Raw genomic sequence first — 71354 nt, forward strand, 5'->3', positions numbered from 1 at the left:
ATGTATCAAGTTAAAAAGTATGCCTTTCAGACAGCTTATAGAGTATCCACCTTATGTACTAAGTATGATGTATTGTGTTATATGACTAACAACAACAACCCCATCGTATTATCGCTATGGGAATGTTATTGCTTGTGTTGTTGTTAGCTAGTGTAGGAGTATGTTATTGTTGTTGTAAAAGACGTAATAATAGTAATACCTTTCATGTCCATGCTCATCATGCATTGTCATTACATCCAATCAAAACCCCTAAGGTTGAAGCATCTGATGTAGAATCTGAATTCCGAGATTTAATGCAAATAGAGATTTGAAAATGTTTGTTGTACTAGTAGTACAAAAGGGGGGGTTGTGGAAGCAGAGAAAGAACTGACAGGAAGGGGATGCAATGCATGACAGTTCATTAGCAAGAGTTAGGCTAACTGTAACCCTAATAACGCGAGATTTGTAGAAGCGAGGAATGTGTGAGGCAAGTGGGAAAGAACAATAGTTTTGTTGTATATTATAGACCTATAGAAAGAGACCTTCTGAAAGTGTTAAAATGTATTACTGGCACGCGAAACCTTAAATTAGAGTGAATAAATGAAGACTCGGCACACCACTTCTGAAAGGTTGCCAACCCCTGTTCTAAACAGAGCTCCAAGGCAATGGTTCTCAACCAGTGGTACCCGGTTGAGGGGGCAGTGAGCAGGTTTAAGGGGGGCCCCACCAATATAAACCAGAAAGCAGGGCTGACATTAGACTCACTGGGGCTCAGGGCAGAAAGCTGAAATCTGAGTCCCACCACCCAGAGCTGAAACCGAAGTCAGAGCAACTTAACTTTGTGGGGCCCTGCGCAATTGCTCTGCTGGCTACCCCCTAACGACAGCCCTGGCTTTTATTCCACTGGACGTGCACACAAAAAGTTGTTGTGGTACTGTGGGCTGTGGAGTTTTTATAACACGTTGGGCGGGAGCTGCAGAAAGAAAAAGGTCAGGAACCCCAGCTCCAGGGAATCCTGGAGAATAAAGACTCAATCTGATCACTGCTGCCAACTCCCATGATTTTGCCATGAGTCTTGTGACAGTTATTGTTTTTCCGTAAAGCTCCAGCTCCTGGAGTCAAGTGGAGATGTGATGATTTCAGCCTTCACTCTTAAAGACACAGTACGTTTCTAGCCCTTGTGGCTGTGGAGAAAGCTTCAAAATGGGATCCCCGTGTGCCCTAAAGGCTCATCAAGCATAAGGCAAATAAAAAAGATCCCCAAATTTATTATTTTTACAGAATCTCCTGATTTCAAAGGCAATCTGGTGATTTTTGGTGAGCCTGATTCAGTGTTTTTGAACGTTTGGGGTTGGCCGTTCTGCAGATTGAGAGCTGGGCACCCTCCTCCACACACAGCGCACCCAGACTGGTCTAAAGCTTTAACTTTCTCTTCTCCTTCCTGCCGCTGTAATGCCCCATTCCTATATGTACTTTTACACAGACGGTGAATTCCCCATGGGGCTGAGTCCCCACAGGGCAGTTCAGGGGGCTACAGTCCCCAACCCCAGTACAGACTGGGCAGTAACCTCACATCACCCCTTTGTGACTCCCAGGGACACTGCAGGGATAGCAGCTCCATGCTGGGCCCTAGGGTCCCCCAAAGCACCTGGCGGGAGGGGGCAGTAAACCCCCATCTCAGGGGGCTCCTGCTGCCTGGAGGTGACCATATCCTTACAGTCCCTCCACCTCATACTGACATCCCAATGAACTCTCCCCCTTACAGCCCCTCCGCTCACAGAGACACTCCATAGCCCTTCCTTGTAGAGTCCCTCCCCACACACTGACACCCCCATGGACCCTCCCCCTCACAGCCCCTCCCCCTCACACTGACATTCCCATGGACCCTCCCCCTCACAGCCCCTCCCCTCATACTGACACCCACATGGACCTTCCCCCTCACAGCTCCTACCCCTCACACTGACATTCCCATGGACCCTCCCCCTTACAGCCCCTCCCCCTCACACTGACACCCCCATAGCCCTCCCCTTACAGCCCCTCCCTTCACACATAGAGGGACTTGCTTGCTGGAATTTGACATTACAAACCCAGGGGTGAGATTTTATGGATGTGGAATTCTCCAAACCACATATTAACCCCCCAAATCCCCCAGTGCAAGGACTCCCCAAGCTAGTTGAGTCCATATGTGGGTCACTCTTTTCATCACACCAGATGGCTCCCTTTGAGCAACGACCTTTTGAGGCCAACAAGAAACCTTCTAATTTGGGCTCATTCATGCACTGCATTTACCAGTTGTCCTGGGCTCATTGCCCGTGACCTGCACTTCTGCTGGCTGTCAGGCATGAGACCCTTTGATCCCTGCCTCACCTACAATCCTGTTTTTCAAGCTCAAACCCAAGACCAGAAACTTGCTGCAGCTTATGCAGCCCTGTAGAGCATTCAGAGACAAAAAGAGAAGATCCATAGGTGACCCTGACAAACCCTATAATAATGGCCAGACTGGGTCAGACCAAAGGTCCATCTAGCCCAGTATCCTGTCCTCTGACAGTGGCCAATGCCAGGTGCCCCAGAGGGAACTAACAAAACAGGTTTTCTGAGAGCATCTGCCCCCTTCCACCACAAGAGGAAGCACGCAGGTAAAAGAGAGGGGGGGAAAGTCCCAGGAACACTTCCTCTTTTTCTCCACAGCTACTGCCCATCAGCAGGATTCCTCCTCCTCCTCCCTCCTGTGCCTCAGTGCGATTAAATCTTGCACCTAGACAGCCGGCCCGTCTGCTGCACCCCAATCCCCCATGCTTAAGACTCCCTGCCAAAGTCCTGCACCTGGCTCCATAGAATTAAGTCTCACATCTTGCTGGCAACTCGACTTCTTGTGCCCAGAGTGTCTCTGCCCCCTCAGTAGATGACTCAAGAAACACAGTGTCTGCCTTTTCTAAAGAAGTGCTTGGAAAGGCCTTTGTTGTGTGGCCTAACGGATAAGGTGCCTGACTTCAGATCAGGCAATCGAAGGTTCAAGTCCCTTCACGGTTGTGCTTGTGCAGTTTTCCCTTTGTACTGAAAGTCCTGCTCTCTTCTTGGCTGCTCAGGCCAATGCTCTGGCTTCAGCTAGAGCCCCAGGAAGGAGTTGGGGGTAGACATCACAAAGGCTAGGATGTGAGCCCCAGATCTTCCAGTCTAGCCTTTACCATTCCTGACTTAACAAAGAAAATGGGCAGGTGCCTGGGCTAGAGTGTACAGCAGTTTTCCTCTTCCAAATGTATGCCTGTCCCTGTGCTTGAGGGGGCTTGCTAAATAGCGCCTTTGGAGCCTGGGTGATTCGCTGCTTCTCACCAGCTGGGGAATAGCCTCTTGGGGAAAAATCTCCTGCCCCACTGCAAAAATGAGCACCTTGAGTGGGAACGGTAAGAGGCCCCTCCAGCGGGGCTGGCCCTGCTTTCCTACAATATTCTGATGTTGGCCACAGAGCATCAGCAGCTACCCCACATGCTGGTCTGCAGGTGGCCTTCAGTGGGTGTTTGGCATGCCAGGGAGCAGGCTGGTCGAGTGTCTTTGTGGCTGTCAGCTGGCCATGCATAGGCCTGGTCCTCCTCCCCCTTGGTTACTCTATTGCTTTTAAGCCTTCCCTTGGAACTGTCAGCACCAGCCGCCTGAGCTCTAGGTGCCCAGAGGAGGAAAGGTCTGCTGGGCTCCCGCCTGGGACTCTTCCTCCCTCCTGCCTATCCCTGACTATGAAGCCTGGCCCTGACACTCCTTTCTTTAAGCACCATGTGGGCAAGAGGAAAAGTATGGCAGCAAACACAAGGGCCAAACGTGTGGGCATCAGGTGAAGCAGCGAGAATCCCAACCATCAGGTCAAACCACAGGACTGCCGGCATCGGTAGCCAGGGTGGCAAGTTCTAAAGGCCCAACCCACTCTGGCCATCCTGTCACACCATCCTGACCAAAGACCTGGCTCCAGTGGGCGTGAGTCACCCAGCAGGAGGGAAAAGACTCGCTCTTTCACATGTAGAGCCAAGGAAGGTGAGCACTTTGAGCGCCAGGGCTTTGCTGCACACAAAGACGAGGTCCCACTGCTATTTGAATTTGGATTGCAGGATTCAGAATCCTGAGTGCTGACCGTTACATCCTAGAACCAGCTTGTGCTGTTTTCCCTAGACAACTGTGACTCTCACGGGGATGGCTTGTGTAAGAGGATTGTTGGCCCCTTACTAAAACTTAGTGGGTTTTTTTTTTGGTTGGCTAGTTCTCAGTACCAAAAGGAAGGGGAAAGGTCAATGGGAAATCAGGGGCAACAGGGAGAGGCCAAAGCTCCAGCTCATCCTGGCAGACAAGGCAGGCAGTCTGATGAGGGAGTCACCAGGCCAGGGGGGTCCCATCCTCCATGTGAGCTGGAACTACCTAGGCCAGAGTGGGCCATGCTAAGGAGAGAGCAGGAGCCCAAGAAGAGCCAGGGAGCAGAGCTGTGCCGGTGTAGTGTGAGAAACTGTTACCTGTAGGAATTTGCTACCTGTAGCAGTTACTCATATGTAAGAGATTGTAAAAAACTGCGATCTGATGTAATTTGCTACCAGTAGCAGCTACTGATACCTATCGTTGTTTGTATTTGCTAACTTGTCCTAATTTGGTACTTCTCACCTTTCCCATCTTCTGGTACAGAGGTAGGGAATTGATACCAGTAGCAGTTATTGATACCTACAGTTGTTCTTATTCGGTGATTTGTCCTAATTTGCTAAAACTTGACAGTGGTGGGGGATGGAAGCATAAAGTCTTTGGCTTCCAAACAACCCTGCCTGGTGTATGTATATATATATATATTGTATATATATATATATATATATATATATATATATATATATATATGTAATCAATTGCCTCTTAATATAGGATTGTAAAAAATAGAGTGAGGTCATTTAAACATCATTTATTTTGCAGCTTCATTTACTGTGCTCAGAATGTAGCATCCTGACATTGATACTTCTGCCCAAGTGACTTGTGGGTTGGATTCATTTTAGTGGGACACGTGGAGGATAATTTAAATTTTTAATTTCCATAGGGTTCGCATTCAATATACTTCTATGCTGGTGTAATTTATCACCATTACAGTTCTATTTTATTTATTACAATAGCACAAGTCAGTCACAGAAGTGACACAGTACCCCTAGCGAGTCTATGCTGACATAACTTGGGTTAACATATGCCTGTAGTGTAGATATGGCCTTAGGTATAGGAAAGGTTTGTGAGAGGTAACAGGTAAAGTATGAGGGTAGACCAAGATTCATTCAGGTGTTTACCTCCAGCTTTTGTGGAAGTGGCCTTATGCCACCATAGAATATATCATAGAAGATCAGGGTTGGAAGGGACCTCAGGAGCTCATCTAGTCCAACCCCCTGCTCAAAGCCCTAAAGGCTCAGGCTCAAAGAGGCACATAAGAACAAAATATCATGCATTAATTAAAGTTTCTTGACCTCAGGGTGTATAACTCATGTTTTTAGAATTCTTGTGGTTTTCAAACCCTCTTGGGGTTGTAGATGTATATTCATTATGTTTTGAAGGCCAAAACTATAAATGGGTTTAACAAAACATTAGATCAGTTCCTCAGGCTAGGTACATCAGATATTAGCCAAGAGAACCGGGAATGCATCCCCATGCTCTGAGTGTCCCTAAACCTCTGACTGCGAGGATGGGTCACTCAATGATTGCCTGTTTTGTTCATTCCCTCAGAAGCACCTGGCACTGGCCGCTGTCAGAAGACAGGATCCTGTACTAGATGGACTATTCATCTGACACACTACAGCAGATCTAATGTTCAGTAAAAATTACAATCGATTTTTGCCTTTGACAAGAATGTTACATGAGAGAGTATACGGCTTTTATTGAATATTTGTGAATCAAATTCTACACACAAGCAATGGCATGGGGGAAAAAAACTTAGGGCTGCATTGAGAGGCAAAATAGCAGTTGCAAAGGGAAACACCATTGGTGGATTGAATAAAAAAATTTTTGAGACCAGCCCAGAAATTCAGTCAGGCTGGAAGTCAGATGATCCAGCAGAATAAACTTCTGCTCTAAAAATAAGAAGAAAAAGTTGGAATTTTTAATTCTAAATTAGAAATCACAGTAAAAGAAACCAGAGCAAGTGCAATACTAGAAACACAGATGTCATTGCTAAAACTAGCAGTACTTACTGCTGCATATTTTCAAGGGGGACTTGTTGGTAAAATATAAATTAAATAGCACAATGACATGCATCTGCACAATAACAAAGCTAAATGATGAAGTGATAAGAGCAATTCAGGGAGTCTCAGCAGCAGATAAGACAAATTTGTGAACTGCTATGAGACTTTATGCAGCCAGATACACTGATAAGGGATTCTTTGGTTCTGTAAAATATTTCACTGAATCAAGTCTCCTACAGCACCCCCATCTCTGCTCCTCCTCCTGCCTCTGTTTCCCAGAGATGCTGCAGGGACTGACCCACACCCAGGCTCTCGTTCCTATTAGCACTCACAGGAGCCAATCCAGCTATGGAAGAGTGAGCACCCCTGAGAGCAGGGAAGTGACTAAGTCTCCATGCCAGAGGGTTGGGGGAGGGGGAAGAAAGGGAGAGTGAAGAGATTGAAAGGGGATAAGGAGAAATAAGTGGAGAAAGCAGCACCCAGCTTTTTTCTCCTGCATCACCCCTGAGTAGATTGCTCCTGAGCGCTGGGTAAATATCCCCCAGTGTCCAGGATCTCCCAGATCCCCCTGCCTCCCCAGGGAATGCAGATAGGGGTCTCCTTCCTGCCAGGAGTGATTACAAGGAGCTGTAGGTGTCACCCTTATGCCAGGATTTGAGAAAGACAGCAAAGCTTGGGAACATGTGTCTGTATTTACAGTCCAGTGTGACAATCCCCACTCCAGTGTTCTCTACTCCTGCTGGATGGGCACAGAATGGGGCAGCAAAAGGTTTATGTCCATTTTTGTTGCACCACATTCCTTAACTTAGAACAGTAATGAAATGAAGAAAATGGAGATTGAATTAAGGGGAAATATACAAATAAAAGTTCCAGCCCCTGTTGCTTATTGAAAGAAATGACTCAATATCCCAGTTACATGTTTTATTAACAAACAAATAAATCCAATAGCACACATCACTAAGGCTAAATGACTATAGACACCACTCAGCTAAGGGTTAAACAATACAATGACAAAGTTCAGGTCAAATCAGTAAATCAATGAGTTAAAGATATTGCATTGGAATCAAGCCATCAATTTAGTCAAACCATCAGATTAGTACAGCAGAAAATCAACCCTTATAAATCCTAAAAGAGCAACCCAAGAAGTCAGGTGCATATTTAGTGATGCCGAAACCCCAATCAGAGATTTTTACCCAGGCAGTGCAACCGAGATTTAGCCAGCTGAATATTTCAATACTGAAACCAAATTATTGCTTACATTTAGCCTACAACCTTAAAGCCAATTACAGTTTTCTCCTTAGATGTCACTATTGTGTAGCTAATACTTCTCCTTGCCCTCTCATCTCAAAACACATACAGACCTTAGAGAGACATTAGTAAAAGAAGTTCAAACAGCTCTCACTGAACAATACATATCTGACAGCTCAATTCCTTGCAATGCTTCCATATGTGAGAAGCATGCGTTCAGTCATTTCATAGTGCAGAGTTTTAAGACTATTAAGATTTGGGGAACTAGTCTTCCTAGCATCATCCCTTTGTAGATTTCAGAGGTGTTCACACCCACCTACCCACTGAGCCACATTGTTACATCCGAGGAAGTGGGCTGTAGTCCATGAAAGCTTATGCTCTAATAAATTTGTTAGTCTCTAAGGTGCCACAAGTACTCCTGTTCTTTTTATTGTTACACCCCAATCTAATAGAAAAGCTGGGAGGTCTCCAAGTTCATAAAAAGAAACAGACACAAAATAGAAAAAGGAACAAAATGTTTCTAAGATTATAAGGGGTTGGATCTCTGCACCTCTAGGTCTTTGGATTCACCTGGAGTAGGAACTGTAGCTGCAGTTTAGGAACCAGGTAATGGCATAGATGCTTCAGCACTTTGGGCTAGCAGGGTTTTCAGGTACAGGAAGACTAGTGAAGGCTGCATAGCCTGTCAACGTTGTGCTTCATTCCCCAGAGGGGATCAGTCCTGGGATCCTGGCAGTCAGTCTCTCTGAGAGCACTGAAGGGAAACTGCTATTGTGTGTTCACACTGTCAGCTGCCTGATGAACTTACAGTGGTATTCAGAGCAGTGCACTCTGGGCAGCGATTGCACTGAGCACCTCTTTCTCTTCTGCTGCTAGGAGTTGTGGGAAGGTGGAGGGAGGTGGGAGTTGTGGGAAGGTGGGAGGGAGGTGTTTCCTGAGCCCAAAAGCGGCATTCCATTGTGGTCAGCACTGCTGTGAATGCCCCGTCATGCATTGCTTCTCATCTCAGCAATCCCTGTGCTTCTGTCCCCATGTGGCGCCATCTTTCAATGATTTGTGTACTACATGCTCTGCCTATTCGGTCTGTAGGAATGGATCCCACACTTACTAACATGTCACGAGTGGCAGTGGAATTATTCCTTAAACTACAAAGGCAAGAGGAGTTCAACATTGATCTCATCACATGCAGTAGCTACAACACGAGATTGCTTGTGGCATTCACGGAGGTGCTGACCACAGTGGAACGCCACTTTTGGCAAGTGTGCAGGGCCACTAATTGCATCCTGCTCTGAAAGGCTGAGACTCTGGGAAACGAGTGTGACATTGTGGATGGCTTTGCACAAATGGGCTTCCCTAACTGCGGAGGGGAATAGATGGCATGCATATTCCAATTCTGGCACCTGACTACCTAGCCACCGAGTACATTAATCACAAGGGGTATTTTTCTGTGGTTCTTCAGGCACTTGTGGATGACCGTGGGTGTTTCACGGACATTAACGCAGACTAATCTGGAAAGAGGCATGCCACAGGCATCTTTCAGAACACTGGCCTATTCAGGAAGCTGAAAGCAGGAACTTTCTTCCCGGACCAGAAGATCACCGTAGGGGAAGTCAAAATGCCCATTGTGATCCTGGGAGACCCTGCTTACCCCTTAATGCCGTGGCTTATGAAGCCATCCACGGGGCATCTTGACAGAAGCAAGGAGTGGTTCAACAACAGGCTGAGCAAGTGCAGAATAACTGTTGAGTATGCTTTTGGCCATTAAAAGGCCCGCTGGCACTGCCTATGTGGAATGCTGGACCTCGCCGATGACAATATTTCTATGCTTATAGCCGCATGCTGTTCACCCCATAATATCTGTGAAGGGAAGGATGAAAGCTTCATTTAGAGCTGGACCTCTGAGGCTCAACACCTGGAGGCTGAATTTGAACAGCCAGAGACCAGGGCTATTAGAGGGGTGATGCATTGGGCCATAAGGATCAGGGATGCCTCAAGGCAGGAATTTGAAGCTAAAAGCCACTAATATTTGTTGCTATTCACAGGAGTTCAGTGCAGTGCTTGTAATGCTAGGAGGTGATTGTGATTGCTGCAGACGATGTACTATGAAGGTTTAAGAAAATTGTGTGTTGTTTGCAAGGCTCTGTTTGCTTTCCATTAATGGAATAAAGATTGCTTTCAAACCAAAACTATTCTTTTATTAAAAAACAACCGGAGGAGAGAGACAAAAAAAAAACACATCAGCACTGTGAGGGATGGGGGAAGGGAGGGTCACATGAGGAGGTGGGGTCCTGGGACAGTTAAAGATTTGTGTATGTCCAGGTATCATATCCAATGTTATCCTTTGGAGTACAGTGCAGCAGGTACTATACTTCAGCAGGAATAAACTACAGAGGGACAGGTGTTTACTGGGAGTCTGCAGGGCTGGACTGTGATGGGGCAGGAGTGGAATGCAGTGAGTACAGACTGGAGCCAGGAGGTTGATAAGAGTGTGTTGGCAGTGCCAGGGTATGCATTGGAAAGAGTTTTGCGACAGCAGATGCAGGGGAGGGTGGTCACGGAGCTGCTTGGTTTGCAGCACTTGTAGCACCTGGAGTGTGTCTGCTTGGTAGTCCATAACATTTAAGAGCTGCTCTGTGGCTTCATTCTGACACACCGTGTTCTCCTTTCAGTCCCTCTTCTCACTGTCCGGCCACTCCTTCAATTCTTGTTTTTTGGCCACGGAGTGCATCATGACATCATGCAGAAAGTTCTCTTTATTTCTTCATGGCCGCTTTCTAATTCTGCATAGCTGTTCAGCCAGCGATAACCAAGAGGGAGGCTGGGCTCCCAAGATCATCTCTGTGAAGCCAAAATGCAACATTTTACAGAAGCAGTACTGTTTGCAACACAGAGACCACTGATACAGTGTTTTAAAACACAGCCACTATTCACATACCTATCACTAACTGGCTAAACCCAGACAAGCACACATGAGCCACAAAACCCCTAAAATGGTAACAGCAGGGGCAGGGGAAATCACCGTTCCAGGACCGTACTGTACACTGGGCACGTGGCTCTTGGGGAGAGACAGAACTGTGGGAGGATGGGGGCTTATAATCATTCCTGTGCCCACATTTTCCACAGGCTGTGTTCATTATGGAAGATATCTCGCTGCTGAGGGTGAGCAGGGAATCAAGGGAAGGTCTTCTCCAAGATTGTGGCTTCCACCCTGGCCCTTATGTGGCTCGCCTGTGTGCAGCAATGGTCCCCGCCTGCCCCTCCCATGATGGCAGAGTAGTGCAGGAAAGTTACCCTTAATGGGGCGAGAAACAAACCAGCTCTGCCAAAGAACCTGCAGCAGCGGATTGCCCTGTATCTCCATGAGAGTTTCATGGAGATCTCTGGCGCAAATTCCCGTGAAGTGAGGGAGTCAATCATCACCCTGTTCTGCTGCTCAAACTAGGCATGTGGTGGTACGCACATCATACAGACACAAGCCTGCTTTCTGCAACCCTTCTGTCGCTAAGAACTCACTTCAGTGATTCCGCAAATCAAAGCCACTTACCAGGGGCCTCCTCTTCTGTTTGCGCTTTGTCAAGCTCCGACAGCTGTGACTGGCTAGCCTCCTCCGGGGTAGAGAAGAACTCCTGGCTGCATGCATCTCTGACCTCCGACTCATCCTCTGCCTCTGGGTCTCCCTCCGCCTCCACATCCTCATCCAAGATTTCCTCCTCCTGGCTCGGTCCACTCTCGACTGGCACGTGAACCACCGAATTATCCACAGTGCCTTTGTACTGGAGATGGGGTCACCACTGAGTATCTCATCCAGCTCTTTGTAGAACAGGGAGCTTATGGGTGCAGCACCGGAGTGGCGGTTTGCCTCCCATGCCATGGAATAGGCGTTCCACAGCTCCTTCAGTTTGACCCTGTTTTGCAGGGTGTCCCGGTCATGGCCCCTTTCTCTCATGCATTGTGAAATCTGTCCATACGTATCATAATTCCTACGGCTAGAGCACAGCTGGGACCGAACAGTGTAGCCTGATTTGGGGTGTGTTATTAGTGTTGATTTAGTGTATTAACTTAATTTAATTAATTTAATTGATAATAATAATTATTATGGATATTAATTAGTATGGGTTTAGGCTTGCCAATTTGTTTGATTAGAAGATAAAGTTTGTTTTGAATTAGGCTTTACAGAGTTTATAAAAGGACCTTTGGGGGTATGACAGGAAGCTTACACTTAGACAGGTATAGTTATAAAGACTTTTTATTAAAATCAATGAAATAGTAAGTAAATGGTAAAACAGTTAGAATTACAAAATTATAATTGTATCACAGTTATTCAAGAGATATATATGATGATAATACACGATTATCGAATATACGAGATATATATGTATGATAATACACGATTACGTGCTGCAAAGCTTTGATTAATACTCACACCCCATTTTGATGACCTGGTGTTGAAAGATATAGGATCACACCTTTGGTGGTGCCTCTGGCAGAGGAAACTAATGTCACACCTCTGGCAGAGGAAGCTAATGTAAAAGCTGTTAAAGCTGTTTACTTTCTAACTTGCATATATCTATGCAAATAAGCATATTAATCCTTAGAGCTACAACTGCCTCCTCTCCCCAAATTCTGATGAGATCCAGCAGCTCAATATTGCTCTAAGCGCGGGATCGCCTGGTGCATGGAGCAGGCATGGTCACCTGGAAAGATGTTCTGAGACCACTGCATGCGTCACTGAGCAAACAGGAAGGGGACTTTCAAAATTCCCAAGGAATTTAAGGGGCGGGGTTCATGGTTGATCACCTCAGAGCAGTGCAGTAGAATTCAAACCAATGACCAGAGAGATGAGAACAGGAATTGTGGGACACCTCCCAGAGGCCAATCGCAGTGCTGTAATCGACAAGGATGTCTACACTGGCACCGGGGTGCTGTAGCCTTGGCACAGAAAGCTGTACACCTCTTGTCGGGGTGGTTTTTTTACAGCACTGCAACTGCTTAGTTTCTGTGCAGTAAGTGGCTTGGCAGTGTGTACACCTTGGGAGTTGCACTGCAGAAAACTGCTTTACTGCACAGAAACTTGCCAGTCTAGACAAGGCCCTAGATGGCTTACAGACGAACGCAAGACTGGTCATACTGGGTCAGACCAATGGTCCATCTAGCCCAGTGTGCTGAGAGTGACCAGTGCCAGATGTATCAGAGGGAATGAACAGAACAGGCTTGTTGACCTGCAAGATGAAGGTCTGTCACCCTTACCTTTAACTTTGTTGTTGTGATTCCTACTTATCCTATCTTACCACACCTGCCCCGAGGTCCCTGGGCAAATCAGGTGTGAACCACTCCTTTGATACAGGATGTGTCACAATCCAGATGAATTGAGGAAGACTTTGGACCAATGTTAATTTGGAAAAGGCCCGCTTAACCCACCAGGTTTCTCAAAATATCTGTTGCTGTGAACCGCATGTAATCTGGATGTGTGTACCTCAAAGCTATCAAACATGAAAAACACAAGGCCAATTTTGGGGAGGTTTCCAGAGCCAGGCCTGAGGGTTAAATAGCTGTGCTCAAAAGGAAAAGGAGCCTCAGCACTTATAAAAATAACTGGTTGCAAAATTTAAATTAAATTAAAAAAACAAACAAAACCGAAAAACCAACCCAGAAAAGCTACCATCACACATTCATCACCATTTTAGATTTTGACATCTCCTACCTGATGTGACACCTTTGCTTTGCAAACAAGAGACCTGGAGAACTCTGTGGATGTTACCCTCTAACTGGGTAAAAGGCTAATTTTCCTCTTAAGGGAAGATTTATTTAAAAATTAATCATAATAAATTCCATATGAAATAGAAATAATTGCAGTCTATACTGGGTCTCTATTCTCATACATGCTATTTCTCTCACATTCTAATTACTTTGGAGTGAGATTTTAATTTCAGGATTAGCCTCCATTTCCTATGTAGTAGGAAGCGGCAGGGAATGAACTAGAAGAAAACCTGAATTATATTGTAATACTGAAAGTTATCACATGATCAGCCTCTTCCGTTACACTAAATAACTTCATGTTTAATTTCATTGTCACTGGTAACAACTTATTCAAAGATTACAAAATATAAACTGATAGGGCAGTTTTCTGTTGATTCCCATTTCCACCCAGTGAGCTTTGTGTGAAGTCACATTCTACAATAACCTAGGAGCCTTCCATTTCTGTGAGTTCATTTCTCCCTGTGTCTTCTCCCAGAAGTGTAGGTGGAAGGGGGTCTCTAACTACATGGGAAGGTTGCATCATGAGATAAACCACCTGTGCTCTATTTTCACACTTTCTAATCTTTCAAAGTGGCAGCAGGAGGAGAAGTGATACAAATGCATTAGACTTAATAGCAAAATGAAGAGACCAAACGATAGACTCTGGAAAGGCATTCATGTATCCTGCAGTCTGAACTTGGAATCGGATACATTCCCTCACTGGCTACCATCATTTGCCCAGCATAGAAGTGCTTCTTGTCCAACAAGGCAGCCAGATTGGGACCCATAGGCATAGAATGACTCTGAAGGAATCAGCTATTTCTCTGTGCTTCATGAAACTTTGGATCCAAATGGTAAAAGACAGTTGTGACTAATTTAATCATGGCATCCTTTAGGAGTGTGACCAATGCCACTTAACAAGGGAGCAGGGTTCTAAAAATAGTTTACCTGGCCACAGGTCACCATAGCGTCCATCTTTGGGGTGAAAATCAACCACCAGTACCTGCAATTTCTTCCTCAGTTCTTGTCAAATCTTTGACCTTACTTGAAGTAATCTGGTGTAGAATTCTTCAACTACCACACAACATATCAGTAGCGATAGTGAGGTATAACTCCCCCATCTATGCCCTTTTATTTTTTTAATCTAGTGGCACAGATTTTAATTAGGGACTAAATTCAGGTGTGGCTTAGAATCCCCGTAAAACACCAAATGTCAGGTATCTATTCAAAATAGGTATCTTTCTGCAGCTATATCACATTCAACATGGATTTCATTTCCTACACATTTGCAGCATCTCCCAAGGGTGAGCTGAAGAGAAATGTCACTTCCATTTTTCCCATCTCTACCTAGATAGGGATTGCATTTCCCAAATAATAGGCAACATGCACCTGATTAGGAAGGAGATATCTTCAGGAGCAACCTCCTGCAGGGCCTGGGCCACAACTGCTTTGGGAGGCAAATGCATGGATATTTCCCTTAGTTACAAATCATTTACTAAGGAATCCTCTTGCCAGCCCTTTACAAAAAATATTGACCTAACCAATTGAACAACAGGGGGATTGGGATGGTGTTGGGGAATAAGGGAATCTCTCTGACTTACCCTATCTTTAGCTTTCTTCGATAGGATAATGAGTCTTGTGGATAAGGGAGAAGCTGTGGATGTGGTATACCTAGACTTTAGTAAGGCATTTGATAGGGTCTCACATGATATTCTTATCGATAAACTAGGCAAATACAATTTAGATGGGGCTACTATAAGGTGGGTGCATAACTGGCTGGATAACCATACTCAGAGAGTTGTTGTTAATGGTTCCCAATCCTGCTGGAAAGGCATAACAAGTGGGGTTCCGCAGAGGTCTGTTTTGGGACCGGCTCTGTTCAATATCTTCATTAACAACTTAGCTATTGGCATAGAAAGTACGCTTATTAAGTTTGCGGATGATACCAAACTGGGAGGGATTGCAACTGCTTGGGAGGACAGGGTCATAATTCAAAATGATCTGGACAAATTGGAGAAATGGTCTGAGTTAAACAGGATGAAGTTTAACAAAGACAAATGCAAAGTGCTCCACTTAGGAAGAAAAAATCAGTTTCACACATACAGAATGGGAAGAGACTGTCTAGGAAGGAGTATGGCAGAAAGGGATCTGGGGGTTATAATGGACCACAAGCTAAATATGAGTCAACAGTGTGATGCTGTTGCAAAAAAAGCAAACATGATTCTGGGATGTATTAACAGGTGTGCTGTGAGCAAGACACGAGAAGTCATTCTTCTGCTCTACTCTGCTCTGGTTAGGCCTCAACTGGAGTATTGTGTCCAGTTCTGGGCACCGCATTTCAAGAAAGATGTGGAGAAATTGGAAAGGGTCCAGAGAAGAGCAACAAGAATGATTAAAGGTCTTGAGAACAAGACCTATGAAGGAAGGCTGAAAGAATTGGGTTTGTTTAGTTTGGAAAAGAGAAGACTGAGAGGGGACATGATAGCAGTTTTCAGGTATCTAAATGGGTGCATAAGGAGGAGGGATAAAACTTGTTCACCTTAGCCTCTTAGGATAGAACAAGATGCAATGGGCTTAAACTGCAGCAAGGGAGGTCTAGGTTGGACATAAGGAAAAAGTTCCTAACTGTGAGGGTGGTTAAACACTGGAATAAATTGCCTAGGGAGGTTGTGGAATCTCCATCTCTGGAGATATTTAAGAATAGGTTAGATAAATGTCTATCAGGGATGGTCTAGACAGCATTTGGTCCTGCCATGTGGGCAGGGGACTGGACTCGATGACCTCTCGAGGTCCCTTCCAGTCCTAGAATCTATGAATCTATGAATCTTCTTCTGCTGTTACAGAGGGTGAAATGACATTTTCCCCATCCCTGCCCTGTTCCTGCTCTTTGTTATAGTTCAATATATTTTAAGTGAGGAAAATGGTAATAAAAATATCTGCTCTGCAGCACAACCTGAAGCTACATCAGAGCAACTGGAAATGAAACAATTTGTTCCCAAAGGGGGAACTTGATGACTAACAATTGGTTTGAAATGGGGGAACAGTATAACCGTGATGCTCAGGGTTTGTTTAGACTAGGAAAAGTAATGGAGTTTAGGTCAGGTCAAGGGGAAAGCTAATGCAACCACTGCACCTGGGCTGCATCTGCTCTACATCTATAATTGTCTTTTTACACCAAGATCACTAACATGAGCAGCCAATGCCATATACAGTCCTAGTGGATGTAAGGCACAGGTAGTTTTTGCCTCAGTGTAGTCTGTTGGGAACAAACCTCTCTCTCCCACCTGGACCTGATGAACATTCCTGGCTGGAGGGACACACACTCCTACAACTCAAACGAAAGGAGTTCATAGAAAAGATCACAGGACTGACCCCAAAGAAGGGTGAGCTGCAAAGGCAGAAGCAGGCAATTCATCTAGTAGAGCTGAGAGGCGACGGTAAAGATGGAACAAAAATCACTATGTGAAAAATAGCAAATGTTACTTTTTTAAAAAAAAAAATTTGGCCAGCCCTAGTCAAGGGATTTATTACAGTTCTCTCTCATGTGGATTTTCTGATGTCTAATAAGGCTTGAGCTCTGATTGAAGCTTTTCTCACACTCAGAGCATGTATAGGGTTTCTCTCCCACGTGGATTCTACGATGTGTGATAAGGTGTGAGCTCTGATTGAAGCTTTTCCCACACTCAGAGCACGTGTAGGGTGTCTCCCCTGTGTGGATTCTCTGATGTCTGATAAGGTGTGAGCTCCAACTGAAGCTTTTTCCACACTCAGAGCATGTGTAGGGCGTCTCTCCTGTGTGGATTCTCTGATGTGTGATAAGGGTAGAGCTCTGATTGAAGTTTTTTCCGCACTCAGAGCACGTGTAGGGGGTCTCCCCAGTGTGAATTCTCTGATGTCTGACAAGGTGTGAGCTCCAACTGAAGTTTTTCCCACACGCAGAGCATGTGTAGGGCGTCTCTCCTGTGTGGATTCTCTGATGTGTGATAAGGGTAGAACTCCTATTGAAGCTTTTCCCACACTCAGAGCATGTATAGGGAGTCTCCCCTGTGTGGATTCTCTGATGTGTGATCAGGGCAGAGATGTGACTGAAACTTTTCCCGCACTCAGAGCATGTGTAGGGCTTCTCTCCTGTGTGGATTCTCTCATGTCTGATAAGGTTTGAGCTCCAACTGAAGCTTTTCCCACACTCAGAGCATGTGTAGGGCTTCTCTCCTGTGTGGATTCTCTGATGTAAGATGAGGCCTGAACGACGAATGAAGCATTTCCCACACTCAGAGCATCCATAAGGTTTCTCACCCATGTGGATTCTCCTATGTGCGATAAGGTCTGAGCTCCAACTGAAGCTTTTCCCACACTCAGAGCAAGCATAGAGCGTCTCTCCTGTGTGGATTCTACTATGTCTGAATAGGGTCGAGCTCCGATTGAAGCCTTTCCCATACTCAGAGCATGTGTAGGGCTTCTCTCCTGTATGGATTCGCAGATGTGAGATGAGGGTTGAACTATCAATGAAGCATTTCCCACACTCAGAGCATTCATAATGTTTCTCACCCGTGTAGATTGTCTGATGTGTGATAAGGATAGAGCTCCAATTTAAGCTTTTCCCGCACTCATGGCATATACAGTGTGTCTCTTCCAAGCTGATTCTGTCACTTGTTATAAGGTCTGAGTGGCTACTAAAGTTTTCCTCTGGCCTCTCCTGAGTCTCACAAGAATTTGCTTTTTCTTGGAGTGCACAACTCCCGGAAACATTCCCTTTGGATCTTCCTGATAACGTTCCATGTGGTTCTACTTGCTCAGTATCTTCCTGATGGGGTTTCTCCTCCTCATTCTGACTCACCATCCCCTCACCTGATAGGAGACAGAGAGAATCTAGACATAGGTCACTACCTGTGCCAGAAAGAAAGAAAATCTCAGAGAGAGGAATGGAAAAAGGGATGAACAAACCAAAATACGTGTGGGAGAGAGCAAATCTATCAGAAGCTGATTTTCCCCAAACCCTTCCTCAGAAGAGAGAGGAAGGGATCAGTTTTGGTCTGCATCTCACCAGAACACTCAGGGGAAAGCGAGATCGGGGAGGGAGCTGCTGCCAGTTGTCAGTCAGAATAGGAAGGTAGCCATGAGTGACATCTGCCATAATGATTCCACATCTGCAGGGAACAATCTGGAACTTGGGAGAGCCCACAGGGTCTTTGTAGAGCATCCCAAATGTTTCCTATATTCCCGAACTGTTTTTGAATTGGTTTAACCAATTCCTCACCTGTGAAGACAGCTCTTGGAAGCACTTCTTTCTCAGAGCCCTGGATGTCCGGGACCCGCAGCTCTTCCCCTCGTTCCAGCTGCGAGATCACATCAGGTTTGGAAACTGGAAACCCTACTCCAGGCAAAGAAAACAAGGGAGGTCAGTGTAATTTGTGGGATACTTGTCACAAAGAATATTCCATGGTTTTAACCCCAGCTCATTTTTAAGCAGTAACATCCCAAGGCCATCTTCCTTGGCTCAAAGTGGCAGGAGAGTTATTATTATTATAAATCATATGCATTACCTTACTGCCTAAGAATCAACTAACAGTGGTCCCCCATTGTGCTAGGCAAAGTACAAACAGAGAATAGTAGATGGGCCATTCCCTGAAGAATTTACAATCTAAATAGAGAAGACAGAAACTGAATGGGGGAAGGGGTACAACCCACTGTTAGAATATAGATATTCAGGCCTACCTGTAAAGCCAATACTTCAAGAACTTAGGTGTATTTTTATCACTTAACTATATACAGGAGTATAAAAACAAAGAATCAAAATCACTGTCTGTATGTGTCTCTTACTGTGACAGTCTCAGGCCTTGTTCTTAGGCTAAGGCCTTTGGCTAAGCAGCAGGGGCGCCCATAAGCTGGGAAGCATAGGGTCAGATCTTCACATCCCAAACCGGTGTGGGGAAATAGAGCAGGGGGGCCTTCTTGTTAATAGCCAGAGCTGTGAATCTGAAGGCACCAAAATAAACCCTCCAACAGATATCTGTTATGCTAACTACCCTTACACAAAGCAGTAGAGGCCAGGGCCTGAACTAGACTAGACTGCACAATTCCCTGCCAAACTCGGTCAAGGGTCATGACCAGAGGAAGGGGGAGCAAGGAGGGAAAGAATAGAAGAAAAGCCCCAGCAGCAGCACTAATGAAATATGTTCATGACTAATGAAATATAATAACCACTTGTGTGAAGCAATAGGTAATTTTAGCTAAATGCAATTTCTTGACTCATGCAGCTTCTCCTTTGGGTGATCTGTGACCCACTCCGTGATTCCAGCTATCTGCAAAAATAGCCAATCATAGATTCTCTTTAGGCGTTCCATGGAAAACCCCCCCCCCAATCTTTAACCAAAAGACCCCGGAAAATAACATGTGTCTTGAGAAATGTACCCAAACTGGTGCCAAGTACCACCCCTGGGGAAAACCACCAAGAGCCCCTCTACCCAAATAAACATCCAATTCTCGGAAAAATGAGAAAGGTACATAGGGAGGAGGGGGGGGGGGAAATTGACCCTGACCCTAATTTCTTAACTCGCGGTTTGGGGAGGGACTGACCCCACCCTAATTTCTTAACTTGTGGTTTGGGTGGGGGCTGACCCCAACCCCAGTTTCTTAACTCATGACGTATTGTTTGTACTTTGCTTGCGGTTTAATGAAATAAAAACCCGCCTGTGAGCAGCCCTAGGGGTGTCAGTCTTCGGACTGCACCCCAGTGCACTGGTATGTATGTCAATAAACTGGCCTCAGGCTTGAGTCTTTGAACTAAAATCATTGCGTGGGTGTCTTTGACCACAACACCAGTCACACTGAAATAAGGTGGTATTGGGCTGTTAGGAAGATTATCCTGTTCAGACAGGGCCCATCACCACCAGATAAAGAAACAGATCTAAAGATGGTTAAAGAAAACTTAGTTTGATAACATCCTGTCTGGCAAGAAATCACTTATCAATGCTTATGGTTGTGAAACCCTCATTTCTGTTTTGTTCTAACTTTATGGCCACCACTTTTACATTGTTAATCAGTCTGGTTCTCTAATTGTTTCTATCAGCTGTATAATTAATTTTGCTAGATGTAAGTTAATTAGGGTAGTGGGATACAATTTGTTAGAGAATTATGTTACAATATGTTAGGATTGGTTAGTTAAATTTCAGTACAATGATTGGTTAAGCAAAGGTATAGCTGAGAATATTACTATATAAACTGAGTCAAACAGGAGGGGGAATGGGAATGGGAACAGGGAATGGGGACACAGGCAAGGCTCTGCGGCATCAGAGCTGGTAAGGGGGACATGGGGTAAATGCTTTGCTGTGTCAGAGCCGGTAAGGGGGACATGGGGTAAAGGCTTTGCGGCATCAGAGCTGGGAACAGAACACTGGGGAACAGACTAAGAGATAAGCCCGACTGGTGTGAAGGGCTTCAGAATATGCTTGCCTGGAAACTAACCTCAATAAACATTGCATTATTTGCACTTTGGACTTCTGGTCTTTTGCTGCTTCCTGTCTGTGTGACAAAAACCAGGGAAGTGGGAGGGTGACGGGAACGCCCTCTAAAAAAACTGACATGATCTGATAAGGTAAGCCTTTAAGGAAGGTTTTAATACACTTTGGAACAGATCAGGAATTCCCATGAGGACTGATGAGCAGGTGATGGTAAATACACATTTAGATCCCTTTCGTGTTTTATATCTTTTCCCCAGAAGGCACAGTGGCACACAATCATGGATCCATAGAATCTGTGCAATGCCCTGGCTTTTAAACAGTCCTTGGGAGGTGCCCCTTGAGTGTGATAGACCCCCAAGGGGTCCCACTCTTCCACAAGGATAGGTTATGTGGCTTCAACACCTGAGACTGAGCCTCTGGCTTCAACACTCCTTTCTCAACCTGTGAGCTCTGTCAGCAGGTCCAGCTGAACAACACTCCTGTTCAGTGACTGTTCCTCATTCAATGCAAAGAGCAAGTTTTCGCTGTGACAGTGGGCAGACTTTTAAAACGTAGCAGGGTTTATAACTGAAACACAGCATTGGAAAGTCCTTAGATTAGGACAGAGAAGCAAAGAAGACAAAATATTCCATACTGGGCAATGCCCTTCAGCCATTCTGCTGTAGAAAACAGTTTAGTTTCCTTTCACTATGCCTGTCCATTTGTCTTCGTTCCGGTAGAGCTCCCTGCATCTGCGAGCCCAGTTCTTCCTGCTCCCAAAAACATAATGAGTCCATGTATGCTTCACTCAGCCAAGCGGAGATCCTCCCATGGACAGGTAACATTTATTCCCTTGTCTCTCTCAGGTATTCCACTGATGTAGGTTAGTCCAAGCCAGTCCTTAAAGATCCATTCATATCACCCCCATGACAGCTACGTGACAAAACACCTCATGTCTCCTGCTCTTTATAATCATAGCAATACCAATCACAGCAGGAAACTGAGGTGTGTATTGGCATCATACAAGTATCAGCAAAATTCCTACCTCTATCACACACACATTGCTCACAGTCCTTGGAGAGAAAGCAAAGCACAGGAACTGGACATTAGTCCAGTGAACACAGTGGAGGACAAGCTGCAATCCTCAAACCCTAGTCAAAAAGGAGAGGCATGTGGGTCCCTACCCATAGAGAGGGGCTGGCTAGAGGTCTGATACCTGAGAGGACATTCCTTGAGCAGACCATGGAGAGAGGTCAAAGGCTTAGCTACTCCAGAACTGTGACATCGCAAAAGCACATTTTGGGGAATTAGGAAATCTAGTGACTCAGGAGTAATGGAAGGGAGAATTAAACTCCCCCAGTGTGTGGAGAAAGCTGGGGAATTAAACACTAACATTCAGGAGCAAGAGCCTCTAATTCTTCTGGAAAAGAAGAATGTAAGAAATAAGAACTGGGCCAAGAAGCCTGGAGGGAAGACAGCTTCTGGCTGCTGTAGATGGGGAGAGGGGGGATGAGACTTTCTCCAAACTCTCACTCTTGTTGACCCCGACATGATTTTATTATCTATGACCTAGCCTCATGTCTTGTGGGCAATTTTATACTCGCTAGAGGTAAAATGTCATTATCAGAGTATTGCTTATTAGCTTGGAACATGCATGGAGGGGCAAGGAGGTGAACATAAATAAATGGGTTATTAAGGGCAGGTCTACACTACAGCCAGGATCGACGCTCTGAGATCGATCCACCGGTGGTCGATTTAGTGGATCTAGTAAAGACCTGCCAAATCAACTGCGCATCAACTGCAAATTGCTCTCCAGTTCTCTACTCCTGACTCTACCCGTGAAGCTCTCAGTCGACCCCCCACAGTGAACACCCTGCTGTAATTCAACCTAAGGTACGTCCACTCCAGCTATGTTATTCATGTAGCTAGAGTTGTGTAGCGCAGGTCGACTGACCATGGTAGTGTAAACATAGCCTAAGCTTGCTACAGTTAAGGGCCTTATAATAAGTTGAGGCTTTGTGGGAGTAGTTATGCTGAAGTCTAGGAATTACCTGAGGCTTGGGTACGGATTCAGGATTAAAGGTCTGGCATCCCCCACAGCTCTAGATCCCTAAACCTCTCCTCCCTCCCACTGACCCATCCAGCCCACATACTGAGTGCCCTTCCTCCACACTCCCCTCCCTTTCATCCCATTACTCTCAGCCGGCACCACTTCCCGGTACCTTGGGAACTTCTTGTGTTTCCTCCTCGTCTCTCACTACCTCATCCCTTCCTGCTGCTTCTTAGCTTTAATCCTGCACACACCGTCCCTATGTCCTGGCACCCCAGAATTATCTCCTCCCCCCCTTCTCCTCCCCTCATAGGGCTCTGTTCACCCTTCACTTGTGGAGTCCTGAATGGCAACATTATATGCTGTCCTATCAAAAGTGGAGCTCATCTGACTGTCACGCAAGCCATGCATGAGTCATACACCTATTTACTCAATTTAGAATTCTACAGGTGGCATATTTTCCTCTTAAAATGAGGAAAAGGCATGAAAGCTACAGTTATTAATGTAGTTATTAATGTAGCCAATAAGGATACATTAAATCGAATTTTAAAATGACTGACGGCACCAAAAAGGCACATGTCCAAAAATTATACTAGTGGGTGGGAGATAAGGCAAAAAAAGGGGGGGGGGCAAGGAAACCTGCAAAACTTGTATGATGAATAAAGGTATAAAATTATTACTACTCAGGTTCTTTAGAGACCCCACAACTTCTAATAACCCAGGAGACAGGACTCCTTACCTAGCAAGACCACCGTCACATAATTCTCCTCCATGACATCCCTGTAGAGGGCTCTCTGAGTGGGGTCCAGCAGAGCCCATTCCCCCTTGGTGAAATACACAGCCACCTCCTCAAAAGTCACCAACCGCTGAAAGAGAAAGAGTCCAACACTCAGTACCTGCTGCCCCATTCACAACCCCATTATTCATGGAACAGCAGCACCAGGTAAATGGAAATTCCAGGAAGCACATGTTAACAGAGTCCCACCCCACCTTGCCTAGAACAGCCAGGAGACATCAGAGGGTAGAAAGAGAGAACCTTTGTGTCTCCGAGCTGACAGACGGAGGCAGGGTTTTCACATTTATCACATACCTACTAGCCAGAGCTTGATATAGGAGATGGGGCTATCTCTGGACCCTGCTGGTGTCTCCGTGGGAGGAATTCCAACACTCCTCCAAATAAAATATATGGAAGAAAGGGAAGTCAATAGTAAAGAATATAAGTTAGAAGATCAGAATTGTAGAAAATTGGTAAGGGAAGCTATCAGAAATCAATGATCAACCAATGGAAATAAGAAGGAAGTTTTAAGGAGTATATTAAGTACAAAGTTAATCCTAACAATGGTAGTGGTAAATTACTAGATGGAAATGGCAGAATTATCAAAAATAATGCAAACGAGGTAAAAGTGTTCAATAAATATTTCTCTCCTGGATTTGGAGAAAAACAGATGATGTAACTCATATCATAAGATGTTGACGTCGACAGTCTTTCCATTCCAACAACAACTCACGAGGACAGCAGCTATTAAAGTGAGATGTGTTTAAATCAGTGGGTCCAGATAACTAGATTTTGAAAGACCAGGTGGAGGAGCGTGGTGGACTGTTAATGCTGATTTTAATTGCAACTTGGAACACTGGGGAAATTCCACAAGACTGGAATAAAGCTAATGCTGTGCCAATATTTAAAAAGTATAAATGAGATGATGCAGCTAATTACAAGAGTGTTAGTCTGAAATTGATACTGGATGAGAGAATGAAGCAGCCGATACACGATTTAATTAATAAAGAATTAAAGGAGGGTAATATAATTAGTGACCATTAACAAAGGTTTAGAGAAAATAGATCCTATCAAACTAACTGGATATCCTTATTTGATGAGATCAAAAGTTTGGTTGCAGCTAATAGTATTGATGTAATATACCTAGACTTCTGTAAGGCATATGAGTTCGTTCAGCACAGTACTTTGACTAGAAAGATACAAAATACATACGACATACATTAAATAGATTTAAAAATGGGATTGTGAATAGGAAACCATGATCGAGTGGATTTCTTTCTAGTGGGTTCCCGCAAGGATAGGTTCTTGGCCTTGCTATTTAACAGAGAATATAAAATCATCACTGACAAAGTTTGCAATTCTCACAAAGATTGTGGGTGGTGGTAACTAATGAAGTGCCAGTAGATTCAGGATCCAGCATTGGGAGTCTGGGAAGTTTTCCCAGCCCTGGCTGGAGGGCAATTTCCTGTTCCACAAAGAGGGGGAGTTCCATTCCCATCTCCTGTGCCTTGAAATTAGGCCCTATCTGACACTACAACCCATATTCAGCATAGTGGTATGAGTATAATATGATTAGGACATAATTATAATGCATTTTGTGCAAGATGCATCATGTGCGGTGTCATTGGAAAAATTATGATTTATTTAATAGGATTATCCTATTTGTGTGCACGGATCATATATGTATCTGAAGTTATGGATATTGACTATGTATCTGTATTTCAAATGTGCTTACTCTGGGTAACATCCACAACTAGCCTTTCAGGTACAACAATGAAGAAGCCAGACAGTGCTGATGGCTCATCAACAAAGACAATGGACCATGGAAGAGCTAAGCCTTCCTGTGAATGTTTCAGCCAGCCTATGAGTCATGGCTACCATGACTCAACAGGGCATGCTACGGCATGGATGACACTGTACTCCATTTTGGTACCTCTATTTTTCCACAGATTGAACTGGGAACTGAGTTTGGAACAAAGGGTTCCCACCATATGGAAAAGCTACATAAGGTGCGGTGTGACGTCATCTCTTGGCCTCATTCCCCACACAAGAGAACTCCTGGAAGCACCTGAGGAACAAAGACTGAACTGGGGGATGTGCTGGTCCCAGGGTAAAGGGATTTCCAGTTTGTGTATGGAAACTTGGTGGACTGCTTCAATCAGTCAGGGTGAGAAATTGGTAATTCAAATTCTATCGATCTAGTACAGGGGCGGGCAAACTTTTTGGCCTGAGGGCCGCATCGGGTTTTGGAAATTGTATAGAGGAGCGGTTAGGGGAGGGGGACGTGACCCAGCCCCCACTCCCTATCTGCCCCCCCTTCTCACCCATGAGGCCCATCCCCGGGACTCCTGTCCCATCCAACACCCCCTGTTCCCTGATGGCCCCCCTGGACTCCTGCCCCATCCACCCCCCGGCTCCCTGACCGCCCCCAGAACCCCAGTCAACCCCCCCTCCTTCCTAACTGCCCCCCAGACTCCTACCCCCATTCAACCTGGCCTGTTCCCCACCCTCTGACTGCCCTAACCACACCACCACCCCCTGAACCACGACCCCAAAGTCCCCTGTCCTCTATCCAACCCCCCCATGCCCTGCCCCCTTACTGCGTTGCCTGGAGCACTGGTGGCTGGCGGTGCTACAGCCATACACCACGCAGCATAGAGCAGTGGGTCAGGCCGGGCTCTGCAGCAGCACTGCCCCAGGAGTTCGCAGTCCCACCGCCCAGAGCATTGTGCTGGCGGCGGGGTGAGCTGAGGCTGCGGGGGAGGGAGAACAGGAGGAAAGTGTCTGGGGGTTAGCCTCCCGGGCCAGGAGCTCAGGGGCCGGGCAGGAGGGTCCCATGGGCTGGATGTAGCCTGCAGGCCGTAGTTTGCCCAACTCTGATATAGTATGTTAGGCTTAGTTTGAGTTTTTGGTTATTTGCTAAGTAATCTGCTTTGATCTATTTGATATCACTTATCACTGGGAAATTGGCTGTTGTCTTCTATCTTTCCTTGAGTGGCTTAGGAAAAGCACTCAGGTAGCTTAATTGAGTGTATGGCACGACCTGCTGTCATGTTGGGTAATAACAGGGACTGGAGAGGCTGGCTGAATCTCCAGGAAATCAGTGTGAAAAGGGCCAGCCCATCTTGAGGGTTAGAGGGCACAGTGGTTCCCAGAAGCCCCCCAGACTGCACCCCAGGGTGACAACCCAACACACCCTACACTACACAAGTCTCAGCAGGTTTCTCACATCCTGTCCCCTCCCTTTCTCCACCCTAGATATTTCCTGCCTCCCACCACCTCTAGCAGCTCCCACCCTCCTATGCCTTTCCTGCTTATCTCCCTCCAAGCAGAACCCACCACCAGCTCCCTGATAATCCCTTACCTGAACCAGCTCCATTGCCGCCATTTCATTCCCGCTGGGAGGATGGGATGATCTGGAGCGAAACGTGGACATTATTCTGTAGCCTGCCAGGGTGAGAAGGGCAATATGAGAGCATTCAGATGGGGCTTTTTTTCATTCCACAAGTGATTCCCTCTGGATTTTTCCATGCTAGGTTCTGCCAAACTGTGAAGCACAGAGTGACCTTATTGCCTAGCCTCCTCCCACCAGGGTGTAACCCTCTGAGATATGGTGAGACCCTCCCATCAGCAGAGTCTCGCTGTTAAACTTACCAAGTTTGTGGATGATAACAAGCTGGGAGGAGTTGCAAGTGCTTTGGAGGATAGGATTAAAATTCTAAATGATCTGGACAAAGTGGAGAAATGGTCTGAAGTATATAGGATGAAATTCAATAAGGACAAATCCAAAGTACTTCATTTAGGAAGGAACAATCAGTTGTACACATACAAAATGGGAAATGACTGCTTAGGAAGGAGTACTGCGGAAAAGGATCACAAGCTAAATATGAGTCAACAGAGTTACACTGTTGCAAAAAAAGCAAGTATCATTCTGGGATGTCTTAGCAGGAGTATTGTAAGCAAGACACGAGAAGTAATTCTTCCGCTCTACTCCGTGCTGATTAGGCTTCAACTGGAATAGTGTGTCCAGTTCTAGGCACCACATTTCAGGAAAGATGTGGAAAATTGGAGAAAGTCCAGAGAAGAGCAACAAAAATGATTAAAGGTCTAGAAAACATGACCTATGAGGGAAGATTGAAAACATTGCTTTTGTTTAGTCTGGAGAAGAGAAGACTGAGAGGGGACATGATCACAGTTTTCAAGTACATAAAAGGTTGTTAGAAGGAGGAGGGAGAATTTTTTTTTAACCTCTTAGGGTAAGACAGGAAGTAATGGACTTAAATTCCAGCAAGGGCAGTTTAGATTGAACATTAGGAAAAATTTCCTAACTATCCAAGTGGTTAAGCACTGGAATAAATTGCCAAGTGAGATTGTGGAATCTCCATCATTGGGGATTTTTTAAGAGCAGGCTGTCAGCGATTGTCTAAGATAATACTTAGTCCTGCCTTGAGTGCAGGGGACTGGATTAGATGACCTCTCGAGGTCCCTTCCAGTTCTATTATTCTATAAACCAAAGGCCACAGAAGAGCAGAATCAAAGGAGTCACTTTGGGGGATTCTCCCTGTCATTGTCCCCAAGGCAGCTGTCTCAGGTTAACTAAGTTTTTTGATGCTCCAGCCTTTATACAGTCTCTCCTGGGAGTGCCCCCTTTCATGGGCTGGGCTTAGTTTTAGCTTTTGGCAAGTTTGACCCTGAAGGCTCTGAGACTGTGCCTTCTTGCCTCAGCACACCTTCTTTCTGTCTGTGGCTCCCCAGTGAGTCCAAATGAGTAGATACTCCTGATAGAAACTGTGAACATAAGAAAGGCTCACTGTGTCAGACCAATGGTCCATCTAGCTCAGTGGCCAATGCCAGGTGCTTCAGAGGGAATGAACAAAACAGGTAATCATCAAGAGATCCATCCCCTGTCGTCCATTCCCAGCTTCTGGCAAACAGAGTCTAGAGACACCATCCCTGCCCACCCTGCCTGTGACATTGGCAGATGAGGTGTTAGCTCTTGCAAAAGCCCCCAGGTCCATCAACACCAGATAGACTATTATGGGATGTTAAAGAAGACAAAAGACTATTGTTGTGCTCTTGACCTCCCATTAACTGAGTTTCCAGCTCAGAGCACCTGGCAAGAAGGGGATTAAAAAAACCCATACAGAAGGAACTGATTGTCTGTATGCTGCTTGGACTCTGGAGGGAAAAGTTTCTAGGCATAAGCAAGAGATCCCTAGCTGCTTAGCTTGCATGAGTCCTAAAGAATATGTAGAGATTGCTTATTATAGAAGCTTCTATTACCTTTTGAAATTTAAGACTGTAACTCATCTGCATCTCCTTTAACCAGCTTTAACTTTGTAAACAACTCTTGTTTCCTTTTAAATAAATCTTAATGCAGGTTAAAGGAACAGGAGCTCCTAACAGGGAGTTCTCCAGGTGAAGGAGGAGCAAATACAGCACCTTTGGGGTAAGTGACTGTCTGTAGTGTGGTTTGTTTGGGGGTTACTCGCTGTGTGCTGAGCTTGTGTTTGTCCATATGTTTGTTTGGTTGTTTGAAGGATTGTGTGCTGTGGTTGGCAGCTGGAAGCAGTGAGCTTCAAAGGAAGGTTTGAAAGCTAGAAGCCTCTGTTAATTGGCTGACCCTTAGTCAGTGGGTGGAGCTATCAAGCAGGCCAGGGCTTTATAAAGCTTTGTGCAAGTGAACAGGGGCTGCTAACAGGGAGTTTTGCAAGGGAGTTGGGAAGGGGGGCAAGGGCCCTGTTTCTTAAAACTATAAACTAAACTACTTTCAAAACTTCTTGAGTTAAACAAAACCCTTTCATTAACTAGGAGACCATGCAGGCAGAAGCCCAGCAGCAGGATGGGGGCTATCCAGTTTATTGCACTGAGTGCAGCATGTACAATTACCTGCCCTGTGGGTGGGTAGCATATGTATGCATTCGGTGCAAGGAGCTCCTGGCCCTCAGAGACTGCATATGGGCGTTGGCAGTCAGGGTGGCAGAATTGGAGGAGCTAAGGGAGGCAGAGAGGTATGTTGATGAGGCTTTCCGGGACACTGTAAAATTGTCCCACCTCTGGTCAGACAGCCCCTGCACTGTTGAGGAGGATGAAAGGCCCAGGGAAGCAGAGCAGTCAACAGGAGCAGAGGGAAACCTTCCCATAGTTGGGACCCTCCTTCCAGATGGTGTTAGGGTATTCTCTCGCACTGAGGTTACCTCTCCGGGGGAGGGAACTCCAGTCACTAGGTGTTAGTAATGGGAGATTCGATCATTACAAACATAGACAGCTGGGTTTGTGATGACCGGGAAAACCGTATGGTGACTTGCCTGCCTGGTGCAAAGGTTGCAGATCTCTCGAGGCATCTGGATAGACTCATGTGTAGTGCTGGGGAGGAGCCAGTGGTCGTGGTACATGTAGGCACCAATGACATAAGGAAGGGTAGGTGAGACGTCCTGGAGGCCAAATTAGACTGCTAGGGAAGAGACTGAAATCCAGGACCTCTATGGTGGCATTCTCAGAAATGCTCCCAGTTCCACATGCAGGGCCAGGTAGGCAGGCAGAGCTTCAGGTCTCAATGTGTGGATGAGACAATGGTGTAGAGAGGGGTTTAGATTCATTAGGAATTGGGGAAATTTTGGGGATGGGGGAGCCTATACAGGAAGGATGGGCTCCACCTAAACCAAAGTGGAACCAGACTGCTGGCACTTAACATTAAAAAGGTTGCAGAGCAGTTTTTAAACTAGGAGATGGGGGAAAGTCAACTGCTGCAGAGAAGCATGTGGATCGGACAGAGACTTCTCTTAGAGGAGAGTCTATTTGACAGAGATTCTCTAGGTTATAGTCAGGAGCAGAGGACGGAAGAGGATAATGTAAGGGCCAGATCAGATGAGAAATATTCACATAAAGAATTGGACACATCAGAAGAGGGCAGACAAATAAACAGTGACAAGTTTTTAAAGTGGTTGTACACAAATGCTAGAAGTCTAAATAATAAGATGGGTGAATTAGAGTGCCTCGTGATAAAGGAGGATATTGATATAATAGGCATCACAGAAACCTGGTGGACTGAGGACAATCAATGGGACACAATCATTCTGGGGTACAAAATATATCAGAAGGACAGAACAGGTCTGGCGGGGGGGGAGTGGCACTATATGTGAAAGAAAATGTAGAATAAAAAGAAATAAAAATCTTAAGTGAATCCACATGTTCCATAGAATCTCTATGGATAGTAATTTCATGCTCTAATAAGAATATAACATTAGGGAACTATTGTTGACCACCTGACCAGGAGTGATACTGATGATGAAATGTTAAGAGAAATTAGAGAGGCTATCAAAATTAAGAACGTAATAATAGTGGGGGATTTCAATTATCCCGATATTGACTGAGAACATATCACCTCAGGATGAAATGCAGAGACAAAATTCCTTGATACTTTAAATGACTGCTTCTTGGAGCAGCTGGTACGGGAACCCACAAGGGGAGAGGCAACTCTTGATTTAGTCCTGAGTGGAGTGCACGAGCTGGTCCAAAAGGTAACTATAACAGGACCGCTTGGAAATAGTGACCATAATATAACAACATTTAACATCCCTGTGGTGGGAAGAACATCTCAACTGCCCAACACTGTGGCATTTAATTTCAAAAAGGGGAACTATGCAAAAATGAGGGGGTTAGTTAAACAGAAATTAAAAGGTACAGTGACTAAAGTGAAATCCCTGCAAGCTGCATGGGCGCTTTTTAAAGACACCATAATATAGGCCCGACTTAAATGTATTCCCAAAATTAAAAAACACAGTAAAAGAACTAAAAAAGAGCCACCGTGGCTTAACAACCATGTAAAAGAAGCAGGGAGAGATAAAAAGACGTCCTTTAAAAAGTGGAAGTCAAATCCTAGTGAGCTAAATGGAAAGGAGCATAAACACTGCCAAATTAAGGGTAAAAATGTAATAAGAAAAGCCAAAGAGGAGTTTGAAGAACAGCTAACCAAAAACTCAGAAGGTAATAACAAAATGTTTTTTAAGTACATCAGAAGCAGAAAGCCTGCTAAACAACCAGTGGGGCCCCTCGATGATCGAGATACAAAAGGAGCGCTTAAAGATCATAAAGTCATTATGGAGAAACTACATGGATTCTTTGCTTCAATCTTCACGGCTGAGGATGTTAGGGAGTTCCCAAACCTGAGCCGGCTTTTGTAGGTGACAAATCTGAGGAACTGTCACAGATTGAAGTGTCACTAGAGAAAGTTTTGGAATTAATTGATAAACTTAACATTAACAAGTCACCGGGACCAGATAGCATTCACCCAAGAGTTCTGAAAGAACACAAATGTGAAGTTGCGGAACTATTAACTAAGGTTTGTAACCTGTTCTTTAAATCAGCTTCTGTACCCAATGACTGGAAGATAGTTAATGTAACGCCAAAATTTAAAAAGGGCTCTAGAGGTGATCCCAGCAATTACAGACCATTATGACTAAAGTCAGTACTGGGCAATTTAGTCAAAACAATAGTAAAGAATAAAATTGTCAGACACATAGAAGAACATAAATTGTTGGGCAAAAGTCAACATGGTTTCTGTAAAGGGAAAATCTGTCTTACTAATCTATTAAGAGTTCTTTGAAGGGGTCTTTGATGTCGACAAGGGGGATCCAGTGGACAAAGTGTACTTAGATTTCCAGAAAGCCTTTGACAAGGTCCCTCACCAATGGCTCTTATGTAAATTAAGTTGTCATGGGATAAAAGGGAAGGTCCTTTCGTGGATTGAGAATTGGTTAAAAGACAGAGAACAAAGGGTAGGAATAAATGGTAAATTCTCAGAATGGAGAGGGGTAACTAGTGGTGTTCCCCAAGGGTCAGTCTTAAGACCAATCCTATTCAACTTATTCATAAATGATCTGGAGAAAGGGGTAAAAAGTGAGGTGGCAAAGTTTGCAGATGATACTAAATTGCTCAAGATAGTTAATACCAAGCAGACTGTAAAGAACTTCAAAAAGATCTCACAAAACTAAGTGATTGGGCAACAAAATGGCAAATGAAATGTAATGTGGATAAATGCAAAGTAATGCACACTGGAAAAAATAACCCCAACTATACGTACAATATGATGGGGGCTAATTAAGCTATAATGAATCAGGAAAAAGATCTTGGGGTCATCGTGGATAGTTCTCTGAAGACGTCCACGCAGTGTGCAGAGGTGGTCAAAAAAGCAAACAAGATGCTAGGAATCATTAAAAAGGGGATAGAGAATAAGAATATCTTATTGCCCTTATATAAATCGATGGTACGCCCACATCTTGAATATGCGAACAGATGTGGTCTCCTCATCTCAAAAAAGATATACTGGCACTAGAAAAGGTTCAGAGAAGGTCAACTAAAATTATTAGGGGTTTGGAATGGGTCCCGTATGAGGAGAGATTAAAGAGGCTAGGACTTTTCAGCTTGGAAAAGAGGAGACTAAGGGGGCATATGATAGAGATATATAAAATCATGAGTGATGTGGAGAAAGTAGATAAGGAAAAGTTATTTACTTATTCCCATAATACAAGAACTAGGGGTCACCAAATGAAATTAATAGGCAGCAAGTTTAAAACAAATAAAAGGAAGTTCTTCTTCACACAGCGCACAGTCAACTTGTGGAACTCTTTACCTGAGGAGGTTGAGAAGGCTAGGACTATAACAGCATTTAAAAGAGAACTGGAGAAATTCATGGCGGTTAAGTCCATTAATGGCTATTAGCCAGGATGGGTAAGGAATGGGGTCCCTTGACTCTGTTTGTCAGAGGGTGGAGATGAATGGTAGGAGAGAGATCACTTGATCATTACCTCTTAGGTTCACTCCCTCTGGGGCACCTGGCATTGGCCACTCTTGGTAGACAGGATACTGGGCTAGATGGACCTTTGGTCTGACCCAGTATGACCGTTCTTATGTTCTGACATAACCGGCTACACGTGTTCTCTTTGTTGTGAGATCTAAGATTCAATTGATCTAAGTAAGTGACTGGTCCTTTGGGACTGGCAGTAACCTAAACATTGCTGTGATTTCTGATGTAAGGCAGTGGTTCTCAACCAGGGGTCTGGAGTCCCATGGGCACCCATGAGCAGTTATCAGGGGGGCTGCCAAGCAAGGCCAGCATTAGACTCACCAAGGCCCAGGGCAGAAAACTGAAGTCCCAGCACATGGGGTTGAAGTCCAGGCCCCTGAGCCCCACCACCCGGGGCTAATGCCAAAGCCTAAGCAATGTAGCTTTGTGGGGGCCCCTGTGGCATAGGGCCCCAGGCAGTTGCCCTGCTTGCTATCCCCTAATGCCAGCCCTGGATTTTATATGCAGAAAACCAGTTATTGTGGTCCATGTGGGTCGTGGAGTTTTTATAGCATGTTGGGGGGGCCTCAGAAAGAAAAAGGTTGAGAACCCCTGGTGTAAGGGACCGTCTGTCACAAAGGTGAGCTCACCTGCATGGTGAGATATATAGGATGACCCAAGGGGACTCTCTGTGATTCCATGTTAATGCTGTTCAGTGCTTGAAGCGTTTACACTGGATATTTGGTTGGTGAAATCTACATATAGACCTCACAATCAATTTGGGGTTTGTTTCCTGCTTCTTCCCAGTCTGCCTGAGGCTGGTGCTCATGCTCTCGAGTCACTGAAGACACGTTACAGAAACTTATGGGTGAAATGCCACCAGCAGTAATTTGCAGCAATGCAGAGCAGGCTTTACAGTGACACATTGTGGGCCAAATGGTCTGTGGACTCAGTCAAGCCCCAGTTCTTCTCCAGTGCACATCAGCATCCCGGCAACCTTCAAGGAGGGTCAAGACTGCCACTCCTTCAGTGATGATGGATCTCCAGCACAGCATCAGCCGTGCTCCATGACCCGTCTCGTCTCCTCAGACAGAGGTGAGTGACAGAGGGCGCACAACAGATCCTGGGGGGTAGGGAAAGGGATAACAAAACACACCTTCTCGGAGTCACCCCTCAGGAAGTGAAGGTGACAGGCATTGTGGTGGCAGTAAAGGGGAAGCGGAGGGAGTGGGATCAGGAGGGAGCAGCACCCTTAAATACAATGCTGCCAGTGGGTCTCCCCACCACATCAGGTATGGGGCTGATAGGGGGCCATTGCCTGGGCCTGGGTGCCTGTGAAGGGCTATATAAACACCACACTGGCAGAAAAGGCATTAAAATGCTACTTTAGTCTGGACAGACCCAGCCCGTCCACACCTGCAAACCATGTCAGGACTGGAGCAGGAGTTAACAGGAGAGACCTACTCTACTCAGAGTGGGGCAACCCTGGGAATGGAACAGTCTGTGGAGCATCTTCTGCCCCAAAGAGAGGGCTGGCAGCATTTGGGGCTCTGGCCTTCACTGAGGGAGGGTTGGGATCCCCAGAGCTCAAAGGGGAAGCAGGCTGAAACTTGTGCAGGAGACCCAGTCAACTCTGAAGGGAACTGAGATGCTCCCACGGCCCACAGAAGTAAGAGGGGCCCATATCCTGATGGGATCTGTCCAGTTTCCCCCCACCCCTTTCTTTTATTTCATTTCTTTATTTGCCCTGATTTGCCGACAGTTAGCAAGACAGGAAGAAAGTGTCCCAAGGTCCAGCCACAAGATTGAGCCCTGTCACATTCCTGGCTTAGAGGTTCTCTGCCAGTCAGGAAGGGCTAGCAGCGAGGGAAGATTGGCTGCTGAGAGTTGGAGGTTGAAGAGGTTTGGGGGTATGGTGGAGGTAGACTAGAACTGGGTAACCTGGGACTGGGCAGTCTCCATAGGGGACACTTGCTTCTCCTGTGCCCCTTCCACACCCTCTTGCGAGTAGACAATGAGCTGTTCCCCCCTCCCGCCCCAGAGGTGACCATGTCTCAGGACTCTCCCAAGTTGCAGCGACTAACTCTCTTCCTATTTGGGGTATAGCTCAGGGCAACAATGTCCCACCAACATGAATCAAGCTGGCTGTTCTGGTGCCACAGCGTGGGTGATAGGCAGAATGGCAGAACTTCTTAGGCAGAATTTATTTTCTTCATACAAAAAAAAAAAAAAAGAAATTCTGCACCGGACGTGAATTCTGTGCGTATGCACTGGTGCAAAAGTCCCACATGAGTAACTCACACCTGGCACAAACATAACCTGCTCACTTCTGTCTCTTCTCCCTATGTCTCCGAGTCCCAGAGCTGCTGCTATCATTAATGCACACAGGCTTTCACTCCTGTTAGTACTGGTGAGACCCAATCCAGTTACAGGACTGAACCCTTATTTTCCCATCACATGGGACAGTCTCAGCTGATGGGAAGGTGAGAGGGGGAGGGGGTACAAAGGAAAAAGAGTTGTTGTAGCCATTTTGGTCCCAGGACATCAAAGAGAGGTATTTTTAATTGGTTCTAAAAGAAATAACCTCATCCACCTTGTTTCTCCAAGAGATCTCAAAGTGGCAGAAGGAGACAAACAGGAAGACAGAGCTCAGGACTCTAAACTGAACATTTTCAAGCCCCTGGAAGAAACTACATTTCCCTTTTGCCCCTGGGTGTGTTTATGTCCTATATGAGGGACCACCCAGTTCCTCTCACAGCATCAAGGGGAGACTGCAGCCAGCCCCAGATGGTCCTTCCCCATCCTGGGCTGTGTGTTGTGAGGAAGTTTGGGTGTGATAGGTGCACGGGCTGGGTCCCCAGACAGCTAGACCCCTCTGCAGAGTGGAAAGCCAGGGCAACTCCAGCACAGCATGGGGGCTGTGGTAGCAGTTCTGGAGTTGGGCCTCTGCCCCCTCTAGGTCCCATGGCAGATGACTCTGGCAGCATCAACTGGGTCCATCACTGCAGGGAAAGGTTGGGGTAGTGTTTGAGTGTGGGGTGAGGATTGGGGGGGCACGGGGTGGGGTCCATGCCCAGGAATGGGGGATGGATTTCACCTCTCCACCCCTTTGCAGAGCTCAGCAATTAGGGATTCATCCAGTGAAGTGAATTTCACTCTTGGGTGACTTTGAGCCGGCCACTGAAAGATCGTGTGCCTTATGTTCCACACTGGCTAAAGGAGGTTATTAGTACTCCCTCCCCAGACTGCTGGGGGCAGCCAGGGATAATTAGTGGGTTAAGGGAATTAGAAGATGAAAATTCATTAAGAACAATATTTGTGCGTTTATTATGAAATCCCCAGACACCCACCAATCCCCACCTTTCTTCCAATGAGCTATAAATATTTAAGGGACTCAGCGACTGATCCTGCAGTGAGTTCCTGCCCCTCCCCACTTTCTCTAGCAGCACTTTTAAGAACAGGCCAGGGAAACAGGGAAATACTTTGAACCAAATTCAGGAAGCTCTTGAGCACGCACAAGTTAAAATAAAACCAAGGCTCCATCTCTCCAAGGACCTGACCCCTAGTGCAACATTATAGATACTCCCCAGAAATCTGAAACGGCCATTTCAGAACTGAGAGAATGTTATTTATCTATTGACTTCTGGGAATTACCAATAAAGGAAACAACCCAGTGAAGGTGATACCCTGAAAGTTCTCATGTTTTTACAAATCGGTATAATCTAATCTGGGACTTTATACACTAAAATGCCTTATTCATAGCCCTATGGCGATTGCCTGGTGTCACTACAGGGAAGAATTAAGGTTGGGTGCCTTAGCTTTGAATTTCCATCCCCTATCATATTGTGATTGCTGTTAAGTGGGTTTGGCAAAATTCATTTTGTCTATTTTTTTTTTATTTCAATGTTTAAATTTTCAGAGCTGTGGGATGTTATGGGAGTCATCAGACAACGATTCTTTAATTACAGTAAATGTTGAGATTCAAAAAGCCAAATCTTTATAACTGTTCAAACACAAATTGTCAATGTCACATGCAAAATATACAGTGTAAATATCCTTAAATCAAACTCGACTTTCTCCAGAAGCATTTGTGTTTTACCTATATAAATATTTTTTCATCTGTGTGTGTGTACACTGAAATCAACATTTTACTGCAATTTATTAATAAAAACCCAATCCTTTCAAGCATACTTTTAAGTAATGAGGTACTTTAATTCTTTCACATTCTAGACTGTAATGCTTGCCTTGAAGATAATTACACCCTCCTTGTGATGTGTTTTATTCTCAGTACTGTAACCCCATCATGATGTAGCTCCTGTCTGGGAGCTCTGCTGAGGCCAGTGGCATTATGATCAGAAGGTGACACTCGGACACATGAGCAGACACACATGGGGGAGGGTGGAGGATGAGGTAACATGAAAGCTATCAGGGTCGAACATGGCTCTACAGAGTGTGGGGAGCAAATTCCGTCTCAGCCACTCCTCTCTCTCACCTCCCAAAGTGAGTGACTTGGTAAATCATTCCCTGAAATCTAAATAACCCCAGTATGTGGGACAGTGATTAATGCAGGTGCCTTGGGTGATGCATCACAACCCCCCTGCCTGGATGAGGAGGATGAAGTACTGCAGTAGAAACGGGTTAGGCTGGGAGAGGGCACAGCTGATGTGGGACTGGGAACTGAGTTGACAGAGAGGCCAGAACTCATGGGGGGTTGGGACAAGAAATCAACAGGACTGGGTAAGGTACTTCTGTGTATTTTCTCTGTGTTTACTATGCTGCCATGCATTTAATTTAGAAACTTTTCATTCACATTTAAACACATTGGAGCTAAGCTGTGTTGATGTATTTTCACTTACAGTGGTACAGTTGTAAATGGGTCCTTAAGCAGATGCTTATGCAACACAAAGCAGTCAATAATTGGTGTGCTTTCATTAATTAACTTGACTGTGTGCTGTGCATCATTTTGAAAAAAAAGCTGATGAGAATGAATGTCAAAATTTCAGTCATTAAGAAATAGAAATTAGGTGTCTGTTCATTTCTCATGTCTTTATCTCCTAATTTTAATTTCAGTTTTGAATCAGTATTAATACAATGTCATTTTAACAGCATTATAGTCTATTTGTATAATCGTTTGCAAGATTTCATTGGATATTGTGAACCAGCAGTCTTACCCTTTTATTTTGAGATTGCTAAATACAATCCAGCGCACCACTCCTGAAAGACTGCAAGCCCTGGCCGGTGACATGCTCCCTAGAGAGCAAACATCTGACGAGCCCTTTCACCCTAAAAAGCACTTTTGGCTCTTTGACATCAGAAAACGCTATAGATAACCAGGTAATTACAGCAGACCTTCACTAGGTAGTTCTACCATCTATGTGCCAAAATTCAAATGGTTCTGTTTGTTTTTATCTTTCATTCAGCTTTGCAATTATTAGATCTCATTTAAAAGTGAAATAACCAAAGCAAGTTAAGAACAGAGTGGAATCGGGCATAGGTGGGGGTAAAACAATAAAGGGAAAGAACTGACTATGAAAAAAGGAACATCCCAAACTATCAGAGCCCCAGACCCTCATCCAACTGAATCCACCCCAGCCAGGCATAATCAAGCTAGGCCCCTGAAAAATTACCAATCCCATCTGGCAGTGATTGCTGCTTGTTCCAGATGGAGCTATGGTGTGCGTGTCTGCGCTGCTGATGTGCTGCTTTGGTATGGAAGGCACAACGGCCACAGGGAGCAGAGACATTGACTCCTACAAAATAAAATCCCAGATACACCTCCAACACCGCATCCCCTCCCCCACCACCACATGGCCATTCTCAGCCTATTGCTAACAGTTCCTTCCAGCCTTCAGCACTATAAATAAATAAAACATGGTGTTACAAAAGGTAGATTGTACCAGAGAAACCCGATCTCCTTCTGTGAGAATGTAACTAATGTTTTGGGCAAAAGAAATGCAATAGCTCTAATCTATCTGGATGTCAGTAAGGCATTTGATACAGTTCCACATGGGAAATGATTCGTTAAATTGGAGACGATGGGGATTAATACGAGAACTGAATGGTAGATAAGGAATTGGTTACAGAGGAGACTACAAGGGGTCATACTGAATGGTGAGTTGTCAGGTTGGAGGGAGATTAGTAGTGGAGTTCCTCCGAGATCAGTCTTGGGACCGATCTTATTCAACATTTTTATTAGTGACTTTGGCACAAAAAGTGGGAGTGTGACACAAAGCTGGGAGGGATCGCCAATATGGAGGAGGACAGGAATATTATACAAGAAGATCTGTATGACCTTGAAAGCTGGAGTAATAGAAATGGGATGAAAATTAATAGTGCAAGAATTTTTGCAATAAGCAATATGTTAGTACTATTATAAGGCACCAGTGATACCTCATCTGAAATACTGTTGGCAATTCTGGTCTCCCATGTTTAAGAAGGATGAACTCAAAAGTGGAACACGTGCAGAGAAGGGCTACTAGGACAGGGGTGGGCAAACTACGACCTGCAACGCCACCAGCACCGCGTCCCTGTGGCCCCCAGGCAGGGGAGGGACAACAGAGGGCTCCATTCATTGCCCTTACCTCCAGGCACAACCCCCTGCAGCTCCCATTGGCCAGGAATGGGGAATCACAGCCAATGAGAGCTTTGGAGGAGGTACCTGGAGGCGAGGCAAGGGCAGTGCATGCAGAGCCTTCCGCCTCCACTTCCCCCAGGGGCCGCAGCGCTTCCTTGAGTTGGGGGACAGGGCAGGCATGCAGGGAGCCAGCGCTGGCCCTGGTGAGCTCTGCTGCCACCCTGGAGCTACTTGAGGTAAGCGGGGACAGAGCCCGAACCCCTCCTGTACCCTGCCCCCAACTCCCTGCCCTGAGCCCCCTCATACACCCCACACTCCTGCACCCCAACCCTCTGCTCTGAGCTCCCTGCTGCACCCTGCACCCCAACCCCTGCCCTGAGCTCCCTGGTGCATCCTGCACCCTGTGCACCCCAACCCCCTGCCCTGAGCCCCCTCCTGCAGTCCACACACCTCCTACACCCCAACCCCCTTCCCTGAGCACCCCCCATACAACCTGCACCTTTCCTCTGCCCCAATCCCTTGCTCTGAGCCCCTTCCTAGACACCGCACCCCCTCTCACACCCCAACCCCTTGCCCCGGCCCTGCACACTATTTCCCCACCCAGATGTGGTCCTCGGCCAATAAAGGTTGCCCAGCCCTGTACTAGAATGATCCGACAAATGAAAAGTCTGCCTTACGAGAGGAGACTCAAGGAGCTTGGTTTGTTTAGCCTAACCAAAAGAAGGCTGAGGGGGGATATGATTGCTCTCTATAAATATATCGGAAGGACACTAGTGTCCCTAGTCTCTGTTTGAATGGAGATGGATGGCAGGAAAGAGATCACTTGATCATTACCTGTTAGGTTCACTCCCTCTGGGGCACTTGGCATGGGCCACTGTCGGTAGACAGGATACTGGGCTGGATGGACCTTTGATCTGTTCCAGTATGGTCATTCTAATGTTCTTATGTTCACTTATGACAAATACCAGGGAAGGAGAGAAGTTATTTAGGTTAAGTACCAATGTTGGCACTGGAACAAATGGATATTGGCCATCTATAAGTTTTGGCTTGAAATTAGGCGAAGGTTTCAAACCATCAGAGTGAAGTTTTGGAACAGCCTCCTAAGGGAAGCAGTGGGGGCAAAAAACCTAACTGGTTTCAAGACTGAGCTCAATACCTTTATGGAGGGATAGGTATGATGGGACTACCTACAATGGCATGTAGTCGATCTACAACTGCTAGCAGCAAGTATCTCTAAAGGCCAGTGATGGGACACTCGATGGGGATGTCTCAGTTAATACAGAGAATTCTTTCCCAGGTGCCTGGCTGCTGGGTCTTGCCCACATGCTCAGGGTCTAATTGATTGCCATATTTGGGGATGGGAAGGGATTTTGCCCAGACTCAGATTGGCAGAGACCCTGGGGTATTTTTTTTTTTGCCTTCCTCTGCAGCATGGAGCATGGCATGGGTCATTTGCAGGTTTAAACTAATGTAAATAGTGGATTTTTTTGTAATTTTAAATCTTTAAATAATGATTTGAGGACTTCATTATCTCAGCCAGAGGTTAGGCATCTATTATAGGAGTGGGTGAGGAAGGTTCTGTGGCCTGCAATGGGCAGGAGGTCAGACTAGATGATCATGATGGTCCCTTTTGGTCTTAAAGTCTGTGAGTCTATAAACTGTGCCTTGCATTGCACAGACACTTATGGAGATCAGAGCCCCATCGTGCTGTGCATGGTAGAGAACCTGACTGAGATCAGCACCCCCATTGTGCTGGGCACTGCACAGACAGAGAGTGACAGTCCTTGCCACAAAGAGATCACAATCCAAGTAGACAATGGGTAGGAGGAAAACACAGAGGGGCTGTGAGTTCCCCAAGGTCACCCCCCAAGCAGGTCCGTGACAGAGCCAGGAACAAACCCCAGTAATGCCAGAGCCCCGTCACCCACAGCTTGGAAAGGTCCCCAGGTCCCACTGCATTAGGCTGCAGGAAGAGGTGGTTTGTCCATGGATGCATAGGCTGTCTTGGAAGGGAAGCTCAGCTGCGGTCCCCGCACACAGCTGGCTGGTGTCCCCTGGGTCAGGAGAAGTCAGTGTCCAGTCCTGTGGGACTGTGCTCCTGGCTCATACCTCCACCATTCACTGCTGTCCCTCCATTACCAGCTGCACTGCTCAGCCAGCCCCAGGACTCGGTAAGGTTACTGTCCCGCCCACAAGCCTTCAAACAGGGACAGGGTGCACCAGTGCCAATCACAGTGCACTAGTGTAAATTCTGTCTATACTAAGATTTTGCACCAGTGCCTAAAACCAATGTGATATATGCCATCATGTGCCAGCAATGCCCCTCTGCCATGTACATTGGCCAAACCGGACAGTCTCTGTGCAAAAGAATAATTGGAGAAAAATCAGACGTCAAGAATTATAACATTCAAAACCTAGTTGGAGAACACTTCTGTGACGAACTGGGCCTGTTCTCACTGTGGTCTGTGAATGCTGACAGGGGAGTGGGGCTGGAATAGTCTGCATTGGAGGATGGGAGACAGCCCAAGGGCGCATACCTGAGTGTGTAACACGAGAACCCAGGAAGGGGTTGAAGGCCAGGTGACTCCTTAGCCCGGGAAACTGAACAAAGGCGGTGGGAGGGGTCGCTGAAGCAGAGTGTGGGAAGCAGGCTGGAGAGATGGCTGGGAGGCAGAGATGGCTCTGACCTCCCAAGGGGGGCTGGGCTGGGATGCCTTGGGACCCCAAGATGGACCTAACTGAGGGGGTCCCTGTTGTCTGTGCCTGCAAGACCTGTCTTGGACTGTATTCCTGTCATCCAAATAAACCTTCTGCTTTACTGGCTGGCTGAGAGTCGCAGTGAATCGCAGGAAGCCGGGGGTGCAGGGCCCTGAGTTCCCCAATACTCCGTGACAACTGGTGGCAGCGGTGGGATCTACTGCACCCCGTGGACGGCGCTTCCTGCAGTAAGTGACTGGGGAGCAGTAAAACGAAGGGGGATTGACGGGGACCAGGCATGCTGAAGAGTGGGAGAGAGACGGTTATTACCCCTGGGAGTGTGTGACCAGCGAGAAGGACTTTTGCAGTAACAGGGTCCCCCGGGGGGATCGCAGCGAGTGGTCCCAGGGGCGGAGGAGTCTGCAGCTCGACCCTGGCAGAGAGGCGGTGACCTCGAGAAGGGCTGGCACACTAGGGGGCCCCCTGGGAACTGTGGGGAGCTGTGAGCACACAGGCCGGTGAGTGGCCAGCAGGAAGATGTATGCCAAGCGGCTTAAGAGCGACCTGGTGGAGCTGTGCAAGCAGAGGCGGCTGCGCATTGGGAGGCTCACCAAAGAACAGCTCATTGCTGGCTGGAGGCGGAAGATCGCGCGAATGAACTGATCCCTGTGTCTCAGGGAAGCAGCCTGGCAAATGCAGCGCAGGCACCAGTGTCTGTCCCAGCTGGGAGTGGTCAGCCGGCTGCTGAGGGCTTCCCGAGACCCCTCCTTCCTATGCCTAGGGGAAGGGTGGGGAGGAGCCCAGCAAATACCGAAGGCGCCGTGGCCCCCCCGGCCAGCAGGGGACCCTCCCGGCGAAGCTCGCCGGCCAGCAGAGGATCCTCCCGGCGACGTTCGGCATCCGTGGAGCGGAATTGGCTGGAATGGGAGAAAGAGCTAAAACTGAGAGAGCTGGAGGATCGTGAACAACAGAGACAGCATGAACGGGAGGAGAAAGAGAGACAGAGACAGGAGAATGAGAGACAGCGTCAGCATGAAGAGAGACAGAGACAAGAGAATGAGAGACAGCGTCAGCATGACCTGGAACTGGCGAGATTGAAGGGCAGCGAACCCCCGGCTGCGGTGAGTGAGGGGGGACCCAGGACTGCACGGAGCTTTGATAAGTGCATCCTGGCCCCATACAAGGAGGGGGAGGACATGGATGACTTCCTGGAGGCCTTTGAGATGGCCTGCGAGATGCACCGGGTTGATCCCGCGGACAGACTCCGGGTCCTTACCCCCTTACTGGACCCCAAAGCCGTGGCATTGTACCGCCAACTGGGAGAGGCAGAGAAAGGGGACTACGAACTATTCAAAAAGGCCCTGCTACGTGAGTTTGGGCTGACTCCTGAAATGTACCGGGAAAGGTTCCGGAGTCAAGATAAAACCCCTGAGATCTCATATCTGCAACTAGCCGCCCGCATGGAAAGATACGCCAGCAAGTGGGCTGGTGGGGCCCAGACGAAGGAGGACCTGATTAAACTGCTGGTACTGGAGCAACTGTATGAGCGGTGCCCATCCGACCTGAGGCTGTGGTTGGTGGACAGAAAGCCAGAGAACCCGCGACACGCCGGGCAGCTGGCCGATGAGTTTGTAAAGAGCCGGTCAGGAGATAAAAGGGAGGAGTCCCAAAGGAGCAATCCCACCACAACTCAGAGAGAGAGTCACCATGGGACCTCCCCGTGGGAAAATACAGAAAAACCCCATCAGAGGGGAACATCCGGCATCAGGACCATCCGACCCACTCAAGGGGACCCATGGGACATGGGCTGCTACCACTGTGGCCAAAAGGGCCACATACGGGCCCAGTTCCCCAGGCTCAGGGACAGACTGAGCAGGCCGAACCCACAGAGGGTTGACTGGGTAGAGACCCAGCCCGGCGAGAGGCAGCATTCCCAGGGAAGGGGGGCTGGCAGAGTACCACCTGCTAAGGAGGGAGGAGAGCCCCAGGCCAGCTTCTCTGGGGGGCCAGATGCTCCGGATTCAAAGTTCTCCGTTTACAGGGTTGGCGCGGGGCTGTCCCTGCGGAGCGAGTGCCTTGTTCCCCTGGAGGTGGATGGGAAGAAAGTTTATGGTTACTGGGACACGGGCGCAGAGGTGACACTGGCCCGGCCCGAGGTGGTGGCCCCAGATCGGGTGGTGCCCCACACCTTCCTGACCCTGACCGGGGTGGGCGGGACCCCATTCAAGGTTCCCGTAGCGAGGGTACACCTGAAATGGGGGGCCAAGGAGGGCCCCAAGGACGTGGGAGTGCACCACCATTTGCCCACTGAGGTGTTGATGGGGGGGGACCTAGAGGACTGGCCAAGCAGCCCCCAGACCGCCTTAGTTGTGACCCGCAGTCAGAGCCGGCGAGGGGCACTGCGCCCTGGCCTTGGGGGTGGTGCCTTGCCTGAGGCGCAGGACCCTAACCTGGTGGGGAGGGAACGCCCAGGGACGCAGCTCAGGGAGGCTGCAGCTTCGGACCCAGCGGGCGAGAAAGAGCTGGTGGCCATCCCCGTCCCAGCCGCTGAGTTCCAGGCCGAGTTACAGAGAGATCCCTCCTTGCGGAAGATAAGGGACCTGGCCGACCTCAATGCGGTACAGACCATGGGACGAGGTGGCCGGAAAAGGTTCCTGTGGGAGAAGGGGTTCCTGTACCGAGAATGGGCTCCCCCAGGGAAAATGGAGTCAGGGGGGATCAGGAGGCAGCTGGTGGTACCCCAGAAGTATCGCCGCCAGCTGCTGTGCCGGGCCCATGACATTCCCCTCTCAGGGCACCAGGGAACCTGGCGTACCCAGCAGAGGCTGCTACGGAGCTTTTACTGGCCTGGGGTCTTTGTTACTGTCCGACAGTACTGCGGATCCTGTGGCCCCTGTCAGAGGGGGAGGAAGGCCTGGGACAAGGGGAAAACAGCTTTAGGACCCTTGCCCAGCATAGAGGAGCCTTTTCGGAGGGTGGCCAAGGTAAAAAGGGCGGCTCTAAACCAAGAGAGCCAAAAGCACAGACCTCCAGACTGGAGCGCTGGGAGAAGACCACAGCCCAGTTGGAGCCCCAGAGGTATGGGGGTGGGAAAAGGGCACAGGCCGCATAAACCTTCCCACATGCGAACTGCGAGTGCCATCAAGCACCCCCGAACTAAGGGGGGGCGTGAAACTGGAGGGGCCTGGTGTAATTCTCACCAAGGAATGGGAGGGATGCGGAGGCATCCATGGGAACGGGGGTAGGTTCGAACTTCCCAGGGTCACTGGCTAAAGTGACCCTGCTCAGTTCGGTCTCGAAGGGGGGAGATGTGTGACGAACTGGGCCTGTTCTCACTGTGGTCTGTGAATGCTGACAGGGGAGTGGGGCTGGAATAGTCTGCATTGGAGGATGGGAGACAGCCCGAGGGCGCATACCTGAGTGTGTAACACGAGAACCCAGGAAGGGGTTGAAGGCCAGGTGACTCCTTAGCCCGAGAAACTGAACAAAGGCGGTGGGAGGGGTCGCTGAAGCAGAGTGTGGGAAGCAGGCTGGAGAGATGGCTGGGAGGCAGAGATGGCTCTGACCTCCCAAGGGGGGCTGGGCTGGGATGCCTTGGGACCCCAAGATGGACCTAACTGAGGGGGTCCCTGTTGTCTGTGCCTGCAAGACCTGTCTTGGACTGTATTCCTGTCATCCAAATAAACCTTCTGCTTTACTGGCTGGCTGAGAGTCGCAGTGAATCGCAGGAAGCCAGGGGTGCAGGGCCCTGAGTTCCCCAATACTCCGTGACAACTTCAATTTCCCTAGACACTCAATAACAGACTTAAAACTGGCAATTCTTCAATAAAAAACTTCAAAACCAGACTCCAACGACAAACTGCAGAACTGGAATTAATTTGCAAAATGGACACCATCAAATTAGGCTTGAATAAAGACTGGGAATGGATGGGTCACTACAGAAACTAAAAACTAATTTCCCCATGCTAATTTCCCCCTACTGTTACTCACACCTTCTTGTCAACTGTTTTAAATGGGCCACCCTGATTACCACTACAAAAGTGATTTTTCATCCTGTTGATAATAGCTCACTTCCACTTTAATTGAATTGCCTCGTTAGAACTGAACCCCCACTTGGTAAGGCAACTCCCATTGTTTCCATGTACTGTGTATATATATTCTGCCTACTGTATTTTCCACTCCATGCATCTGATGAAGTGGGTTTTAGCCCACAAAAGCTTATGCTCAAATAAATGTGTTAGTCTCTAAGCTGCCACAAGTACTCCTCGTTGTTTTTGCTGATACAGACTAACATTGCTACCACTCTAAAACACCAGTGTGGCAGAGACCTTCAGTATCCAAAACAGCAGTACAGTGGCACTAGAAGTGGGATATATTTCTAGCTCTGTCACGGACTGCCTGGGTGACCTTGGACACGTCAAAGTTTCTCCTCCCAATTTAACTCTCTTTACCCAGCTGCCCACTCACTAGGGACTCTCTCTCCATAGCCACTCACCAACTAAAATCTGTGTGGGTGTCACCAGAGCTAAGGTAGTCCAGCTCTGGAATAGTCTTACAAGGGTGGCTGTGGAGTCTCTTTCCCTGGAAGTTTTTAAGAACAGGTAGGACGAACCTTTGTCAGAGATAATCTACATATACTTGGTCCTGCCTCAGCAGAGCAAGCTGGACTTGATGACATCTTGAGACAATGGAGGCAGAAATCTGGGCCGCAGTCGTGCGCTGCCCGGCACAAGGGGAACCGTGATCTCGGTACAGGTCTCAGTTTTACCTGGCACAATCGGGGGCCTGATGTCAGACGGGGTCTCCACAGCACCTGTCACAACAGTGGGGTCTGACCTCTGTTGGGGTCTCTGCAGCACCTGGCAGAACAGGATCCAGATCTCAGTTGGGGTCTCTGCAGCTCCAGGAACAACAAGGTCCCAGATTTCGTTTGTTGTCTCTGCAGCGCCTGGCACAATGGGAGCCTGATTTCACTTTATGTTGAGGCCCGGAGCTCAGTCAGGATCACTGTAGCACCCGGCCCAACAAGGTCCCTGCTCTCTGTAGAGGTCTGTGCAGTTCCTGGCACAACGAGTGCCCCAAACTTAGTCAGGGTTTGTGCAGTGCCCGGCACACTGGGGGGGCTGATCTCAAGCAAGGCTTGTGCCATGCTCAGTACGATAAGCCCTGATCTCAGTCAGACGCCTGGAGAGAAAAGCAGGAAGATTTTCAAGAATTTGATATCAGTATTTCAGAACTGAGAAGACAATGGGACACAAACTAAATATTTCCCAATATAAGAGAGAAGCAGCAACATCTGAGGAGATTTTATGTCACCATTCAACCGTTCAAGAGAAAAGAGGGGAAACTTGAGGGGATTATACAGCTGATATTCAATCAACAACAGAATGGGATGGATTCTTCCTACCTGACATTCACAGGGACAGCAGGGAGCCCTGGGTGATGTGGCTTTCACAGGGCAAAGGAGTGGGGGCTGGAGTCAGAATATCACTGGCTGTGGGGTCTGGAAATGTGACTGGCAGGTGGTGTCTTGGGGGGGCTGCTGGGTTGGGCAGGGGGAAGTAGCTGGGACTGGGAAACCTGGGGCTGGGCCGTCTCCATGGGGGACGCTTGCTCCTCCCCTCCCTTCCTGGGCTTTTTCATGTCCTGTTGCCAGCAGAGAGTGGCCCCCCAGCCCAGAGGTATCCCTATCTCAGGGCTCTCCCAGCCTCTGCCCATTAACCCTCTTCCCAGTTCAGAAATCACTCAGGGGAACGATTTCCCTCCTAAACAAGGAGGATTCACTACAGGTCAAAATGGGGGGAAACACCCCAAACCTGAGATTTGAACTGGCCATTGGTGAAGTGGAGAGAAAATGGGGCACAATCAGGGGAGGGGAACAGAGACCTTCTCAGGGATTTGAGGAGAGGGGAAATAACTCTGGATGTTGCTCATTGCTCTCTAGAGAGAAAGGGGGCAGGACTGGAGAGGATGGGGGTCCCCACGGGAGGCGGCAGCGGTAAATCCGAGGGGATCTCAGCCCTCCCCTTCTCTCTCCGCTCCTCGGGGGTCACCTGCTCTTCTCCTCCCCCGGCCATGTCCGGGTTGCACAGACATTTTCCATCTGCTCCTTTTCCCAGGTCCCCCCCCCTTGCAGTCCCCACCCAACCCCATACAGGGACCCCCAGTAGGGGCTGGTCCCCTCCCCGGGACCCCCGTGGTGCCCCAGGGCAGAGCCTGTCCGGGTCCGGGGGCGTTGGGCTCCTGCTGGGACAGCAGCTCCCAGCCCCCCGCGGGCGCTGCCCCCAGGGAGCAGATCCCGGCGCTGCGAGATGCCGGGTCCCCCCGACGGACACTGGGGCAGAGTCACCGCCCGCCCCCGGGACTCGCTCCGGTACCTGGAGGCTGCAGCTCTGCAGTGGGGCGGGCAGAGCCCGGGGCGGCTCCGGCGGGAGAAGGGCCCAGGCCAGGCCGGATGGTGGGGAGTTAATGAAGGTCTCCCCGGCACAGACCCTTTTGCTCTGCCTGGGTTCCCAGATCACAATGGAGAAACAGCAGCGCGGCGCTCACCCAGCAGCTGATTACACTCCGCCCCTCCCTTGTTCTTTTCCCCCCCAGCCTAAAGCAGGGGGTGGGGGCATGTGCCAGGTGCTCTGGGAAATGCAGCCTCTGTGAGCTCTGCCTCTGCGCATGCGGAACTCTCCCCCTCGCGTCTCCTCCCGTGCAGTGCCAGGCTAGGCAGATGGTGTCAGCTGAGCTGGGGCGAGTCCCAGGCACTGCAGACAGCCCCGGCGACCGCTGCAGCCCGGGTGGGGTTTGCAGGGCATAGAAAGGGGCTGGAGCAGCTGGGAGCGGTGGGTGCCGGGAGGAAGGAGGCAGGAGCCGGGAGAGCAAAGAACGGGGAGCATCAGACCCCGGACAGCTCCTGAGAGACCAGACGCTGCTGCCCCCGTTTTGACCTGAGAGCTGAACAGCTGCTGCTTCCCCAGCGGGATCTGTGCTGGGGAGAGCATGTCATTAACCCCTCCGTGCCCGGCCGTGTAGGGAGACCTCCGGCTAGAAACCGCCCCTGATTCTGCTGACGGCAACTCCCGAGCTGAGACTCCAGATGACTGAGCCCTTGGGGCTGGGCAGGTACCTGACTGCAACGTCCCCCCCCCCCCATCTCTGCTCTCTGGGTGTGCGGGGCCCACAGCTGCTGCCATCATTAAGGCCAGAAAGATCCTTCTATCAACGAGTCTGACCTGCTTCCATTGGCTCTCTGTGGTGTCCAGTAACTTGTGTGGATAAAGCAGGTCTTCCTGACTGGTACCCCCTTCCCTGCACGTGCAGAGCTGGGCCAGCCAGGGGAGAGAAAAAGCCCCCAAGAATAGGATGGTGATTACGTCTCCCAACCAGGGGGGATAGGGTGCTAGGAAAGAGGAGGAAGAGATGGAAGAGGGTGTGAGGAGAAAGTAGAAGCGGTGGGGGCAGATTTCTGGATCTCTGAGCCCCCCAGGCACACTAACTGCAGCATCTCTGCACAGGGTCACTTTCCTGTGAACAAGGTGAGGAGCAGAGAAAGGAAAAACCAGCCCCTGACTCTCCCTGTTCCCCCTGCTGCAGGAGAGTGCTGCCCTGGGGACAGTGTCAGGGGTATTCCCCAAAGGGGCTCCTTTGGTTCTCGTCTTTTCTAATGTTTAATTCACACTCTGTTGCTGGGAGGGTTTGAAAATGTCTTGGTGGGTTTAGCCCTGGTTGCAGGGCAGTGGTGGTGGTGTGGGAGGGGGGGCAGAGGACAGGGGCAAGGGCTGTGCTGGATTATGTGGACTGAGCATTTTCCCAGCATGGCAGAATCTGCAATCTCTGCCTGCAGGGAAAGAGCCGGGGGGAATGAACTAAAGCCAGTTCTGAAACCTCCACAACTGCCCTTCTCGCCCTGCCAGGCTGCATAATGATGCCCACAGCTCACTCCAGCTCATCCCGTCCTCACAAGGGACAGGGAAGAGAAATGGCTGCAGTGGAGCCAGCTCAGGTAGGAGTTATTGGGGGGTTGCTGGTGGGTTACTGCTGGAGGGAGAGGGGCAGTAAATACTGAAGAGATGGCAACTTCTGGGGAGTTAGGTTTGGAGGGGGCAGGGAATACCCTGGGTGAGGAAAGGGAGGGGAACAGAGTATGACAAACCCGCTGGGACTTGTTTAACATAGGCCTAGATCCTCAGAACAAATGCTTGTACGCTGGGACAGAAAATTCCCTAATTTGTGAAACAGGAAACAGACAAAGCAACCCTCTGCACAGGGTGGGTAAAACTGACCAGACTTCTAGTGATGAACCCTCAACCTCCTAGCTAGAGGCTGGTGTGACATGGAAAGATGTAGGAAGGTGTAGGGAAGATATCCCAGCCCCTCACATCCAGCTGCTGGCAGTGGAGAGGGTGTTGGGATTCCTACCATAGGGCTCTGCATGGACCCTACTGGGAGCTCCATCTCCTGTATCAACCTCTGCTAGTAGGTGTGAAATGGATCAGCTGGGAGACACAAGGGGCTCACTCTTTCTCCCCTCACCCAGATGCCTCCTGGCTGCTCTCAGCAATATGGGGATAGGACTCTGCTGACTGTCTCTGTCTCAGTGTATCCATTTGATTGGCTCATTTCCCCCATGAATAGTGGGGCTGTGACTGGGGCAGCAGGTTCTAAGTGGGGGGCTCTTGCTCTTTCAGGGGCCAGTGGCCTTTGAGGAGGTGGCTGTGTATTTCACCAAGGGGGAATGGGCTCTGCTGGACCCCGCTCAGAGAGCCCTCTACAGAGATGTCATGCAGGAGAACTATGAGAATGTGACCTCGCTGGGTAAGGAGTCCCATCCCCTCAGTTCTTAGAAGGGGAAATGCAGAGTTAAGGTTCACGCCACCCCACAATGCCACCTCTACTCTGCCCTGTTTCAACAACATCCTGACATGCGAATGATACACAAACTAGCGCTCTCCCCTCCCCTGTTACAGAACGCTCTGGGAACAGAGCCGTATAGCAGAAAGTCTAACAACTTCTCTTTGCTAAAATAATATTCAGGCTCATCCCTGTCATAGCAAACAGAAGCTTCCTCCCCCTGGCCCGCACTCCAGTACTGAACCTCGTGCACACAGACCATCTGAGACTTGCAAAGTGTTACCACCCCTTTGCCCTAAACCTGAGTTTTCCTTTTGAGTTACTGCCTTCACTTAACCCTTCACTAAGTCTCACAGATCACTAGAACATACGCCATCAGAGTGCTGACAATCCCCATGGCAAGAACGCACCCTTGGGCACGTTTGCTGACAAAGCCTACAACACTCAGCACAGAAATGAGGCAGGATTGCCCCCCCAAGTTTCACATGCACCTCTCTTTGTAGCACAGTCACAGCTCTGCCCAGCTGCTCCAACCAATCCCTCCATCATCCAGTTACAGCTACAGCTGGCACAGTGCACACAGCTGGAGGGCATGCCGATAAATGTTGGGATTCCCATCTGTGAACACAACACAAACAATGGCACATTCTCTTAGTCTTTCCTTGTATAGATTATAGGTTCATAGATTTTAAGGCCAGATGTGACTATTAGGTCATCTATTCTGATGTCCTTTATAACACAGACCATAGAATTCATCCCTTTATTGCTGCATTGAGCTGATTACCTGAGTTCCTGTGGCAGTTTGTTAACCTTTGCACCGCACACACAGAACCATTCTGCAGGGTTAAGGGTTGGGAGCAAAGTTAAGGTTGCATTGGAAGGGTGATGTTTACATTAACTTCTCATTTCCTGGTTTGCAGAGGTTTAAGTTTAGTCACTGTCTATATGGTGCAAGGCAGGAGGCAGCACTGGGCAACCTTAACTCTGCATTAATGTAGCTTATGAGCACTTAGTTTCCTATTTTTAAAAATGGATGTTTTTGCCACTATAGCTGTGTCTATAATTGAGCTTTTGCCAGCAGCGCTATGTTGGATGGTGTGCGTGTGTGCGCATGTGTGTGTGCACTTTTTCAAAGCCTTAAACAACAGAGCTGGACTGGCAACGTTTTAAGAGCTACCTAAGACCTACCTAACTAGTTCCTCGACAGACACCTGACATGCCACCTTTAGGTGAACTAATATGCATGTACCTAGTCTGTGGGATCCTAGTAAAACATTAGACACCTTGTGCCCTCTGCCAGGTGGCATCAAGAGATCCATGATGAGTCACATCCTCCTCCTTCTCCAATCGCTGCATTACAGTGTCCTTAGAATGATCTGGCTCATCCCCATTCCAACTTTCTGTTTGGGTTCCACCGGGCTCTGTCCTTGGTCCCCTTCTTTTCTTCCTCTGCACCTTATTTCTGGGTAATCTCATCCCCCCACACACAATCAACTACCATCTCTGTGCTCCTAACTCACAGTTCTAGCTGTCTGCTCCTGACCTGTCTCCTTCTGTCCCAACTGAAATCTCAGCCTCTCTCTTTCTCTCATCTCCTCATTGTTGTCTAGCCATCAGTTAAAGATCAACAGCTGAAGCAAAGCTCTTAATATTTTGCCCAAACCTTCCCCCCACCTTCTTTCTCTACCACCGCAAACAGAACCATTGTCCTGCCTGTCACTCAGGCCCATAACTGTGCAATACCTTTGTCATGGAGCTACCTCTAGGGCCTCCTATCCAGGCTGTGCCTACACCTTGCATTTTCTTTTTCCGTAACTTCCCTAACATCTGGCCTTCCTATCCATCTGTGCAGCTAGAGCTCTTTTCATCCTTTACTGTGTCAGTTACTCCAACGTCCTTTTCTCTGACCTCACCTTATGTATCTCCATTCGGAAGGAAAAAGCTATCTCCTTATCCTCAAACATGACCTATGAGGGAAGGTTGAAAGAACTGGCCATGTTTAGTTTTGAGGAAAGAGTGAGGGGGGGACCTGAGAACAGTCTTCAAATATGTCAAGGGTTGTTATAAGAGGATGGTGATTAATTGTTCGTCATGTCCACTGAAGGTAGGAGGAGAAGTAATTGGCTTCATCTGCTGCAAGGGAGGTTGAGGGTGGATAATACAAAAAACTTTCCAGCTATGTGGATAGAGAAGTACTGGAATAGATTACAAAGCGAGGTTGTGGAATCCTTGTCCCAGGAGGGTTTTAAGAACAGGTCAGACAAATTTATGGCATACTTATACCTGATCCTGCTGCAGGGCTATGGGAATTGAGTAGATGGCCTCTTGAGGTCCCTTCCAGCCCTATATTTGAAGATTTTATGATTCATTGACTTAGCCCTTCGCTTTGATCACGTCTCCTTATGGAGAATACAGACCATTTTTGTGGATCAGCTGTGGGTATAAATTTTGTACCTAGAGCCCTGCAAATCTGCAGATATTCATGGACCATTTTTGCGGATTGCAGATTGGATGCGGATACAAATTTTGTATCCATACAGGGCTCTCCCTGTCTTACTTCTGTCTATACCTACAACTTAAATCTATTTAATACACAATGATTGCATTTGAAATAACATATGGGATGACCATAACAATGATAAATAAATGATAAAAGGAGCTAATTGGCTCCATGAACCATGGAGACTCTTCCTTTTCCATCCCCTCCTACAAGAGCTGCAGTCTCTTCCCTGCATGCTCTTTGGATCTTCAAATCTGTCCCTCCTGAAGTCACATGGCCTGATGCTTATTTTTCACATTCTCCTTTGGCAGAGGAATTAGTCTGTGGCTCCTGAACTATACCATCTAATTTGCCAGCTTTCCTCACACACAGGGATGGTGTGAAGGAGTGTGTGTGTACATGCCTGAGTGAGTGAGTGAGTGTACTGTCTCTTTAAGAAAACTCTCAAGGTCAGGAGCCTGAACTAGGCTTGTTTAGACACAATCAGCTGCCAGCAGCTCCAGCCCCAGAGAGGCAGCAGCACACACAGATTCCCCCTGTCCTGTCACCCCAGCTTAGTGGAAATTGGGAACATGGGTGTGGGGGAGGGGGACACCCAGCCATCAATCAGCTCCCCTCTTACCCCCGCAGAGCAGTCAGTAGGACACTCCCAGTCTTGAGTGGCCAGGGGTGACTCCAGGGATGAATGGAGGGTGGGGGGGGTGAGGGGACAGGAACAGCAGCAGCTGCACACATGGAGCAGGGCGGAGGAGGGGCATCCCCGCTCTGGAGTAGTCACCTGGCTCTGACATCTGGTCGTCCAACTGCCCCCTGCAGCTTGGGTCTCTCCCCTTCCCCCATGCTGCTGCTCACCTCCCTGATGTGCCACCTCCGTCAGCCCAGCGAACCTCTCAGAAGCAGATCAGGTGGGAATCCAAACTCTGTGCATGGCATCCCCTTGGGTGGGCCACATGTACGGCCTACCCTAAAGGCCGGCCTGGATGTGGAGCACAATTGATTCCCTCCGCTCTCCCATATGGGGAAGAGTTTGGAGGAATTCAGTCCCTGATTTTTATTTTGTGTCTCTCCAGCACTTACTTGGGTTTGGTCTCTGACTTTCCATCCCTAATTCTGAGATTTCTCTTCTATTCTAGCAAGTGATGGTTAGGTGAGGGAGAACGAGGAGCAGAATCCTCGCCAGGAAGATGCTGAGCTTGTAGAAGCACATGGGGCATTACTGCGAAGATCCAAAGGGAATGTGTCCAGTCCCAGTGAGCTGGGAAAAGCTGGTGAAAGTTACCACAGACCAGAGAGAGAGCAGGGAAACCACTCAGAGGAGAAAGTGGATGAACCCATTAATTATCAGGGAACTCACAAGGACCTCAAGGAAACTACATCCCAGGAGAAAATCCTCAGGGAAAAGAGAAAGAATACATGCATTGAATGTGGGAAAAACTTCAATTACCACTCAGCCCTTATTCAACATGAGATAATCCACATAAAAGAGAGAGCCTATGAATGCTGTGAGTGTGAGAAAAGCTTCAATCATACCTCAGCCCTTATTAGACATCAGCGAATACACAGAGGAGAGAGACCCTATGAATACTGTGAGTGTGGGAAAAGCTTCACTCACAGCTCAGTCCTTTCTACCCATCAGCTAATTCATACAGGGGAGAGACCCTATGAATGCAGTGAGTGTGGGAAAAGTTTCATTGACATTGCCTCCCTTATCTCTCATCAAAAAGTCCACACGGGAGAGAAACCCTATGAATGTTGTGAGTGTGCCGAAAGCTTCAATCATAACTCAGCCCTTATTAGACATCAGAGAATCCCCACAGGAGAGCGATCCTACAAATGCTGCAAGTGCGGGAAAAGCTTCACTCAAAGTTCAAACCTTACTATGCATCAGAGGATCCACACACGATTGAGGCCCTATGAATGCAGTGAGTGCAGGAAAAGTTTTACTGACATCTTCCTTATCTCTCATCAGAAAGTCCACACAGGACAGAGACCCTATGAATGTCTGAGTGTGGGAAAAGCTTCACTTAGAACTCAGGCCTTCTCTATCATCACAGAATCCATAAAGGATATAAACTCCATAACAACCTTCTCTAGAGCTGTCAGCGGATTTTTTTTTCTAAATTCTTTTGGTAGTTCCCAGGTAGTGACTGTTAAGGCTGTTTGCATCATTTGCACACTGTAGTCCCTCAGCTCCCACACATGAGTTGCCCACTTTTGAAGCCTGCCCATCTTTGGGGTGGATCCTGTGGTCCTTTCTATCAACTCCATTGTCCTGCAAGTCATGGGAGTGTGTGTCCTTTCTACCAGGAATGTCCATCACCCCACGTGGGGGAGATAGGGGGTGTCTTCAACCAGCTATGTCGAGGTAAAATCTACCTGGGTCTCATCACTGTGGTTTCCATGGAGTTAGCTAGTTTGAGTTCGCTTTCCTGATGTAAAAAGACAGCTATTCTTGCAGTAAAGACATGGGCCATGGATAGTGGGTGGGGTTATCTAGTACATTTCCTCCTGATCTGACCTAACCACCATCACATTTTCTCATTGAAACAAACTTGGAGATTCACTTTTATACTCTTCCTTCCAGTGCAAAGTTATTGTTCGAGTCGTCAAGTTCCTCTTTGAGGACAGATTGTCTCATTCCCAGTTGTTCTCACATTACCCTGGATTATCCTGAACAGCAGTTATTTTGTTGACCATTTTTCTCATTTAAAATATATTTAAATATAGTGAAGAGCCAGAGCAGTGTCAGGGAAATAAGGGTAATTTCAGGCTCTGTGACACTGGAAGGAGATGCAGGGGAAGGACGGAATGTCTGAGTCACATCAGAACTGTTACCTTGTGTGTGAGCCATGCAGAGTTCACCCCTTCATATTCCTTCACTTCCCAAAGTGTCTGGTGAGGTAGTATTCTTAGCTATCCATGCTTGGGAATGGTGCTTGGATGTCTTTGATCCTAAATCGGTCACTCTGGCAGGAGATGAAAGTGTCACAGATTTGGAAGGGGATTTCAAATGGATCCCAAGCACCGTTCAAATCCCATTTTCCCTCTATTGGCAAAGCCACTTCTGGGAAGGTCAGCTGTTTTCCCCCCCCCCCACCCTTTATGAAGATGCTAAAACTTTTGTAAATAACACTAATGAGACAGCACTGAGTGAAGCAGGTTTTATGGGAGAATCTCTCATCCTCATTCTGAGTTATCAGATGTAACCTACTCTGGAATTTCCCTTTAAATGAAAATAAAAGTGTCTTCTACCTCTCTGTGATATGGGTTTTCTATCTTTCATGAAGGTTCCTTGGTCATATAACTGCATGTTAGTTTGTTAGCACCATTACAGAGGGGCGTTCGGGATGGGGGATTACCGTATCCGAGGTAGAAACAAAACTTGAACGCCTTAATGGGGCTAAGTCGGGAGGACCGGACGATCTTCATCCGAGAATATTGAAGGAATTGGCGCGGGAAATAGCGGGCCCGTTAGCGATAATATTTAATGAATCTGTAAACTCGGGGGTGGTCCCGTTAGACTGGAGAATAGCTAATGTGGTTCCTATTTTCAAAAAAGGGAAAAAAAGTGATCCGGGTAACTACAGGCCTGTTAGTTTAACATCTGTAGTGTGCAAGGTGTTAGAGAAAATTTTGAAGGAGAAATTAGTTGAGGACCTGGAGGGTAGTGGCAATTGCGATAATTTACAACATGGTTTTACGAAGGGCAGATCGTGCCAAACGAATCTGATCTCCTTCTTTGAGAAGGTAACGGATTTATTAGATAAGGGAAATGCGGTGGACCTAATATACCTGGATTTCAGTAAAGCGTTTGATACTGTACCCCATGAGGAATTATTGGTTAAACTAAAAAACATGGGGATCGATTTGAAAATCCAGAGATGGATAAGGAATTGGTTAATGGGGAGAATGCAGCGGGTCGTATTGAAGGGTGAACTGTCAGGTTGGAGGGAGGTTACCAGTGGAGTTCCCCAAGGTTCGGTTTTGGGACCCATTTTATTTAATCTATTTATAACTGACCTCGGAACCGATTGCAGGAGTAGGCTGGTAAAGTTTGCGGATGATACGAAGGTGGGAGGCGTTGTAAATTCGGAAGAGGATAGGGATATCCTGCAGGGAGACTTGAATGAGCTTGTGAATTGGAGTGTCAGAAATAGGATGAAATTTAATAGTGAAAAGTGTAAGGTGATGCATTTGGGGATGACCAATAACAATTTTAGTTACAAGATGGGGACGCATTGGTTAGAAGTAACGGAAGAGGAGAAGGACCTAGGGGTCCTTGTAGACCGCAGGATGACTATGAGTCGACAGTGTGACGTGGCGGTGAAAAAAGCCAATGCTGTCTTGGGATGCATTAGGCGAGGTATATCTAGTAGGGATAAGGAGGTCCTGCTTCCGTTGTACAAGGCGCTGGTGAGACCTCATTTGGAGTACTGTGTGCAGTTCTGGTCTCCCATGTTTAAAAAAGATGAACTCAAACTGGAACGGGTGCAGAGAAGGGCCACTAGGATGATCAGAGGAATGGAAAACCTGTCGTATGAAAGGAGACTAGAGGAGCTTGGGTTGTTTAGTCTGACCAAGCGAAGGCTGAGGGGTGATATGATTGCTATCTTTAAATATATTAGAGGGATTAATACAAGGGAGGGAGATGAATTATTCCAGCTTAGTACTAACGTGGATACGAGAACGAATGGATATAAACTGGCCGTGGGGAAGTTCAGGCTTGAAATTAGACGAAGGTTTCTGACCGTTAGAGGGGTGAAATATTGGAACGGCCTTCCGAGGGAAACGGTGGGGGCGAGGGACTTGTCTGGCTTTAAGATTAAGTTAGATAAGTTTATGGAGGGAATGGTTTAATGGTAAAACATAGTTGTCAAGGAAAACCAAGCAATGGTAGGTAAATAGCATAATGGCTAAAAGGGGTCAGGATGGAGACTCTTGCCTATATGCTCGGGGTCTTACTGATCGCCATATTTGGGGTCGGGAAGGAATTTTCCTCCAGGGCAGATTGGCTGAGCCTCTGGAGGTTTTTCGCCTTCCTCCGCAGCATGGGGCAGGGATCTCTAGCAGGAGGGTCTCTGCCGATTGAGGTCACTAATAACAGGATTGGGGACTTCAGCAGCAGAGTCCAGGGAAGGGGCGGGGATGGTTTTATGGCCTGCAGCGTGCAGGGGGTCAGACCAGATGATCATAATGGTCCCTTCTGACCTTAAAGTCTATGAGTCTATGAGTCTATGAGTTTGACAGAATGTAGTTCAGATTTATTAGGAAATTTCAGACACATGACCATCATTCTTTACTTCAGGTTTGTTTTCTCCCCTATCCCTGCATGGTGACATGGAGAAAATTCAAATGCAGTTCAGTCAACAGGAGAGAATACTCCATGCTATTGGACATATTGTTAAAGAAACAGTAGTGTGTTTAAATCTCCACTCTGAAAAGGTGAACAGCAGCAGACCCCAAACCGTATAATTGACTGAAGTAAGTGCACATGATCACCATGTGGTTCAATTGTTTAAGTCAATATTGTCTCAGATGATCCAGGGATAGAATTCCACACCAAGTGACTTGGAACTAGGCAAAATGCCCAGGTATTTGGTTCCCAAGGCATTTGTGACCCAGTCCCTACAGGAAGTTACTCCTGAAAAGATCTCCTAGCTAATCCCAAAATTTGGGAAATACTGTCTGTGATGGGGTGTATCAACCCTGCACTGGCACTCCTTGAGTTAACTACACCATGTGGGCTGAAGAGGCCACACCTCCTTCCTGGGCATGGTCCGACTGGAGACAGAGTATAAAAGGAGCAGCTCAGCTCAGCCTGGGTGGACTGAGGAGGAGAGCAAAGCTATGTTGTGGGCTCCTGCCAGGAAGCTGCTAGACTTCCAGGCTGCAGGGGCCAGCCACGCTGAGGCCCCTGCAGACACTCAGTTGACCGTCAATGATGTCCAGGAAGAGACGCCGGATGCTGGGAGATTACCGATGCTGGAAGTAAGGGAGGGAAGTGACCCAGGGAATGGGGCTGTTGCAGTGAGGGATCAGGTCTGAACACAGGAGTATTGGTTCCTCAAGACCCTGGGTCAGGACTTGGTTGAGTAGGGTGGTCCCAGGTGCCTCTACCTCTCACTGCACCCACCACTGGATGAGGTCACCACCTGAAGACAAGCTGTCTTGACCAAGGGGACAGATTTCTTTCCCCCCAAACCCCTGCCTTTATCCTTACGCAGCCACACACCCTGCAACAGGATGTATCAACCCCATGACACTGTCCATAATGATGTAGATGTGGAGAAAACAGAAGTGGTGTTTTTGTTGAACTCACCATTTGTGGGTGCTATAACTGTGTGTAAGATGAAATCAGTGTTGAGTGTGAGATGGCTGCAGAAAAATAGCTATTTTTTAATAGGAACCTCATCTCTGTTATCTTACAGAGATTCTGATCCAGGCCTGTATCTAATCCCTAACCACAACTGTACTCAAGGTTCACTGGTGGAAAGGGGGATTAAAAGAAAACTAACACATATGAGAAGATTCTTTAATCATTGAATAGCTATTGTTATGAATGAAAATGAAATTAAACATGAAGTTACTCTTGAATGAAGAAGAGACTTAATTATGTGATCAACTGAATTATACTGGAGAAATAAAACTTGTATTGTTTTTCTTTTTGTTAGTAATATAGGAAATGGTGGCCCTTCCTGAGTCCTTCAGTTCACTGCCACTCTGGGCTGCAGCGCTCACTGGGAGTGGGGGCTGGGATGGGGGGGGCTTTCTCCTGATGGAACTAGCCCCTAGTTTTCCATTTGTGCATCATGTGTCCACATGTGCCACGGTTGGTTCAGATTTTGTTCAGAGCTGAGCAAGATGGAAGGTCAAACCCAGAAACCTTCTGTGTGGGATCCGGCACAAGGTGCTTACTCCAGAAGCCTGTCAGAATTTACCCCTTGCTGTCCCCCTCCCTGTGCTACTGTACACACATCTCAATTTAGCAGCTTACTAGAATTACACATGCTACCTTGACAATGTATCCCAAACTGCACACTGAACTGTACCTCTCCCTCCTATTTCTACCTGGGTCTGAAGCCCCTGCTTCAACCATGCCCTAGCCCTACCCAGTCTACCCCTCCAAAGCAGCCCCTCCCCCACATATTCTGATCAATCCCCTCCCCCACCCCACACACCCATGTATCTGAACTATTCCTTTCCTGGATTTCAGATTATGAAATTTGTGTTACCTTGGACCCCCGCTGCTCCCAGGTCTCAGCTCACATGGGGGGCAATGCTAGGGTCCTCCACATCCCAGGATATATAGGGGGCAGGGAGAGTGGAAGAGGCCCTCCAGATCTAGCACATATGCAGAAGGGGAGAATACAAATCTGAAAGGTCCCTCCTGCCCCCACCCCAAATTCTTCTGTTCCCCACACATAACCCCTCCAGTCCTCAACCTTCCCATTAAACCTCTCATCCCTACTTGAAGACACAACCTCCTCTCCCCCTATTCCCACCCACGCTTACACCCCTAATCGCCCCCCTCCCAGTGAGGGTCAATTTACTTTCAAATTTGTTTGAGACCCTTCCAATTGATCTGCGAAATACTCCTACTACATTTCTGAAAACACCCTTGGTGGAAACAGGTTTTTCCCAGCTCAGTTTGTCTTCAGATGTCTCATCGAGGGGGGAGTTCAAATGTCAACAGTGCTAGAATATTTTAACTTTATGAATTACTGTTGTTTGCCAGGGGGGGTGTATCTTGGGAACCCCTTGGTCAATTGGCCCGAAATCTGAGATGCTCACCCAACCCGGAACCCTCATGAGGCACACCAAATTTCAAGGCAATTCAAGTAAATGTGTCTATTCTAAAGCACTTAAAATAGTCAAGCCGGCCCTGCACCCACCAGCAACCAAGCTCTCCTCCCCCTGCTCCCCCACCTACCTCCCAGTGCTTCCTGCCCAGCCGCCACCAAACAGCTGTTTGGCAGCATTAGCATGCCCGGGGGGGGGGAGGAGCAGGAATGTGGCACGCTCAGGGGAGGAAGTGGGGAAGAGGCGGGGTTGGGGCAGGAATTTGGGGAAGGAGTTGGAATAGGGGCAGGGAGGGGGTGGAGTTGGGATGGGGATTTTTGGGAAGAGGTTGGAATGGGGGTGGGGCAGGGTTTGGAAGAGGCAGGGCAGGGGCGGGGCTTCATGGAAGGGGTGGAGTGGGGGTGGGGCCAAGGGGGGTTGAGCACCCACGGGAAAGAGGGAAGGTCAACGCCTATGGGCGTAAGATTCTTTTTCTGAGACTGACCAGTGGCTTTCCCTCTCAGAAAGTCTTTGCTTAGAAACACAACAGGATGGAATTGGTGATCTGGTCCTTCCTGAATTAAAACTGCTCCCACACCACCCTCGGACGCATCTGTTGTTACAGTGAATGGTTGGTTGAAGCCCACAGCCCTCAGTACAGGGTCAGACATAAGGGCCACCTTAAGCTGTTTACACTTAAACAGCTCTGACACTTCTCAGTCCACTAAACTGCATTTGGTTGTTTTTTCCTGGTCAGGTCTGTCAGTGGGGTGGCAATTTGGCTATAGTTTGGTACAAATCATCAGTAATACCCAGCCAAGCCCAAGAAGGATTCGACTTGCTTCTTTGATTTAGGGACAGGCCAATTTTGGATAGCATTTACCTTAGCCTGTAGGGGGTTCATAGTACCTTGACCCACCTGGTGTCCAAGGTACATTACCCTGTTTAGGCCTATTTGACACTTTTTGGCCTTAATGGTTAATCCTGCCTCCCTTATATGCTGGAAGACAGCTTGGAGGTGTTCCATTTTTCTGCCCGTGAATCTGAGAATATAGCCACATGCAGCCCTACATGGGTGATGAAGGCTAACCTTTCCTTGGCTGGGTCATCTAGCGGCACTTGCCAGTACCCTTTAGTTAAGTCTAAGGTGGAGATGAACTGGGCATGTCCCAGTTTCTCCAATAGCTCACCTGTGCGTGGCATTGGATAGTTTTCTGAGTGAGTTACAGCATTTAGTTTACGGTATTCCACACAAAAGCAGATTTCCCCATCTGGTTTGGGAACCAGAACCACTGGAGAGGCCCATGCACTCTCAGAGGGATGGATTACACCCCTCTGTATCATGTCCTTGATCTCCTTTTCTATTGCGGTTTTGGCTTGTGGAGCCATCCGGTAGGATTGGGCTCTAATTGGGCGAGCATCACCTGTGTCAATGGAGTGGTACACCCATTCTGTCCATCCTGGGCAGGCTGAAAACTTTGGCGTGAAGGTGGTGCACAGCTTCTGGATTTGCTGTCACTGCTTATTCCCAAGGGTCATGGAAAGGCTCACCTCTTCCATGCTACCATTGCTTTTTCCGTCATAGTAGACTCCTTCAGGCCACTCAGCGTCATCTCTCTCCTGGGCTGTAAAGTGGGGAACCTTGATTTCTCAGGAATAAAAGGGCTTTAGAGAATTAACATGGTATACTTTAGGTTTTAGGGTAGGGCCTGGGAATGCTATGAGATAATTAACAGCTCCCAGGTGCTCTTGGACCATAAATGCCCCCTCCCATGATGCTTCCATCATATTGGCCTGGAGTACTTTCAGGACCATGACTTGGTCACCTATTTGAAGGAACACTCCCTGGCTTGTTTATCATACCAGGCCTTTTGCTTTTGCTGAGTATCCTGTAGGTTTTCTTGAACAAGGGATAGAGAGTCTTTGAGGGTATGTTGCAGGTTGGGTACAAAGTCCAAAATGTTAGTTCCTAAAGAAGATGTAACCCCCTTCCATTGCTGCTTCATCATTTGTAATGGCCTCTTAACTTCATGGCCATAACCGAGTTCAAAGGGTGAAAATCCCAAATGGGGATGTAGTACAGCCCTGTAGGCAAAGAGCAACTGCTGCAATACTAGGTCCCAATTATTGGAGTGCTCATTCATGAATTTACATATCATGGTCCCCAAAGTTCCATTAAATTTCTCCACTAGGCCATTTGTTTGATGGTGGCAAACAAGTGGTTCACCCCATGAGCTTCCCAAAGACGTTTCATGGGCCCTGCTAGGAAGTTAGTTCCCAAATCTGTAAGGATGTCAGAGGGCCAACCTACCCTGACAAAAATGTCTGTCAATGCCAGGATCATGCTTTTAGCCCTGGTATTGCTTAGAGCTACTGCTTCCGGCCATTGGGTGGCAACATCCATGAAAGTCAGTATGTACTGCTTTCCTCTAGGTGTCTTCTTAGGGAAAGGACCCAGAATATCCACAGTGACACGCAGAAATGGAACCTCAATGATCAGGAGTGGCTGGAGAGGGGCCTTGACCTGGTCTTGGGGTTTTCCCAGCCTCTGGCACACCTCAGAAGACCGGACATAGGTAGAAACGTCCTTGCCCATCCCATCCCCATGGAATGACTTCCCCAAATGGTCCTTGATCCTGTTCACCCCAGCATGGCCACTAGGGTGATCGTGGGCTAAGCTCAAGAGCTTTTTCCCTATACTTACTTGGAACTATCAGCTGTATCTGGGAATGCCAGTCCTTGTGCCCACCAGAAAGAGTCTCCTTGTAAAAGAGTCCTCCTTCTATAACAAACCTGGACCTGTTAGAAGAGTGGGTTGCTCCGTGCCACCATCCAAGCTCCCTTGAGTCTCTCATCTGCTTCCTGCTCTGCCTGGAACTGTTCCCTTGATGTTGGAGACATTACTTCCTCGCTGGATTCTGGACTTGGGCTTGGTCCCACTGGAAGTGATGCAGGTGATGGGGTTGTTTCTGTTGAGTGTGGACCACTCTCCACTGGTTCACTAGGTGGTATTTCAGGGTCTGGTTTAGCCTCTTGCACCAGTCTAGCTACTGCTGCAGGTGCAGGCTCTGTGGCACCCTTTGGTGCTGGCTTCCCTGACTTTGGTGGGGTTGTGTCATATGAGAAAGGCAGAATCCGTGGAAACCTGCATCTTCTATCCTCTTGTCTTCTGTGTTATGATTCCAGCTGTGTGAGATGTTTGCATGATGTTCCTGCATGATGGGGAAATGAAGTTTTGGGTCCGTTTTTGCTCCTGCAGATTCCTTTGTTGTTGCAGTTATAATAACATAAACAAAAGGGAGGCAAAATAAAGTGGAGAGGTTCAATGGGACCCTAAAGATGATGCTGTAAACCTTTATGAACCAGCACCCACAGGACTGGGACAAGTATTTACCCTACCTGGTGAATCAACCAGGTTCTCTCCTTTCGAGTTGCTGTATGGAAAGAAAGTGAGGGGACCCCTGGATTTGATGAGGGATGAATGGGAGGGGAAGGCCTCCCCCGACGAAGAATCAGTGGTGGAGTATGTACTGACTTCTGTTTCCTAGGAAGACAGGGGAAAATGTGAGCAGAGGAGACAAAAGCCATAGAATAAGGCATCACTGGGAGTGGAACGCAAGCTCTAGGGAGGAGGAATAGCTCAGTGGTTTGAGCACTGGCCTGCTAAACGCAGAGTTGTGAGTTCAATCCTTGAGGGGGCCACTTAGGGATCTGGGGCAAAACCAATACTTGGTCCTGCTAGTAAAGGCAGGGGGCTGGACTCGATGACCTTTCAAGGTCCCTTCTAGTTCTAGTAGATAGGATATCTCTATCTCTTGTTTATAAGGCAGGGGCTTTATCCAGCTAAGCCATGGTGCTTTCCTCAAAGGCCTGATTGCAACTGTTTCACTTGATGCTCTAAGACAACACCTTCAAATTCTAAAGTACAGATGTTCCCCATTTCCCTCAAGACTTGCAGACCTTGAGCAGGCTGGCTCTGTGCACAGAAAGCCACAGCTGAGTTGACAGAGGGCTTCTAACATGCACTTCTTTCACAAGCTGCTCTGATCATATAGTGGTTAGTGCTCTGCATTTCAATCACAGCAACTTCAGCTCAACTCTGAGTCATGGTAACCTTTCCTTCATATCCAGACTTATAATTTGCCACTTTCCACTTCGAACTGAGGTACACAACTTCAGCTACGTTAATAACATAGCTAAAGTCAAAGTACCTTAGTTTGAACTTATTGCGGGTTCAGCCCCGTCGATGCTACGTACTCCTCTCGCCGAGCTGGAGTACCAGCGTTGATGGCGAGCACTTCCGGGATCGATCCCAGAAAATCGATTGCTTACCGCCGGACCCAGAGGTAAGTATAGACTTACCCAAAGCTGCAAGGAAGGCGCTCTCTGTCTTGAACGAGTACTTACAAGGATTGTGCAGTGAGGTCTTTTCTTTTCATGAGAAAAGATACAAAAAAAAAGGAGCCTGACAGACAAGCTAGGTTCAGCAAGGAAGAACTGGCAGGCCAAGCCAGGATCTCCTGGTTAGTAGGAAGGCTCTTCAGCCAGCTCTTCTCAAAGATCACTATCTAGAGTCCATTTCCCACAGAGATCAATTATAGTTACAGACCCATCCTGAAATTAGAGCAGAATATTTTAAAGCTTTATCTCATAGTAAAGTAACACAATTCAAACATGTCATCACAGAGGAGAAAGCACTCCATCATTTCATATTTATTGCTACTGATCTCACTTACAAACTTCCTTTTCTCAGTGCTGCTCCCAGCACTTTAGGGAGTTTTTCCTCTTCTCCCTTCCAGCTGTGGTTATGGGACTGCAGCAGCTCCCCAGATGGCCAGCTTTTCTCTTTCACTTACATTCTCCACTTCTTTGGCTGAAGCTGTGTTTGCCACCAGTTTAATTAATATCTGAGACCGGAGGTGCCAGCAGCTAGTTACAAAGGCTCAATTCCCATTGCCATCAGTGGGGGGTTATCCTGGGCTGTCAGGGCTGCAGGATTTGGTCCATGATCAGTCAAGGTGTTACAGCAGCTGCACTCTTACATGGTGAGTCCTGCAGCCTATTACTAACCTGCTCTGCCACAGGCTGCAGGGCGGCCTCACTTGCTGAGAAACTGGCAGAAGAGAGACCCTGAAGGAGAGAAGGAAAATGTCCTCAGCAGTCACAGCCGGCAGGAGCAGCAAACAGAGAGTATCAGACATGCTTTTTCACCAGGACAATAAATGTGTACAACCTCCTGATATATTCTCAGTTCACTCCCCCTCCCAAGGAAGCCCTATTCTGCTCTACTACACTATCATGGGATAAGAGGGAAGGTCCTCTCATGGATAAATAACTGGTTAAAAGGTAGGAATAAATTGTCAGTTTTCAAAATGGAGAGAGGTAAATAGTGGTGCCCCCAGGTGGTCTGTACTGGGACAAGTATTATTCAACATATTCATAAATGATCTGGGAAAAGGGGTAAACAGTGAGGTGGCAAAATTTGCAGATGATCCAAAACTACTCAGGAAAGTTAAGTCCAAAACAGTCTGTGAAGAGTTACAAAAAGATCTCACAAAACTGGGTGAAAGGGCAACAAAATGGCAGATGAATTCAATGTTGATAAATGCAAAGTAATGCACATTGGAAAACATAATCCCAACTATACATATAAAGTGACGAGGCCAAAAATAGCTGTTGCCACTCAAGAGAGAGATCTTGGAGTCACTGTGGATAGTTCTCTGAAAACATCCACTCAGTATGCAGTGGCAGTCAAAAAAGCAAAGAGAATCTTGGGAATCATTAAGAAAGGGATAGATAATAAGACAGAAAATATATTGCTTTTGGCCTACCACATGCATTGGCCTCCCCTCAAGCAGGGGACTTATAGGCCCTTCTGCCAATTGGTGTCAGCAGCAACAAGGGCTGGGTTCAATGTTTAGGGAAGGAGAGCAGCAAAGACAGAGGAGGAGAGAGAGTCCCAAAAGAGGAAGCAGCTGGAGGGAAGCAATGAGTGCAGAGTGCAAACCAACCAGCTGAGGGTCACACAGGTGTCCAGAAATAATAATAGCTGCAAGTCCCATGGTGTAATGGTCAGTACTCAGGACTCTGAATCCTGCAATCTAAGTTCAAATCTCAGTGGGACCTCCTGCTGCTGTGTTGGTTTGCTGTAAAGCCTTAGAGCTCCATGTTCCTAGGTGCATGAGAGTGAGGTTTTCCTCCTGCTGGGTCACTGATGCCCGCTAGAGCTAGGGCTTTGGTCTGGCTGGTTCAATATGTTGGGGCCCTAGAATTTAACAGTCTGGCTAGTGATTCATGAGGGTTGACCTGATGGCTGTGTTTCTTGCTGCTTCACCTGATGTCCACAATTTGGTCCTTGTACCCAGTGATGAGCTGCCAAAATATTAACAACGGGTTCCCTCCTCCTCACCCCACGAGGGGGTTGTGCCCCATCCACCCCCCTTCCCTGTCCCCTGACTGCCCTCTGCCACCCCATCCAACCCCTCCTCACATTCCTGATGGCCCCCCAGGACTCCTGCCCCATCCAACCACCCCTTCTCTCTGTCTCCGACTGCCCCTGACTGCCCCCCACCACCTCATCCAACCCCCGCTCCTTCCTGACTGCCCCCCGGGACCCTTTCCCCCATTCAATCCCCCTGTTCCCTGCCCTCTGACTGCCCCGACCCCTATCACCCCCCCCCATAACTCCCCAAACTCCCCTGCCCTCTTCCAACACTACCTCCCTGCCCCCTCACCACGCTGCCTGGAGCCGCTTGGCTGGGACCGGGACCGGCACTGCGGGGCCCGAGCCAGGCCGGGCCGGAGCCACTCGGCCAGGACCGGTGCTGCAGGGCCAGGGCCGGGACCGGTCTGGGGCGCTCAGCCAGGGCCAGGGCCAGGGCCAGTGCAGGGGGCGGGCCGGAGGGAGCCGCTTGGCCGGAGCTGGACTGGAGCCCTCCTCACGCCCCCCCGTCCCAGCTTACCTGCCTGCTGCTTGTTTCAGGCTTCTTGTGAATATCTGATTTGTGGGAAGCAGGGGAGGGGGAGGAGAATGGGGGCGGAGCATTCAGGGGAGGAGGGGGAAGTGAGCTGGGGCTGGGGACAGGGTGGACAGCTGCCGGAGCTTTTGTTAAATTTAAAAGCCCGTTTAGAACCGGTTGTCCTGGAACAACTGGTTCTAAAAGGGCTTCTAAATTTAACAACTGGTTCCTGCAAACCGGTGAGAACCAGCTCCAGCTCACCACTGCTTGTACCTGCAGCTGCCATGCTCTTTCTCTTGCCCACATGATACTTAAAGGAAGGAGTATCAGGGCCAGGCTTAATAGTCAGAGATAGGCAGGAGGGAGGAAGAGTCCCAGGCTGGAGCCCAGCACACCTTTCCTCCTCTGGGCTCTAGAGCAGAGGGAGCTGGTGCTGAGAGCTCTAAGGGAATGCTTAAAAACCACAGCATAACCAAGGGCACAGCAAGAGGATGGGAGGACCATGCCTATGCGTGGCCTGCGGACATCCACAAAGATGCCCAGCCAGTCTGCTTCCCACCACCTGATGTGCCAAACCCCCACTGAATGCCAGCTGCAGACCAGCATGTGTTCTGTGACCAGCATCACAAAGTGGTAGGAAAGCAGAGACAGCCCCCCGGTGGGGCCTCTTATTGTTCTCACTCAAGGGGCTGCTTTTGGCGGTAGGGGAGGAGCAGAGAAACACCCAGGGCTTGCTCTTGTGGTGGAAGGGGAAACACTTTGAGGCGGCCTGGCTAGCTCAGTTGGCAGCACCTCTGGCTCTTAATCTGAAGTTTGAAGTTACAATTCCTGTGTAGTTGGGGTTCCTCTTCAATAATACAACACAAAATCTGCTTAAGCCCCCTCCCCCAGTAGTCTAGAGAAACAAACCATGGCCACTGGGTGCATCTAAGAGGCAATACCTTTCCCCACTCTCAAGCACTGACTGTAGAAAAGAAAACTTTTAATAAAAAGGAGGAAAATAACCTTGTATTAACTTGGGAAAACACCACAATCAGGATTCATAACATAACACTATGAGCAAAACACCCTACCCAGAGTACACTAGGCAGTGTCCTTTTGCCTCAGGTTCTTAAATCCAGAAACCAAAACCAAAAGCCCTGGAGACCTTTCCATTCTGCTCCCCAGTTGCACAAGAATCTGTCTTTTCCCTACAGCTGGGTTACTCATGCCCACTCGAGGGAGTCTCTGGTCTGGCTGGCTTGACAGGATGGACCCATGCGATAGCTTGGTGACCCACAACTTGAGAGTCTGCCTAGAGATGCCTGAAGTTCTGTGGGTTAATCTAATGTCCGTGTTTCTCTCTGCATTGCCTGATGCCGACAGGTTTTTTCCATTGCACTTGTCTCCATGCTTTCTGTCTTGCCCACCTCGTTCTTTAAAGGAATGCCAGGACCAGGCTTCATAGTCAAGGAAAGAGAAGCAGGAGCAAGAGGCCCAGGCTGGAGCCCAGCATATCTCTGGACACTTAGAAGAGGGGTGGTTCTAAGGGAAACCTTAAAAGTCATAGAGCTCCAGAGGGTGGGACAAGAGGAGGGGGGACCATGCCTAATCGTGCTCTGTGGAAGGCCACAAAGATATGTGACCAGTCTGCTCCCCGCCTCCTGGCTAGCCAAACACCCACCCCAGGTCAACTACAGACAACCATGTGGGGGGGCTGCTGATGTTCCGCGGCCACCATCAGAATGTTGTAGGAAAGCAGGGCCAGGCCCCCAGGTGGGGCCTCTTACTGTTCCCACTCAAGGTGCTCCTTTTAGAGGTGGGGGAGGAAATTTTTCCCTAAGCAGCTTTTCACCAACTGGGGAGAAGCAGAAAAACACCCAGGCTCCAAAGGTGTGATTTAACAAGCCCCCTCACGCACAGGTTCAGGCACAGATTTGGAAGAGGGAGATTGCTCTACATGCTAACTGGGGTGTCTGCCAACTTTCTTTGGCAAGCTGGGAAGGCCAGAGGTTAGATTGGGACTATCTAGGTCTCACATGCTAATCTTTGCTCTCCCCAGCACCCCTGTAGCCAGAGCCTTTGCCCCAGTGGCCAAATAGGGGTTTTGGCCCTAAAGAAAGCTGGGCTTTCAGCCCATGCGAAGGCTAAAGAAGCACAACTGTAATAGAACTCAAACCCTCAGGGATAAGACATCTTATTTTTAGGCCACACAGTTACAGGCTACTCTCTTTTGCAGCATATTTTTAGAACCATAAATGGATTCCATTGAGAGGACCTCTAAATTGTTGTTGGGATGCATGACCTTATTCTTTCTCTCCCTCATTCCACATCAGCAGGAGAGCTGGAGGGGAGTCAGAGGCAGCTTTGTAGCAGGGGAAGTTGGTGAAGCATTGGAACTTCAGGTGTGGGTTTTACACAGGAAAAGGCAGGTGACTGTTGCAGTGAATCTAGAGGGCCTCCTATGGGATGTTTGTCTGTTGCCCTCTTAATTGTGCATCATCCCTGCCCCTTACCCTTCTGCTGTGCCCTCTATGCTGCAAACCAGCAAGGGGAGCTGAATCATTGCCTCTTTTTCATGTACACAGGAGAAACGTCGTTACTTAAGTCCTCCTTGTTTCCAAGCCCCATATGAATTCCTGACATGCCGGGACTCCGTGAATGCAGCATTCATGTGCATGGGAACTGTCTCAGGAGCTGACCTTTGCTATATGTGAAAAGAGCTTTTTCTATGCTGCTAGGGAAGGGAATGTTAGAGTCCATTCACAGCCTGGCTTCCTACCAGCTCTGAGGAAGCTTTGGGATCTGCAACAGAATTCTCTGCAGCCTCAGGTTATC

The 71354-nt window shown here is 47.9% G+C and overlaps 2 protein-coding genes across 2 annotated transcripts; one reads left to right on the plus strand and one right to left on the minus strand.

Moving 5' to 3' along the window:
• Positions 1-11634: 11634 nt before the first annotated feature.
• On the minus strand, positions 11635-49377 carry LOC101938896 (zinc finger protein OZF-like). The gene is made up of 6 exons (XM_042845401.2): positions 48836-49377; positions 47227-47642; positions 26768-26850; positions 23368-23494; positions 18397-18510; positions 11635-18026 (listed from the first exon to the last, which is right to left on the minus strand). The coding sequence occupies exons 3-6, from the start codon at positions 26837-26839 to the stop codon at positions 16651-16653; spliced, it is 1689 nt and encodes a 562-aa protein (XP_042701335.2). The 5' UTR covers positions 26840-26850; positions 47227-47642; positions 48836-49377; the 3' UTR covers positions 11635-16650.
• LOC122172703 (zinc finger protein 586-like) lies at positions 43655-57056 on the plus strand. The gene is made up of 4 exons (XM_065570411.1): positions 43655-43726; positions 51137-51263; positions 53152-53315; positions 54947-57056. Exons 1-4 carry the CDS (start codon positions 43655-43657, stop codon positions 55979-55981), a joined length of 1398 nt encoding a protein of 465 aa, XP_065426483.1. The 3' UTR covers positions 55982-57056.
• The last annotated feature ends 14298 nt before the right edge of the window (positions 57057-71354 follow it).

This window comes from Chrysemys picta, chromosome 16 (assembly GCF_011386835.1).
Source record: "Chrysemys picta bellii isolate R12L10 chromosome 16, ASM1138683v2, whole genome shotgun sequence".
Taxonomy (NCBI): domain Eukaryota; kingdom Metazoa; phylum Chordata; order Testudines; family Emydidae; genus Chrysemys; species Chrysemys picta.

Bases quoted from the DNA above. Each gene is read 5' to 3' on its own strand.
- LOC101938896 (XM_042845401.2), bottom strand. From the start codon at position 26,839: ATGTCCACGTTTCGCTCCAGATCATCCCATCCTCCCAGCGGGAATGAA. The intron at 23,495-26,767 runs GTAAGGGATTAT...TTTCTCTTTCAG, and splicing joins CGGCAATGGAGCTGGTTCAG to CGGTTGGTGACTTTTGAGGA. The intron at 18,511-23,367 runs GTAAGGAGTCCT...TGCCTGGAGTAG, and splicing joins TGTGACGGTGGTCTTGCTAG to GGTTTCCAGTTTCCAAACCT.
- LOC122172703 (XM_065570411.1), top strand. From the start codon at position 43,655: ATGGATGACTTCCTGGAGGCCTTTGAGATGGCCTGCGAGATGCACCGG. The intron at 43,727-51,136 runs GTCCTTACCCCC...TTGCTCTTTCAG, and splicing joins ATCCCGCGGACAGACTCCGG to GGGCCAGTGGCCTTTGAGGA. The intron at 53,316-54,946 runs GTGAGGGGGGGA...AGTGATGGTTAG, and splicing joins TGTTTAGTTTTGAGGAAAGA to GTGAGGGAGAACGAGGAGCA.